Below are 72089 nucleotides of genomic sequence, written 5' to 3'. Positions count from 1 at the left end.
TGCTTTACTTGTTTCTTTCTGCATGTGGAAAAGCTTCATATACCAAATGGAGCACTTACTGTAAATAGCAATCTGTACTTACATATGGTACATCATGCTGCAAATGTTGCATACAGTATGATGCTGTTAGGTAGGTATGGTACATCATGCAGAAATTCAAGTTTCAGACTCAATTTTTAGTGAAAGTTTAGTTGAGTTTCAGTTCAGTTAAGTTAGATTCAGTTTGGTAAAAATTCAGTCTAGTTAAATTCAGTTAATTTAAAATTTAGTTAATTTAAATTCAGAGTGTTAGGTTAACATTCAGTTAAGTTCAAATTCCCTTTAGTTAGAATTCAGTTAATTTAAATTCAGAGTGTTAGTTAAAATTCAGTTAAGTTAAAATTCCCTTTAGTTAGAATTCAGTTAAGTTAAAGTTCAGGTTAAGTTAAGTTAACTTACATTTTCAGTTAAGTTTAGTTAAAATTATCAGTTAAATTTTGTACAATTGTGCAAATTTCACTGAGCTGAATACCATTTCACTAAATTGATGACAATTGAGATTCATGACAATTTAGAAACTAACATTTGAAACTGAACTGATGACAATTGAGCCTAATAATGGGATTGTTTATTACTTTGGAAACTAACATTTGACTCTAATATTGGGCCTACCTACCACCATAAATCTACTGCCTACCTACCAGCCACCATTTCTACTATATAAAGTACCCCCAATTGCCACAAACAACAGCCACAATCCCTTCTCCTCCCCCTAGCCGCCAGAGAAAACCCTAGGACAGATAGAGATGGATCTTGGAGAGGTCATCGATGAAGAAGAACAGGTGCCAAGGGTAGCCAGGCGCAGAGAGGCCAGAAGGAGTGAGAGAAGGCACCTGGCTCAGCGGATCCTTGCAGCACGCAACCGCAAGGACATGGAGCGGTTCCAGGAGGCATTCCCCCTTGGCTCCAACCCTAGTGACGATGATGTCATCCACTGGGCAAGGAGGAGGGAAAACTTCCATCCCTTTCAGGTCACTAGGATGAGGTGGAGTAGAATTCTGTATCCAGATGAATAAGCTGTTATGTGATGCAGTATCTAGATCCTCGTGGCTATCTACATGAATTATGTATCTAGATCTACCTTGCTATCTATGCTATGTGATGTAATAAATCCTAGTTCCTCCTTCTTCTATGCATGCAATGTAATAAATCCTATTTCCTCCTTCTTCTATGCTATGTGATGCAGTATATGCAATGTATGAAGTAACTTAATGAAATCCTGGATCTACCATTCTGTGATCCAAAATACCAGTGTATGCAACTTTCAGTTAACTGAACAAAGAACAGTTAACTGAACCATATTCAGTTAACATTGTATAGCAAAATTCAGTTAACTACAAAAACAGTCTTATACAAAAAAGTTGCTAAAATATTTCATTGTATATATAAAAAACACAGTGTATACCACTTTTCAGTTAGATTCAATAGCAAATAAAAACTGGCAGAGCATTGATAATCCAAATTCACTTAACCAAATAAAAACTGACTTAACTATCACAACATTGATAACTCAAATTTAGATAACATAGTGCATATTAGGTCATTGCAGCAAATAGTACAGTGCATCAAAGATAACCCAAATTAACTAAACAAGTGCAGATGATCACTCAAATTCATCTAGCAGCTCCCTAACCTTCCTTATCTTGCACTTGGTGTCCTCTTTATGCTTGAACAGGTCACCAATCATATACTCTAGCTTTTTAATCTCTTTCTTCAACACATCCCTTTCTTCCTTCAATTTGTCCATCTCTTGCTTCATCTCATCCCTCTCTTTCTCTGCCTTAGCCCTGACCACCTGATGAATGTTGGTCACTGATTTGTCAGCCATTCTCTCCTTCTCAAGTTCTATCTTTAGGTCAGACAGAGCTAGCCTTGTGTTGCCCAATTCAGTAATTGCTTGCTCTTTGTTAGCCACCATCTTAGCAAAATCAAGTTTAAAAAACCTCAGGTCTTTTTCCATGGCTTCCTTCTCTTTCACAACCCTAACATTTTCTTCAGCCTGAACAACAGCTTCCCTAATCCTGGATGTGACCTCATCTTCATACATGCCCCAGATCCTAGCTAGACTGGTCCTCAATTGTGGAGGCCACTCTGGGTCAACCCAATGCACATAGGGGCATTTAGGCCCATCCTAAAATTGGTGAGGAAATGCATAATTTAGTTAACTCAAGAAAATACAGTAACACTGAATCAAAATGCAGTTAACCGGATGCTACGTCTTGAGCTTGCGTTGGTTTTCCCCGAAGAGGAAGGGATGATGCAGCAGAGTAGCGTAAGTATTTCCCTCAGTTTTTGAGAACCAAGGTATCAATCCAGTAGGAGGCCATGCTCAAGTCCCTCGTACCCGCACAAAGCGATAGCAACTCGCAACTAACGCGATTAGGGGTTGTCAATCCCTTCACGGTCACTTACGAGAGTGAGATCTGATAGATATAATATTTTTGGTATTTTTGGTATAAAGATGCAAAGTAAAAAGTAAATGCAAAGTAAAAAGAAAAGCAAGATTAAAGTGATGGAGATTAATATGATGAGAATAGACCCGGGGGCCATTGGTTTCACTAGTGGCTTCTCTCAAGAGCATAAGTATTCTACGGTGGGTGAACAAATTACTGTTGAGCAATTGACAGAATTGAGCATAGTTATGAGAATATCTAGGCATGATCATGTATATAGGCATCATGTCCGTGACAAGTAGATCGAAACGATTCTGCATCTACTACTATTACTCCACTCATCGACCACTATCCAACATGCATCTAGAGTATTAAGTTAAAAACAGAGTAACGCCTTAAGCAAGATGACATGATGTAGAGAGATAAATTCATGCAATATGAAATAAACCCCATCTTGTTATCCTCGATGGCAACGATGCAATACGTGCCTTGCTGCCCCTTCTGTCATTAGGTAAGGACACCGCAAGATCGAACCCAAAGCTAAGCACTTCTCCCATGGCAAGAACTACCAATCTACTTGGCCAAACCAAACGGATAATTCGAAGAGACTTGCAAAGATAACCAATCATACATAAAAGAATTCAGAGAAGATTCAAATATTATTCATAGATAGACTTGATCATAAACCCACAATTCATCGGTCTCAACAAACACACCGCAAAAAGAAGATTACATCGAATAGATCTCCACAAGAGAGGGGGAGGACTTTGTATTGAGATTCAAAGAGAGAGAAGAAGCCATCTAGCTACTAACTATGGACCCGAAGGTCTGAGGTAAACTACTCACACTTCATCGGAGAGGCTAGGATGATGTAGAAGCCCTCCGTGATGACGGCCCTCTTCCGGCGGAGCTCCGGAATAGGCCCCAAGATGGGATCTCATGGATACAGAAAGTTGTGGCGGTGGAATTAGGTTTTGGCTCCTCTCCTGATCGTTTGGGGGTACGTGTGTATATATAGGAGGAAGAAGTACGCCGGAGGAGCAACGAGGGGCCCATGAGGCAGGGGGCGCGCCCTAGGGGGGCGCCCCCCACCCTCGTGGCCGCCTCTTTTGTTCCTTGGAGCAGGGTCCAAGTCTCCTGGATCACGTTCGGTGAGAAAATCACGTTCCCGAAGATTTTATTCCGTTTGGACTCCGTTTGATATTCCGTTTCTTCGAAACACTGAAATAGGCAAAAAACAACAATTCTGGGCTGGGCCTCTGGTTAATAGGTTAGTCCCAAAAATAATATAAAAGTGGAAAATAAAGCCCAATATAGTCCAAAATAGTAGATAATATAGCATGGAGCAATCAAAAATTATAGATACGTTGGAGACGTATCAAGCATCCCCAAGCTTAATTCATGCTCGTCCTCGAGTAGGTAAATGATAAAAAGAGAATTTTTGATGCGGAGTGCTACTTGGCATAATTTCAATGCAAATCTTCTTAATTGTGGTATGAATATTCAGATTAGAAAGATTCAAGACAAAAGTTTATATTGACACAAAAATAATAATACTTCAAGCATACTAACAAAGCAATCATTTCTTCTCAAAATAACATGGCCAAAGAAAGTTATCCCTACAAAATCATATAGTCTGGCTATGCTCCATCTTCACCACACAAAGTATTTAAATCATGCACAACCCCGATGACAAGCCAAGCAATTGTTTCATACTCTAACTTTTTCGAAACTTTTTCAATCTTCATGCAATACATGAGCGTGAGCCATGGATATAGCACTATAGGTGGAATAGAAGGGTGGTTGTGGAGAAGACATAAGGAGGGGAAGATAGTCTCACATCAACTAGGCGTATCAACGGGCTATGGAGATGCCCATCAATAGATATCAATGTGAGTGAGTAGGGATTGCCATGCAATGGATGCACTGGAGCTATAAATGTATGAAAGCTCAACAAAAGAAACTAAGTGGGTGTGCATCCAACTTGCTTGCTCACGAAGACCTAGGGAAATTTTGAGGAAGCCCATCATTGGAATATACAAGCCAAGTTCTATAATGAAACATTCCCACTAGTATATGAAAGTGACAACATATGAGACTCTCTATATGAAGAACATGGGGCTACTTTGAAGCACAATATATGAGACTCACTATATCATGGTGCTACTTTGAAGCACAAGTGTGGAAAAAAGGATAGTAGCATTGCCCCTTTTATTTTTATTTTTTGGGCCTTCTTTTTTTTCTTTGGCCTTTCTCTTTTTTTGGGGACAATGCTCTATTGAATGATGATCATCACACTTTTATTTATTTACAACTCAATGATTACAACTCGATTCTAAAACAAAGTATGACCCTATATGGATGCCTCCGGCGGTGTACCGGGATATGCAATGAATCAAGAGCGACAAGTATGAAGATATTATGAACGGCGGCTTTGCCACAAATACTATGTCAACTACATGATCATGCTAAGCAATATGACAATGGTGAATATGTCATGATGAACTAGATGGTGGAAAGTTGCATGGCAATATATCTCGGAATGGCTATGGAAATGCCATAATAGGTAGGTATGGTGGCTGTTTTGAGGAAGGTATATGGTAGGTGTATGATACCGGCGAAAGGTGCGCGGTATTAGAGAGGCTAGCAAAGGTGGAAGGGTGAGAGTGCGTATAATCCATGGACTCAACATTAGTCATAAAGAACTCATATACTTATTGCAAAAATCTAGAAGTTATCAAAGCAAAGTATTACGCACATGCTCCTAGGGGGATAGATTGGTAGGAAAAGACCATCGCTCGTCCCCGACCGCCACTCATAAGGAAGATAATCAATAAATAAATCATGCTCCGACTTCGTCACATAATGGTTCACCATATGTGCATGCTACGGGAATCACAAACTTTAACACAAGTATTCTTTAAATTCACAACTACTCAACTAGCATGACTTTAATATTATCACCTCCATATCTCAAAACAATTATCATGCTTCAATCTTTTCTTAGTACTCAACACACTCAAAAGAAAGTTTCACAAATCTTGAATACCAAGCATATTATTATTAAGCAAATTACCATGCTATTAAGAGACTCTCAAAATAATTGAAGTCAAGCATGAGAGATCAATAGTTTCTTTAAAACAAATCCACCACCGTGCTCTAAAAGATCTAAGTGAAGCACATAGAGCAAAATTATAACGCTCAAAAGATATAAGTGAAGCACATAGAGCAAAATTATCTAGATCAAAAGATATAAGTGAAGCACATAGAGCAAAATTATCTAGCTCAAAAGATATAAGTGAAGCACATAGAGCAAAACTACTACGCTCAAAAGATATAAGTGAAGCACATAGAGTATTCTTATCAAATTTTAATTCATGTATGGCTCTCTTAAAGTGTGTACAGAAAGGATGATTGTGGTATACTAAGACACAAAGACACAAATAATACAAGACGCTCCAAGCAAAACACATATCATGTTGGTGAATAAAAATATAGCTCCAAGTAAATTACTGATGGAAGTGGACGAAAGAGGGGATGCCTTCCGGGGCATCCCCAAGCTTTGAATTTTTGGTCTCCTTGGATTATCTTCGGGGTTCCATGGGTATCCCAAAGCTTAGGCTCTTGCCACTCCTTGTTCCATGATCCATCAAAAGAATTCACCCAAAACTTGAAAACTTCACAACACAAAATTCAAAATAGAAAACTCGTGAGCTCCGTTAGCGAAAGAAAACAAAATACCACTTTAAGGTACTGTAATGAACTCATTCTTTATTTATATTGGTGTTAAACCTACTGTATTCTAACTTATCTATGGATTATAAACTATTTTACTACCCATGGATTCATCAAAATAAGCAAACAACACACGGAAAACAGAATCTGTCAAAAACAGAACAGTCTGTAGTAATCTGTAGCTAGCGCAAGATCTGGAACCCCAAAAATTCTAAAATAAATTTCTGGACGTGCGTAATTTATCTATTAATCATCTGAAAAAAGAATTAACTAAATATCACTCTTCAAATAAAAATGACAGCAGTTCTCGTGAATGCTAAAGTTTCTGTTTTTTACAGCAAGTTCAACAAGACTTTCCCCAATTCTTCCCAACGGTTCTACTTGGCACAAACACTAATTAAACACAAAAAACACAACCAAAACAGAGGCTAAATAATTTATTTATTACTAAGCATGAGCAAAAGGCAAGGAATAAAAATAAAATTGGGTTGCCTCCCAACAAGCGCTATCGTTTAACGCCCCTAGCTAGGCATAAAAGCGAGGATAGATCTAGGTATTGCCATCTTTGGTACGCAATCCATAAGTGGCTCTCATGATAGTTTCATATGGTAATTTTATTTTCTTTATTGGAAAGTGTTCCATGCCCTTTTTAAATGGAAATTGAAATCTAATATTCCCTTCCTTCATATCAATAATCGCACCAACCGTTCTAAGGAAAGGTCTACCAAGAATAATAGGGCAAGAAGGAATGCAATCTATATCAAGAACAATGAAATCTACGGGCACATAATTACTATTTGCAACAATAAGAACATCATTAATTCTTCCCATAGGTTTCTTAATAGTGGAATCCGCAAAATGCAAGTTTAGAGAGCAATCATCAAAATTACAGAAATCTAGTAAATCACACAAAGTCTTGGGAATAGTAGAGACACTAGCACCCAAATCACACAAAGCATAAAACTCATAATCTTTAATTTCAATTTTAATAGTTGGTTCCCACTCATCATAGAGTTTTCTAGGGATAGAAACTTTCAACTCAAGTTTTTCTTCATAAGATTGCATCAAGGCATCAACAATATGTCCGGTGAAGGCTTTATTTTGACTATAAGCATGTGGAGAATTTAGCACGGATTGCAACAAGGAAACACAATCAATTAAAGAACAACTTTCATAATTAAATTCCTTGAAATCCAATATAGTGGGTTTAGCAACATCTAGATTTTTTTTCTTTCAATCCCACTTTCATCAATTTCATCATTAAGATCTAAATACTCCGAATTTTTAGGACGCCTTCTAGGTAAAGGAAGATCATATTCAGTTTCATCAAGATTAATATTGCAAAACAAAGATTTAATAGGGGACACATCAATAAATTTTAGATCTTCATCTTGATTTTCATAGGAATCCGGTTTAGCAGCCATCTTATTAACTAAGGTGGCTTGCATATCCGAAATTTCAGCGGCCATCTTTTCTAGATGAGCAATTTGGGATCTTATGCCATCAAATTCTTTAGACATATCATCAAGCTCTTTATTCATATAACTCATAAAACTTTTTTGTTCTTTAAGCTCATTTCTAAAGAAATTATTATGCTCAAATTGCAAAACCATAAATTTCCTAACGTTGTTTTCGATCTCCTCTAACCTTTTAAGGTGAAGATCACCAAATCTTGGTTGAGCCATCGCAACAAACAAGCAATCTAACACACAAGCAAACAAAAAGCAAGCGGGCAAAAAGAGGCAAACGGAAAGGAGAGGGAGGATAGAGAGAGAGAGATGGCAAACAAAACGGCAAGGGTGAATTGGGGGGAGAGGAAAACGAGAGGCAAATGGCAAATAATGTAATGCGAGAGATAGGGATTGTGATGGGTACTTGGTATGTTGACTTTTTGCGTAGACTCCCCGGCAATGGCGCCAGAAATCCTTCTTGCTACGTCTTGAGCTTGCGTTGGTTTTCCCCGAAGAGGAAGGGATGATGCAGCAGAGTAGCGTAAGTATTTCCCTCAGTTTTTGAGAACCAAGGTATCAATCCAGTAGGAGGCCACGCTCAAGTCCCTCGTACCTACACAAAGCGATAGCAACTCTCAACCAACGCGATTAGGGGTTGTCAATCCCTTCACGGTCACTTACGAGAGTGAGATCTGATTTATATATATATAATATTTTTGGTATTTTTGGTATAAAGATGCAAAGTAAAAAGTAAAGGCAAAGTAAAAAAGCAAAGCAAGATTAAAGTGATGGATATTAATATGATGAGAATAGACCCGGGGGCCATAGGTTTCACTAGTGGCTTCTCTCAAGAGCATAAGTATTCTATGGTGGGTGAACAAATTACTGTTGAGCAATTGATAGAATTGAGCATAGTTATGAGAATATCTAGGCATGATCATGTATATAGGCATCACGTCCGTGACAAGTAGATCGAAACGATTCTGCATCTACTACTATTACTCCACTCATCGACCGCTATCCAACATGCATCTAGAGTATTAAGTTAAAAACAGAGTAACGCCTTAAGCAAGATGACATGATGTAGAGAGATAAATTCATGCAATATGAAATAAACCCCATCTTGTTATCCTCGATGGCAACGATGCAATACGTGCCTTGCTGCCCCTTCTGTCATTAGGTAAGGACACCGCAAGATCGAACCCAAAGCTAAGCACTTCTCCCATGGCAAGAACTACCAATCTACTTGGCCAAACCAAACGGATAATTTGAAGAGACTTGCAAAGATAACCAATCATACATAAAAGAATTCAGAGAAGATTCAAATATTATTCATAGATAGACTTGATCATAAACCCACAATTCATCGATCTCAACAAACACACCGCAAAAAGAAGATTACATCGAATAAATCTCCACAAGAGAGGGGGAGAACTTTGTATTGAGATTCAAAGAGAGAGAAGAAGCCATCTAGCTACTAACTATGGACCCGAAGGTCTGAGGTAAACTACTCACACTTCATCGGAGAGGCTAGGATGATGTAGAAGCCCTCCGTGATGACGGCCCTCTTCCGGCGGAGCTCCGGAACAGGCCCCAAGATGGGATCTCATGGATACAGAAAGTTGCGGTGGTGGAATTAGGTTTTTGGCTCCTCTCCTGATCATTTGGGGGTATGTGTGTATATATAGGAGGAAGAAGTACGCCGGAGGAGCAACGAGGGGCCCACGAGGCAGGGGGCGCGCCCTAGGGGGGGGGCGCCCCCCACCCTCGTGGCCGCCTCTTTTGTTCCTTGGAGCAGGGTCCAAGTCTCCTGGATCACGTTCGGTGAGAAAATCACGTTCCCGAAGATTTTATTCTGTTTGAACTCCGTTTGATATTTCGTTTCTTCGAAACACTGAAATAGGCAAAAAACAGCAATTCTGGGCTGGGCCTCCGGTTAATAGGTTAGTCCCAAAAATAATATAAAAGTGGAAAATAAAGCCCAATATAGTCCAAAACAGTAGATAATATAGCATGGAGCAATCAAAAATTATAGATACATTGAAGACGTATCACTGGACAAAACTAAGTAAAACTGAATCAAAATTCAGTTAACTCACTAAATCAAATTTCAGTTAACTCACAACATGTCTATTTGCACACAGCCATTCGAGCATTCCTGAGCTACTTAACAACTACATATTTGGACAACTAAAATAAACTAAATGGCACAGAACTATGAACATGGCACAGAATGGCACAACAGAGCAAGTTCAATATCAAATGGACCTAGCATTTACAACCATGAACTAGTACTACAGCACTACCATCTCAATCTACAACTAGCAACATGTACTAACCTTTTGTGCACAACCCAAGAATCTTCTTACACTATCAACAGACTCAAATGCAACAAACTTCTCACACACTACTTGGTGCTCACACCTATCAGGTAGATCTGCAGCAAGGCCTGCCCAATCGGTGCTCTCAATGGTGCGAGGACCCTAAAACAAAATCTGGTAAGAAATCACATTTTTTCTGTAACCCTAGATGCCCAGATGAAGGTGGACAGGATCTCACCTGACTAGTGACTTCGTCGCCACTTGACGCGTACGAGATGGATCCGGAATCACTCCATGAAACCATGGCCGCTAGCTTGCTTGGCGGCGGCGGCGGGCTTGACGGCGGCGATAAGCTGCGGTGTCGAGTCGAGAGGAGCAGAGCAAGACACAGAGAGGGGAGTGAGCTGCGGGTTGTCTGGATCGGGGGGGGGGCAGACCGTGGTCTCCTTTTAATTAATTCAGGTGAATTGGTGGTAGTGCGGGTTGATTCAAAGCAACACCAGGGGGCTCTTTGCAAAATGCAACGCGCTGACCGGGTGCGCACCCACGCGTCCACATGGCAGGCTCGGATTCGCCAGGACTAGATTTGCACATCTTGAGCAAGTTCAGGGACTGGATAGGGTCAAATTTCAAGTTGTAGGACTAAACTATCACATTTAGAGCAAGTTCTAGGACTCGTGGTGCTTTTAACTCTTTGTTTTCCTTGCCTTTTCAGGTGTTAAACTATGGCAGAGACAACACTACTCCAATTTTATGTTGCGGTGCATTTTGTATTAGTATGTGTTTGGTCCATTACAAGGAATAATACACTTTTTTGGTGCGTGCCTGGATAGGCATCGGTCGACCGACCTGGGAAGGGGACATAATCAATAGAACCTGGTTGGATCCGGGCTAGGATAGTGTCGCCGGGTGGATAATATCATGCGTTGATAGCAAAGGGCTCATAGCGGCATAGCCACGACGCTTGGTCAAGAGACAATCACCTTAGGCCTTGTTCAGTTAATCCTCCTCCCAAGGGGACTGGAAAGGATTGGTGGGGATTCTAGCTTGTAAGAGATTTAATCCCCCCTCAATCCCTTTCAAATCCATCTCAACCGAACAAAGCCTTAGTGGGTGCTATATTTTCTTCGAGCAAACTATTCCACTTCACTGATAATAATAAACTAAAGTATTACTCCCTCCATTTGTTTATGTAAGGCGTATTATTTTTGTCACCGTGATCAAGACACATAATTATAGACAATGTAAGACAAAATTACCCTTGGCTAATAAGTGTATTATCAACAAGTAAACCATTTAGCCTAAAAAAGGAAGAGATACATGCAATTAGGAGAGAGCTATCTTCCTTTTTTTCTCTACAAGGGAATATACATGGAATCATGGGAGATATACTTTCCTTTTTCTAGAGGGTTGAAAACGGAATTATGAGAAATTAAAAGAAATACACCTTACATTGTGAAATTTTACTTAAAGTAAATGTAGTGGTTATTCGAAGTTGTCAACTATAGTTTTACTGTTTGCATCTCGACATTTCACCAACTCAGTTAAAAGAAAGTCTATTAGTTGCGCCTGAAAGAAGGACGTGGCATTTTGGAGCCCGAGAGTGATCAGTAAATTATCCAAAATAATAAAAGATTTAAAAGAATCCAAATTGTTTTGCGGTGAAAGATGCTTGAGTTCGTGATGTCCGTGCAAATATTCAGCGCATTTGAACATCTGACGAGCTCTCAGCAAAAAGGACAAATTTAGGGCATGTGAAAAGGTTCACTGTTTTTGCACTGTTCGGGCATGATTTTGTTTTCTTTTGCCGAGAGCTAATCAGATGTGCCAATGAGCTGAAACTTAGCACGGACATCACAAACTCAAACATCTTTCACCATAAAAAATTTGGAATTTTTCTAGTATCTGTATTTTAATTTACTGTTCACATGGTGTAAATGAGCTCGGGAGCCGAATTGCATATTCGATGAAAGATTGGCATCTTCCTTTAGAGGCGCTCGGGTAGATGTGTTGTTTCAGGATCGTATGTTGTGACTCGATCTTGTTAGGTTGATCTCCTCTGTGCAGGCCCAATGGCCTGCCAGGCCCTTGACTCGCGCCCTGATCGGGGGCGCCCAACCAAACCATGGTTGGTGGGCCCCTGTTACCCGCACTATATGAACAAAGCTGGGGGCCGGGGCACGACTTACGAGGTTAATCGCTGCCACAAACCCCACCGACACACCCTACCGATCTAGGGTTAGCGCGGTGCTCACGGGAAGCACACCACCGCCGCCATCCACTCTCTGCCATCACCGACCACCGTCACCATGGCCGGCACCGGATGTTCCTCGTCTGGACAAGCAGAAGGTAGGTTTACCGGATGATCTAGCCTACCCTGATCCAAAGAATCTATCAATGGTATCAGCCAGATCGGGTTAGATTTTTCGGTCGAAAAGAAATCACAGAGAAAGAAAAGTATCATCCCTCCCCAAAGAACCCTAAAAGGACAGGGCAAAGTTTCACCCGAGAAGGGCCTCGGGCCTCGACGACAAAGTGCGCCGCCGCAAGGCCGCGCCTGTTCCTCTCGATCCCATCGCGCATCCAAGCCGAGGCGATAGGGATGAAGAACATACCCTGAAACAGGGCAAAGAGAACCGGACAGCCACTCGGTCACCGTCAAAGGGCGCCGCCGCTGAACCGCTTGATGGCGGTGCGCCCACCTACAGGTGCACGCACTCGCCGGCAAGGGGGACAGGGAGGGCACCGCCGCATTGCCACAGCGTCGTCGGGCGCGAGGGGAAAAGAAGGCCGTCGGGCTTCTTTATTTCTCTCTGCTAGGTGGCGGTGGAAGGTGGAATGGAAGGGGGAAAGGAAGAGAAGGTGGCCGGTCGAAGCCGTCACCGGCGGGCATCCGGGGCGCCGCCCCTGTTTCGGCGAGCGGGACAGAGAGGCAGAGGCGAGGGAGAGCAAAGGAGGCGCAGCCTTCGCTTTCTCTCTCTGCCAAAGGAGGAAGGGGAAGAGTGCTCACGTGGCACGACAGTGTACGTCGCCGTCGGCGGCTGGCCCGTGGCCAGAGAGAGTCACGCCGTGCGGGAGACAGAATCGAGAGAGGAGAAGAAACGGAAATGGCTAGGGTTTTCGGCTGGGGGATCTGACTCTCCTGTTTTTGATCTCCCGAAAACGATGCTTGACCGTCAGATCGTATCGGACGGCTGAGATGCAAACCCTAGCACGCCGCTGGGCCGATGGGCCGCAAGTGAAGAGCGGCGGCGCGGGCGCAGCCGCGGGCATAGCCCACGCGTGAGCTGGGCTGAGGCCGCAGCCGCGGGTGGCCCAAGCCGAGTCGAGGCCGGTTGCTGCTGTTGTTTTCTTTTCGTTTTTTTAGTTTTCTGTCCAATTTTTTTGGGCAGGTTTACAATAGCTTTTCTATACAATTTTTTCCAACGAAAATTCTGTTTAGAAAATAGAAAAGAAAAAGGTAAACAAAAAGTTCTGAAAATGAAAATAGAAATTTTTTAGAAAAAGAAAAGTTCGTGAATTTTATAAAGAAAATTAAAAATTTCATGATTTTCTTTTTATTCGGTCAAAGAAAAGTTTCTGTAAAGAATAAAAATTTCATGAATTTTTTATTCATGATTTTCCGCTGCGAAGTAAAAGGTTTATCCTCCAATTAAATTGGAACCAACAGGAAAATTTAATTGGAAGAAATGTTCTTAGCAATGTTTTCCCCTCTGGGTGAAATAAGATGCAGATAATTTCCACTATGACAAAAGAAAGATATTTGTTTTAAAGTTAAAATATGGTATTGTTATTTTCTGACCAACGTTGATAATAACAATGCTATAATTCTATGAGCATTATGTTCAAAGTTTAAATCTCTGATAAATTTTGTATCAAAGTGATCAATTTTCAGAGAACGGATAAAGATCAAGAAATGCTCTTGAACTAGAGAAATGTATATTTCTTGTTCCCACTGCAATAAAGTAGATGATGATGATTAATTCTTAGCAAAGCTGTTTAATAGAAATACTATCATCACATTGTTTATGAGTTATATGCATTATTTCCATTTCCGCCCAACGGTGATATGGAATTAATGTAGAAGGATGATGTTTATTCTAATTCTGCCACAGCGGAGATTAAGAGTATAAAGGAAAGTTTCAAAAGTTTAATGTGCATTTATTTTAACCAGACCAACGTAGGGTTATTTTTATGCCCATTATTGTTGATTATTGGCTAAGTCTTCTAAGACTAAAAGTTTTCTATGCTTTCATTCGTGAAAGCGAATGGACTTGTGACCCGAAAGATGACCAAGAAAGGTCATAACGTGAGGGAGTATGTTCTCTCTAAAGAATGGCATCAAAAGAAAAGAGATAGATCATTGAGAGTCTTTGTTGATGAATGTCTTTCATGTACTCTCTATGAAGATGAATTTTCAGTCAACATGATTAGAGATGAAACAAGCAACATGTGTGTTTAATTTGACCAAGTCGGATCAAGCATGTGTGTCAAAGATCATTCGGATTTATTCCTAAATTTGATGATTGAATATGCAATCAAAAGAGCCAATTCTGGCATTTATGTTCCCTTACGAGGAATTACCCGCATGGCGGGAAAAGATGATTAAGATAAAACCAGCATGGCGGGAAAAGTCTGGGAAAATACCTGCGTAACGGGGTAAAGCTGATATAATATTATGTCAAAAATCCCGTATGGCGGGAGAAAATCTGGCAAGAGAAAGATATGATAACTCATGTGCTTTTAATGTATCCCACTCTGAGAGAAAAGAATGGAGTAGCTGAAAGGCGCAACCGTACACTTATGGATATGGTGCGTAGCATGATGAGTTATTCCAACTTGCCATTGGGATTATGGATGGAGGCGCTTAAAACCGCCATTCACATTCTCAATAGAGTACCAAGCAAGTTGGTGCCCAAAACAACGTACGAGCTATGGACAGGAAGGGTGCCCTCCCTACAACAATTCAGGGTGTGGGGGTGCCCTGCTGAGGCCAAAATGTTTAATCCAAACATTGCAAAGTTAGAGCCCAAAACAGTAAGTTGCCACTTCATTGGCTATCCAGACAGATCAAAAGGTTTTCGTTTCTACTGCCCAGACAGATATGCAAAGTTTGGAGAAACGAGACATGCGGTCTTCTTTGAGGACGAAATGATGAGGGGGAGCTTGGTAGCTCGGAAAATTGATCTTGAGGAGAAGAGGGTGCATGCACCTAATCCGATGATTCAGGAGCCATTTTTCTCACTACCAGTTGCTGTTGGGGATCATAGCAGAAATTTAAAAAAATTCTACGCATCACCAAGATCAATCTATGGAGATAGTAGCAACGAGAGAGAAGGAGTGCATCTTCATACCCTTGAAGATCGCTAAGCGGAAGCGTTCAAGAGAACGGGGTTGATGGAGTCGTACTCGTCGTGATCCAAATCACCGATGATCCTAGCGCCGAACGGACGGCACCTCCGCGTTCAACACACGTACGGAGCGGAAAAGTCTCCTCCTTCTTGATCCAGCAAGGGGGGAGGAGAAGTTGATGGAGATCCAGCAGCACGATGGCGTGGTGGTGGAAGTAGTGGGATCCCGGCAGGGCTTCGCCAAGCACAAGCGGGGAGGAAGAGGTGTCACGGGAGGGAGGGAGGCGCCAGGGCTTCAGGTGCGGCTGCCGTCCCTCCCCTCCACTATATATATAGGGGCCTAGGGGGGCGCCAGCCCCTTGTAGATCCCATCTAGGGAAGGGGGCGGCAGCCCCAGGGGTGGCTTGGCCTCCAAGCCAAGTGGAGGCGCCCCCACCCCTTAGGGTTTCCAACCCTAGGCGCATGGGAGGCCCAAGGGGGGGCGCACCAGCCCACCAGGGGCTGGTTCCCACGCCCCTTCAGCCCATGGGGCCCTTCGGGATAGGTGGCCCCACCCGGTGGACCCCCGGGACCCTTCCGGTGGTCCCAATACAATACCGATGACCCCGAAACTCTCCCGGTGGCCGAAGCTGGACTTCCTATATATAAATCTTTACCTCTGTACCATTCCGGAACTCCTCGTGATGTCCGGGATCTCATCCGGGACTCCAAAAAACTTTTAGTTAACCGCATACTAATATCTCTACAACTCTAGCGTCACCGAACCTTAAGTGTGTAGACCCTACGGGTTCGGGAGACACGTAGAAATGACCGAGACAACTCTCCGGTCAATAACCAACAGCGGGATCTGGATACCCATGTTGGCTCCCACATGCTCCACGATGATCTCATCGGATGAACCACGATGTCGAGGATTCAATCAATCCCGTATACAATTCCCTTTGTCTACCGGTATAGTACTTGCCCGAGATTCGATCGTCGGTATCCCGATACCTTGTTCAATTTCTTTACCGGCAAGTCTCTTTACTCATTCCGTAACACATCATCCCGTGATCAACTCCTTGGTCACATTGTGCACATTATGATGATGTCCTACCGAGTGGGCCCAGAGATACCTCTCTGTTTACACGGAGTGACAAATCCCAGTCTCGATTCGTGCCAATCCAACAGACACTTTCGGAGATACCCGCAGTGCACCTTTATAGCTACCCAATTAAGTTGTGACGTTTGGTACACCCAGAGCATTCGTATGATATCCGGGAGTTGCACAATCTCATGGTCTAAGGAAATGGTACTTGACATTAGAAAAGCTTTAGCATACGAACTACACGATCTTGTGCTAGGCTTAGGATTGGGTCTTGTCCATCACATCATTCTCCTAATGATGTGATCCCATTATCAATGACATCCAATGTCCATGGTCAGGAAACCATGACCATCTATTGATCAACGAGCTAGTCAACTAGAGGCTTACTAGGGACATGTTGTGGTCTATGTATTCACACATGTATTACGGTTTCCGGTTAATACAATTATAGCATGAACAATAGACAATTATCATGAACAAGGAAATAAAATAATAACCATTTTATTATTGCCTCAAGGGCATATTTCCAATAGTCTCCCACTTGCACTAGAGTCAATAATCTAGTTCACATCACTATGTGATTGTAATGAATCCAACACTCATGGGGTTTGTTCATATCTTGCTTGTGAGAGAGGTTTATCAGTCAATGGGTCTGAACCTTTCATATCCATGTGTGCTTTACAAATCTCTATGTCATCTTGTAGATGCAGCTACCACGCGCTACTTGGAGCTATTCCAAATAACTGCTCTACTATACGAATCCGGTTTACTCCTCAGAGTCATCCGGATTAGTGTCAAAGTTTGCATCGACGTAACCCTTTACGACGAACTCTTATACCACCTCCATAATCGAGAAAATTCCTTAGTCCACTAGTTACTAAGGATAAGTTCGACCGCTGTCATGTGATCCATTCCTGGATCACTCTTGTACCCCTTGACTGACTCATGGCAAGGCACACTTCAGGTGCGGTACACAGCATAGCATACTATAGAGCCTACGTCTAAAGCATAGGGGACGACCTTCGTCCTTTCTCTCTCTTCTGCCGTGGTCAGGTCTTGAGTCTTACTCAATACTCACACCTTGTAACACAGCCAAGAACTCCTTCTTTGCTGATCTATTTTGAACTCCTTCAAAATCTTGTCACGGTATGTATTCATTTGAAAGTACTATTAAGCGTTTTTGATCTATCCTTATAGATCTTGATGCTCAATGTTCAAGTAGCTTAATCCAGGTTTTCCATCGAAAAACACTTTTCAAATAACCCTGCATGCTTTCCAGAAATTCTACATCATTTTTGATCAACAATATGTTAACAACATATACTCATCAAAAATTCTATAGTGCTCCCACTCACTCCTTTGGAAATACAAGTTTCTCATAAACTTTGTATAAACCCAAAATCTTTGATCATCTCATCAAAGCGTCCATTCCAATTCCGAGATGCTTACTCCAGTCCTTAGAAGGATTGCTGGAGCTTTGCATACTTGTCCGCATCTTTCAGGATTGACAAAACCTTCTGGTTGTATCACATACAACATTTCCTCAAGAAAAACGTCGAGGAAATAATGTTTTACATCCTTTCTGCAAGATTTCATAAATAATGCAGTAACTACTAATATAATTCCAACAGACTCTTAGCATCGCTACGAGTGAGAAAGTCTCATCGTAGTCAACTCCTTGAACTTGTCAGGAAACATCTTAACAACAAGTCGAGCTTTCTTAATGGTGACACTTACCATCATTGTTTGTCTTCCTTTTAAAATCCATCTGCACCCAACAGCCTTACGACCATCAAGTAGTTCTTTCAAAGTCTATACTTTGTTTTATACATGGATCCTCTCTCGGATTTTATGGCCTCGAGCCATTTGTCGGAATCCGGGCCCACCATCGCTTCTCCATAGCTCGTAGGTTCATTGTTGTCTAGCAACATGACTTCCAAGACAGGATTACGTACCTCTCTGAAGTAGTACGCATCTTTGTCGACCTATGAGGTTTGGTAGTGACTTGATCCGAAGTTTCATGATCACTATCATAAGCTTCCACTTCAATTGGTGTAGGTGCCACAGGAACAACTTCTTGTGCCCTGCTACACACTAGTTGAAGTGATGGTTCAATAACCTCATCAAGTCTCCACCATCCTCCCACTCAATTCTTTCGAGAGAAACTTTTCCTCGAGAAAGGACCCGTTTCTAGAAACAATCACTTTTGCTTCCGGATCTGAAATAGGAGGTATACCCAACTATTTTTGGGTATTCTATGAAGATGCATTTATCCGCTTTGGGTTCGAGCTTATCAGCCTGAAACCTTTTCATATAAGCATCGCAGCCCCAAACTTTTAAGAAACGACAGCTTAGGTTTCTCTAAACCATAGTTCATACGGTGTCGTCTCAACGGAATTGTGTGGTGCCCTATTTAAAGTGAGTGCGGTTGTCTCTAATGCCTAACCCATAAACGACAGTGGCAATTCGATAAGAGACATCATGGTATGCACCATATCCAATAGGGTGCAGTTATGATGTTCAGACACACCATCACACTATGGTGGTCCAGGCGGTATTAGTTGTGAAACAATTTCCACAATGTCTTAATTGTGTGCCAAACTCGTAACTCAGATATTCATCTCTATGATCATATCATAGACATTTTATCATCTTGTCACGAAGATCTTCAACTTCACTCTGAAATTACTTAAACCTTTCAATAATTCAGACTTGTGTTTCATCAAGTAAATATACTCAGCATCTACTCAAATCATCTGTGAAGCAAGAACATAACGATATCCACTGTGTGCCTCAGCACTCATTGGACTGCACACATCAAAATGTAATACTTCCAACAAGTCGCTTTCTTGTTCCATCTCACTGAAAACGAGGCCTTTTAGTCATCTTGCCCATGTGGTATGATTTGCACGTCTCAAGTGATTCAAAATCAAGTGAGTCCAAACGATCCATCTGCATGGAGTTTCTTCATGCATATCTACCAATAGACATGGTTCGCATGTCTCAATATTTTCAAAAACAAGTGAGTCCAAAGATCCATCAACATGGAGCTACTTCATGCATTTTATACCAACATGACTCAAATGGCAGTGCCACAAGTATGTGGTACTATCATTACTATCTTATATCTTTTGGCATGAACATGTGTATCACTACGATCGAGATTCGATAAACCATTCATTTTAGGTGCAAGACCATTGAAGGTATTATTCAAATAAACAGAGTAACCATTATTCTCCTTAAATGAATAACCGTATTTCGATAAACATAACCCAATCATGTCTATGCTCAACGCAAACACCAAATAACAATTATTTAGGTTTAACACCAATCTCGATGGTAGAGGGAGCATGCGATGCTTGATCACATCAACCTTGGAAACACTTCCAACACATATCGTCATCTCACCTTCAGCTAGTCTCCGTTTAGTCTGTAGCCTTTTATTTCGAGTTACTAACACTTAGCAACCGAACCGGTATTTATTACCCTGGTGCTACTAGGAGTACTAGTAAAGTACACAATAATATAATGTATATTCAAAATACTTCTGTCGAATTTGCCAGCCTTCTCATCTACCAAGTATCTAGGGTAGTTCTGCTTCAGTGACCGTTCTCCTCATTATAGAAGCACTTAGTCTCGGGTTTGGTTCAACCTTGGGTTTCTTCACTAGAGCAGCAACTGATTTGCCATCTCATGAAGTATCCCTTCTTTCCCTTGCCCTTCTTGAAACTAGTGGTTTTACTAACCATCAACAATTGATGCTCCTACTTGTTTTCTACTTTCACGGTGTCAAACATCGTGAATTGCTCAAGGATCATCATGTATATCCCTGATATGTTATAGTTCATCACTAAGCTCTAATAGCTTGGTGGCAGTGACTATGGAGAACCATCACTATCTCATCTAGAAGATTAACTCCCACTCGATTCAAGCGATTGTAGTACTCAGACAATCTGAGCACATGCTCAATGATTGAACTTTTCTCCCTTAGTTTGCGGGCTTAAGAAACTTGTCAGAGGTCTCATACCTCTTGACGTGGGCACTAGTTTGAAATCCCAATTTCAGTCTTTGGAAGATCTCATATGTTCTGCGACGTTTCAAAAACGTCTTTGGTGCCACAATTCTAAACCGTTAGCATTACGCACTGAACTATCACGTAGTCATCAAAACATGTATGTCAGATGTTTCCCAACATCTACAGACGACGCTCGAGGTTCAACACACTGAGCGGTGCATTAAGGACATAGCCCTTCTGTGCAACAATGAGGACAATCCTCAGTTCACGGACCCAGTCCGCATAATTGCTACTGTCAACTCTCAACTAAATTTTCTCTAGGAACATATCTAAAACAATAGAACCAAAGCGTGAGCTACGACATAATTTGCAAAGACCTTTTGACTATGTTCATGATAATTAAGTTCATCTAATCAAATTATTCAATGAACTCCCACTTAGATAGACATCCCTCTAGTCATCTAAGTGATACATGATCCGAGTCAACTAGGCTGTGTCCGATCATCACGTGAGACGGACTAGTCATCATCGGTGAACATCTTCATGTTGATCGTATCCACTATACGACTCATGTTCGACCTTTCGGTCTTCCGTGTTCCGAGGCCATGTCTGTACATGCTAGGCTCGTCAAGTTAACCTAAGTGTATTGCGTGTGTAAATCTGGCTTACACCCATTGTATGCGAACGTTAGAACCTATCACACCCGATCATCACGTGGTGCTTCGGAACAACGGACCTTAGCAAGGGTGCACAGTTAGGGGGAACACAATCTTTGATATTTTAATGAGGGATCATCTTATTTATGCTACCGTCGTTCTAAGCAAATAAGATGTAAAAACACGACAAACATCACATGCAAATCATAAAGTGACATGATATGGCCAATATCATCTTGCGCCTTTGATCTCCATCTTCGAGGCGCGGCATGATCACCTTCGTCACCGGCATGACACCATGATCTCCATCATCATGATCTCCATCATTGTGTCTTCATGAAGTTGCCTCGTCAACTATTACTTCTACTACTATGGCTAACGGTTAGCAATAAAGTAAAGTAATTACATGACGTCTATGTTGACACGCAGGTCATAAATAAATTAAGACAACTCCTATGGCTCCTGCCGGTTGTCATACTCATTGACATGCAAGTCGTGATTCCTATTACAAGAACATGATCAATCTCATACATCGCATATATCATTCATCACATCCTTTTGTCCATATCACATCACATAGCATACCCTGCAAAAACAAGTTAGACGTCTTCTAATTGTTGTTGCATGTTTTACGTGGTTGCTATGGGTTTCTAGCAAGAACGTTTCTTACCTATGCAAAACCACAACGGTGATATACCAATTGCTATTTACCCTTCATAAGGACCCTTTTCATCGAATCCGATCTGACTAAAGTGGGAGAGACAGACACCCGCCAGCCACTTTATGCATCAAGTGCATGTCAGTCGGTGGAACCAGTCTCACGTAAGGGTACTGTTGGGTTTCGTAGTAATTTCAAAATTTTCCTACGCACACGCAAGATCATGATGATGCATAGCAACGAGAGGGGAGAGTGTTGTCTACGTACCCTTGTAGACCGCAAAAGTAGTCGTACGTCTTCCGATCCGACCGATCCAAGCACCGTTACTCCGGCACCTCCGAGTTCTTGGCACACGTACAGCTCGATGACGCTCCCCGGGCTCCGATCCAGCAAAGCTTCGGGGATGAGTTTCGTCAGCACAACGGCGTGGTGACGATGATGATGTTCTACCGACGCAGGGCTTCGCTTAAGCACTACTACGATATGACCGAGGTGGAATATGGTGGAAGGGGGCACCGCACATGGCTAAGGAACGATCACGAAGATCAACTTGTGTGTTCTAGGGTGCCCCCCTGCCTCCGTATATAAAGGATCCAAGGGGGGGGTGCAGCCGGCCTAGAGGAGGCGCACAGGAGGAGTCCTACTCCTATCGGGAGTAGGACTCCCCTCCCGTTCCTTGTCCAACTAGGAGAGGTGGAGGGAGAGAAGGAAAGGGGGGCGCCGCCCCTCCCTCCTTGTCCAATTCGGACTAGGGGGAGAGGGGGCGCGCGGCCTGCCCTGGCAGCCCCTTCCTCTTCTCCACATTAGGCCCATAAGGCCCATTAACCCCCCCGGGGGGTTCCGGTAACCCCCCGGTGCTCCGGTTTTATCCGAAACTTCCCCGGAACCCTTCCGGTGTCCGAATATAGTCGTCCAATATATCAATCTTTATGTCTCGGCAATTTCGAGACTCCTCGTCATGTCCGTGATCACATCCGGGACTCTGAACTAACTTCGGTACATCAAAATGCATAAACTCATAATAACTGTCATCGTAACATTAAGCGTGCGGACCCTACGGTTCGAGAACAATGTAGACATGACTGAGACAAATCTCCGGTCAATAACCAATAGCGGGACCTGGATGCCCATATTGGCTCCTACATATTCTACGAAGATCTTTATCGGTCAGACCGCATAACAACATACGTTGTTCCCTTTGTCATCGGTATGTTACTTGCCCGAGATTCGATCGTCGGTATCCAATACCTAGCTCAATCTCTTTACCGGCAAGTCTCTTTACTCGTTCCGTAATACATCATCTCACAACTAACTTATTAGTTGTAATGCTTGCAAGGCTTATGTGATGTGCATTATCGAGAGGGCCCAGAGATACCTCTCCGACAATCGGAGTGACAAATCCTAATCTCGAAATACGCCAACCCGACATCTACCTTTGGAGACACCTGTAGAGCACCTTTATAATCACCCATTTACGTTGTGACGTTTGGTTGCACACAAAGTGTTCCTCCGGCAAACGGGAGTTGCATAATCTCATAGTCATAGGAACATGTATAAGTCATGAAGAAAGCAATAGCAACATACTAAACGATCGGGTGCTAAGCTAATGGAAATGGGTCATGTCAATCAGATCATTCACCTAATGATGTGATCCCATTAATCAAATAACAACTCTTTGTTCATGGTTAGGAAACATAACCATCTTTGATTAATGAGCTAGTCAAGTAGAGGCATACTAGTGACACTTTGTTTGTCTATGTATTCACACATGTATTATGTTTCCGGTTAATACAATTCTAGCATGAATAATAAACATTTATCATGATATAAGGAAATAAATAATAACTTTATTATTGCCTCTAGGGCATATTTCCTTCAGTCTCCCACTTGCACTAGAGTCAATAATCTAGATTACACAGTAATGATTCTAACACCCATGGAGCCTTGGTGCTGATCATGTTTTGCTCGTGGAAGAGGCTTAGTCAACGGGTCTGCAACATTCAGATCCGTATGTATCTTGCAAATCTCTATGTCTCCCACCTGGACTACATCCCGGATGGAATTGAAGCGTCTCTTGATGTGCTTGGTTCTCTTGTGAAATCTGGATTCCTTTGCCAAGGCAATTGCACCAGTATTGTCACAAAAGATTTTCATTGGACCCGGTGCACTAGGTATGACACCTAGATCGGATATGAACTCCTTCATCCAGACTCCTTCATTTGCTACTTCCGAAGCAGCTATGTACTCCACTTCACATGTAGATCCCGCTACAACGCTTTGTTTAGAACTGCACCAACTGACAGCTCCACCGTTTAATGTAAACACGTATCCGGTTTGCGATTTAGAATCGTCCGGATAAGTGTCAAAGCTTGCATCGACGTAACTATTTACGATGAGCTCTTTGTCACCTCCATAAACGAGAAACATATCCTTCGTCCTTTTTAGGTATTTCAGGATGTTCTTGACCGCTGTCCAGTGATCCACTCCTGGATTACTTTGGTACCTCCCTGCTAGACTTATAGCAAGACACACATCAGGTCTGGTACACAGCATTGCATACATGATAGATCCTATGGCTGATGCATAGGGAACATCTTTCATATTCTCTCTATCTTCTGCAGTGGTCGGGCATTGAGTCTTACTCAACTTCACACCTTGTAACATAGGCAAGAACCCTTTCTTTGCTTGATCCATTTTGAACTTCTTCAAAACTTTGTCAAGGTATGTGGTTTGTGAACGTCCAATTAAGCGTTTTGATCTATCTCTATAGATCTTAATGCCTAATATGTAAGCAGCTTCACCAAGGTCTTTCATTGAAAAACTCTTATTCAAGTATCCCTTTATGCTATCCAGAAATTCTATATCATTTCCAGTTAGTAATATGTCATCTACATATAATATTAGAAATACTACAGAGCTCCCACTCACTTTCTTGTAAATACATGCTTCTCCAAAAGTCTGTATAAAACCAAATGCTTTGATCACACTATCAAAGCGTTTATTCCAACTCCGAGAGGCTTGCACCAGTCCATAAATGGATCGCTGGAGCTTGCACACTTTGTTAGCTCCCTTTGGATCGACAAAACCTTCTGGTTGCATCATATACAACTCTTCTTCCAGAAATCCATTCAGGAATGCAGTTTTGACATCCATCTGCCAAATTTCATAATCATAAAATGCGGCAATTGCTAACATGATTCGGACAGACTTAAGCATCGCTACGGGTGAGAAGGTCTCATCGTAGTCAATCCCTTGAACTTGCCGAAAACCTTTTGCGACAAGTCGAGCTTTGTAGACAGTAATATTACCGTCAGTGTCAGTCTTCTTCTTGAAAATCCATTTATTCTCAATTGCTTGCTGATCATCGGGTAAGTCAACCAAAGTCCATACTTTGTTCTCATACATGGATCCCATCTCAGATTTCATGGCTTCAAGCCACTTTGCGGAATCTGGGCTCACCATCGCTTCTTCATAGTTCGTAGGTTCATCATGATCTAGTAGCATGACTTCCAGAACGGGATTACCGTACCACTCTGGTGCGGATCTTACTCTGGTTGATCTACGAGGTTCTGTAGTATCTTGTTCTGAAGTTTCATGATCATCATCATTAGCTTCCTCACTAACTGGTGTAGGTGTCACAGAAACAGTTTTCTGTGATGCACTACTTTCCAATAAGGGAGCAGGTACAGTTACCTCGTCAAGTTCTACTTTCCTCCCACTCACTTCTTTCGAGAGAAACTCCTTCTCCAGAAAGTTTCCGAATTTAGTAACAAAAGTCTTGCCTTCGGATCTGTGATAGAAGGTGTATCCAATAGTCTCCTTTGGATATCCTATGAAGACACATTTCTCCGATTTGGGTTTGAGCTTATCAGGTTGAAGCTTTTTCACATAAGCATCGCAGCCCCAAACTTTCAGAAACGACAACTTTGGTTTCTTGCCAAACCACAGTTCATAAGGCGTTGTCTCAACGGATTTTGATGGTGCCCTATTTAACGTGAATGCGGCCGTCTCTAGAGCGTATCCCCAAAACGATAGCGGTAAATCAGTAAGAGACATCATAGATCGCACCATATCCAGTAAAGTACGATTACGACGTTCGGACACACCATTACGCTGTGGTGTTCCGGGTGGCGTGAGTTGCGAAACTATTCCACAATTTTTCAAATGTACACCAAACTCGTAACTCAAATATTCTCCTCCACGATCAGATCGTAGAAACTTTATTTTCTTGTTACGATGATTTTCAACTTCACTCTGAAATTCCTTGAACTTTTCAAACGTTTCAGACTTATGTTTCATTAAGTAGATATACCCATATCTGCTTAAATCATCCGTGAAGGTGAGAAAATAACGATATCCGCCACGAGCCTCAATATTCATCGGACCACATACATCTATATGTATGATTTCCAACAAATCTGTTGCTCTCTCCATAGTACCGGAGAACGGCGTTTTAGTCATCTTGCCCATGAGGCACGGTTCGCAAGTACCAAGTGATTCATAATCAAGTGGTTCCAAAAGTCCATCAGTATGGAGTTTCTTCATGCGCTTTACACCGATATGACCTAAACGGCAGTGCCACAAATAAGTTGCACTATCATTATCAACTCTGCATCTTTTGGCTTCAACATTATGAATATGTGTATTACTACTATCGAGATTTAACAAGAATAGACCACTCTTCAAGGGTGCATGACCATAAAAGATATTACTCATACAAATAGAACAACCATTATTCTCTGATTTAAATGAATAACCGTCTCGCATCAAACAAGATCCAGATATAATGTTCATGCTTAACGCTGGCACCAAATAACAATTATTCAGGTCTAATATTAATCCCGAAGGTAGATGTAGAGGTAGCGTGCCGACTGCGATCACATCGACTTTGGAACCGTTTCCCACGCGCATCGTCACCTCGTCCTTAGCCAATCTTCGCTTAATCCGTAGTCCCTGTTTCGAGTTGCAAATATTAGCAACAGAACCAGTATCAAATACCCAGGTGCTACTGCGAGCATTAGTAAGGTACACATCAATAACATGTATATCACATATACCTTTGTTCACCTTGCCATCCTTCTTATCCGCCAAATACTTGGGGCAGTTCCGCTTCCAGTGACCAGTCTGCTTGCAATAGAAGCACTCAGTTTCAGGCTTAGGTCCAGGTTTGGGTTTCTTCTCTTGAGTAGCAACTTGCTTGCTGTTCTTTTTGAAGATCCCCTTCTTCTTCCCTTTGCCCTTTTTCTTGAAACTAGTGGTCTTGTTGACCATCAACACTTGATGCTCCTTCTTGATTTCTACCTCCGCAGCTTTCAGCATCGCGAAGAGCTCGGGAATAGTCTTATTCATCCCTTGCATATTATAGTTCATCACGAAGCTCTTGTAGCTTGGTGGCAGTGATTGGAGAATTCTGTCAATGACGCAGTCATCTGGAAGATTAACTCCCAACTGAATCAAGTGATTATTATACCCAGACATTTTGAGTATATGCTCACTGACAGAACTGTTCTCCTCCATCTTGCAGCTATAGAACTTATTGGAGACTTCGTATCTCTCAATCCGGGCATTTGCTTGAAATATTAACTTCAACTCCTGGAACATCTCATATGCTCCATGACGTTCAAAACGTCGTTGAAGTCCCGATTCTAAGCCGTAAAGCATGGCACACTGAACTATTGAGTAGTCATCAGATTTGCTCTGCCAGACGTTCATAACATCCGACGTTGCTCCTGCAGCAGGCCTGGCACCCAGCGGTGCTTCCAGGACGTAATTCTTCTGTGCAGCAATGAGGATAATCCTCAAGTTACGGACCCAGTCCGTGTAATTGCTACCATCATCTTTCAACTTTGCTTTCTCAAGGAACGCATTAAAATTCAATGGAACAACAGCACGAGCCATCTATCTACAATCAAACATAAACAAGCAAGATACTAATCAGGTACTAAGTTTCATGATAAATTTAAGTTCAGTTAATTTACTTAAAGAACTCCCACTTAGATAGACATCCCTCTAATCCTCTAAGTGATTACGTGATCCAAATCAACTAAACCATGTCCGATCATCACGTGAGATGGAGTAGTTTCATTGGTGAACATCTTTATGTTGATCATATCTACTATATGATTCACGCTCGACCTTTCGGTCTCCGTGTTCCGAGGCCATATCTGTATATGCTTGGCTCGTCAAGTTTAACCTGAGTATTCCGCGTGTGCAACTGTTTTGCACCCGTTGTATTTGAACGTAGAGCCTATCACACCCGATCATCACGTGGTGTCTCAGCATGAAGAACTTTCGCAACGGTGCATACTCAGGGAGAACACTACTTGATAATTTAGTGAGAGATCATCTTATAATGCTACCGTCAATCAAAGCAAGATAAGATGCATAAAAGATAAACATCACATGCAATCAATATAAGTGATATGATATGGACATCATCATCTTGTGCTTGTGATCTCCATCTCCGAAGCACCGTCGTGATCACCATCGTCACCGGCGCGACACCTTGATCTCCATCGTAGCATTGTTGTCGTCTCGCCGAGCTTGTGCTTCCACGACTATCGCTACCGTTTAGTGATAAAGTAAAGCATTACAGCGCGATTGCAATGCATACAATAAAGCGACAACCATATGGCTCCTGCCAGTTGCAGATAACTCGGTTACAAAACATGATCATCTCATACAATAAAATTTAGCATCATGTCTTGACCATATCACATCACAACATGCCCTGCAAAAACAAGTTAGACGTCCTCTACTTTGTTGTTGCAAGTTTTTACGTGGCTGCTACGGGCTTAAGCAAGAACCAATCTTACCTACGCATCAAAACCACAACGATAGTTTGTCAAGTTGGTGTTGTTTTAACCTTCGCAAGGACCGGGCGTAGCCACACTCGATTCAACTAAAGTTGGAGAAACTGTCACCCGCAAGCCACCTATGTGCAAAGCACGTCGGGAGAACCGGTCTCGCGTAAGCGTACGCGTAATGTCGGTCCGGGCCGCTTCGTCCAACAATACCGCCGAACCAAAGTATGACATGCTGGTAAGCAGTATGACTTATATCGCCCACAACTCACTTGTGTTCTACTCGTGCATATAACATCAACATATAAAACCTAGGCTCGGATGCCACTGTTGGGTTTCGTAGTAATTTCAAAATTTTCCTACGCACACGCAAGATCATGATGATGCATAGCAACAAGAGGGGAGAGTGTTGTCTACGTACCCTTGTAGACCGCAACGGAAGCATTGACGCAACGTAGAGGAAGTAGTCGTACGTCTTCCGATCCGACCGATCCAAGCACCGTTACTCCGGCACCTCCGAGTTCTTGGCACACGTACAGCTCGATGACGCTCCCCGGGCTCCGATCCAGCAAAGCTTCGGGGATGAGTTTCGTCAGCACAACGGCGTGGTGACGATGATGATGTTCTACCGACGCAGGGCTTCGCTTAAGCACTACTACGATATGACCGAGGTGGAATATGGTGGAAGGGGGCACCGCACACGGCTAAGGAATGATCACGAAGATCAACTTGTGTGTTCTAGGGTGCCCCCCTGCCTCCGTATATAAAGGATCCAAGGGGGGGGGGGTGCGGCCGGCCTAGAGGAGGCGCGCAGGAGGAGTCCTACTCCTACCGGGAGTAGGACTCCCCTCCCGTTCCTTGTCCAACTAGGAGAGGTGGAGGGAGAGAAGGAAAGGGGGGGCGCCGCCCCTCCCTCCTTGTCCAATTCGGACTAGGGGGAGAGGGGGCATGCGGCCTGCCCTGGCAGCCCCTTCCTCTTCTCCACATTAGGCCCATAAGGCCCATTAACCCCCCCGGGGGGTTCCGGTAACCCCCCGGTGCTCCGGTTTTATCCGAAACTTCCCCGGAACCCTTCCGGTGTCTGAATATAGTCGTCCAATATATCAATCTTTATGTCTCAGCAATTTCGAGACTCCTCGTCATGTCCGTGATCACATCCGGGACTCTGAACTAACTTCGGTACATCAAAATGCATAAACTCATAATAACTGTCATCGTAACGTTAAGCGTGCGGACCCTACGGTTCGAGAACAATGTAGACATGACTGAGACAAATCTCCGGTCAATAACCAATAGCGGGACCTGGATGCCCATATTGGCTCCTACATATTCTACGAAGATCTTTATCGGTCAGACCGCATAACAACATACGTTGTTCCCTTTGTCATCGGTATGTTACTTGCCCGAGATTCGATCGTCGGTATCCAATACCTAGTTCAATCTCTTTACCGGCAAGTCTCTTTACTCGTTCCGTAATACATCATCTCACAACTAACTTATTAGTTGTAATGCTTGCAAGGCTTATGTGATGTGCATTACCGAGAGGGCCCAGAGATACCTCTCCGACAATCGGAGTGACAAATCCTAATCTCGAAATACGCCAACCCGACATCTACCTTTGGAGACACCTGTAGAGCACCTTTATAATCACCCATTTACGTTGTGACGTTTGGTTGCACACAAAGTGTTCCTCCGGCAAACGGGAGTTGCATAATCTCATAGTCATAGGAACATGTATAAGTCATGAAGAAAGCAATAGCAACATACTAAACGATCGGGTGCTAAGCTAATGGAAATGGGTCATGTCAATCAGATCATTCACCTAATGATGTGATCCCATTAATCAAATAACAACTCTTTGTTCATGGTTAGGAAACATAACCATCTTTGATTAATGAGCTAGTCAAGTAGAGGCATACTAGTGACACTTTGTTTGTCTATGTATTCACACATGTATTATGTTTCCGGTTAATACAATTCTATCATGAATAATAAACATTTATCATGATAAAAGGAAATAAATAATAACTTTATTATTGCCTCTAGGGCATATTTCCTTCAGGTACGTGTAAGGTCGGTCCGGGCCGCTTCATCCCACAATGCCGCCGGATCAAGATAAGACTAGTAACGGTAAGCAAATTGAACAAATCATCGCCCACAACTGCTTTGTGTTCTACTCGTGCATAGAATCTACGCATAGACCTAGCTCTTGATGCCACTGTTGGGGATCGTAGCAGAAATTTAAAAAAATTCTACGCATCACCAAGATCAATCTATGGAGATACTAGCAACGAGAGAGAAGGAGTGCATCTTCATACCCTTGAAGATCGCTAAGCGGAAGCGTTCAAGAGAACGGGGTTGATGGAGTCGTACTCGTCGTGATCCAAATCACCGATGATCCTAGCGCCGAACGGACGGCACCTCCGCGTTCAACACACGTACGGAGCAGAGACGTCTCCTCCTTCTTGATCCAGCAATGGGGGAGGAGAAGTTGATGGAGATCCAGCAACACGACGGCGTGGTGGTGGAAGTAGCAGGATCCCGGCAGGGCTTCGCCAAGCACAAGCGGGGAGGAAGAGGTGTCACGGGAGGGAGGGAGGCGTCAGGGCTTCAGGTGCGGCTGCCCTCCCTCCCCTCCACTATATATAGGGGCCTAGGGGGGTGCCGGCCCCTTGTAGATCCCATCTAGGGAAGGGGGCGGCAACCCTAGGGGTGGCTTGGCCTCCAAGCCAAGTGGAGGCACCCCCACCCCTTAGGGTTTCCAGCCCTAGGCGCATGGGAGGCCCAAGGGGGGCGCACCAGCCCACCAGGGGCTGGTTCCCACGCCCCTTCAGCCCATGGGGCCCTCCGGGATACGTGGCCCCACCCGGTGGACCCCCGGGACCCTTCCGGTGGTCCCGGTACAATACCGATGACCCCGAAACTCTCCTGGTGGCCGAAACTGGACTTCCTATATATAAATATTTACCTCCGGACCATTCCAGAACTCCTCGTGACGTCCGGGATCTCATCCGGGACTCCGAACAACTTTCGGTTAACCGCATACTAATATCTCTACAACTCTAGCGTCACCGAACCTTAAGTGTGTGGACCCTACGGGTTTGGGAGACATGTAGACATGACCGAGACAACTCTCCGGCCAATAATCAATAGCGGGATCTGGATACCCATGTTGGCTCCCACATGCTCCACGATGATCTCATCGGATGAACCACGATGTCGAGGATTCAATCAATCCCGTATACAATTCCCTTTGTCTACCGATATAGTACTTGCCCGAGATTCGATCATCGGTATCCCGATACCTTGTTCAATCTCGTTACCGGCAAGTCTCTTTACTCGTTCCGTAGCACATCATCCCGTGATCAACTCCTTGGTCACATTGTGCACATTATGATGATGTCCTACCGAGTGGGCCCAGAGATACCTCTCCGTTTACACGGAGTGACAAATCCTAGTCTCGATTCGTGCCAACCCAACAGACACTTTTGGAGATACCCACAGTGCACCTTTATAGCCACCCAATTACGTTGTGACGTTTGGTACACCCAAAGCATTCCTACGATATCTGGGAGTTGCACAATCCCATGGTCTAAGGAAATGGTATTTGACATTAGAAAAGCTTTAGCATACGAACTAAACAATCTTGTGCTAGGCTTAGGATTGGGTCTTGTCCATCACATCATTCTCCTAATGATGTGATCCCGTTATCAATGACATCCAATGTCCATGGTCAGGAAACCATGACCATCTATTGATCAACGAGCTAGTCAACTGGAGGCTTACTAGGGACATGTTGTGGTCTATGTATTCACACATGTATTACGGTTTCCGGTTAATACAATTATAGCATGAACAATAGACAATTATCATGAACAAGGAAATATAATAATAACCATTTTATTATTGCCTCTAGGGCATATTTCCAACAGTTGCAACTCCACACATGACAACCATAGGGGTAGACCTGGAACCTGTCCGTCAGGAGCCAACTGAACCCGTTGTTGAGCATGAAAGGGAGGTGCAATAGCAAATTTTAGAAGAAGTGCCAGAAGTTGAGGCACAGAATGTGCCAGAAACTGAGGCCCTTAGAAGGTCTACAAGACCAAGAAAGTCAACTATTTCTACTAACTTTAAAGTTTATAACACATAAATGGTTCATATGGAAAAAGATCCCACCTCATATGAAGAAGCCTTGAGAAGCCCTCATTCATCAAAGTGGATGAAGGCAATGGAAGATGAGATGAAATCGATGAGTTCCAAAGATGTTTGGGACTTAGAGGAAATTCCTAAAGGAGCCAAAACAGTAGGCTGTAAATGGGTCTACAAGAATAAGTATGACTCTAAAGGGAATATAGAAAAGTATAAAGCACGACTCGTGGCAAAATGATTTACACAAAGAGAAGGGATAGATTACAATGAGACATTTTCTCCTGTCTCATGTAAGGATTCCTTCAGAATCATAATGGCATTAGTTGCACATTTTGATTTAGAGTTACATCAAATGGATGTTAAGACGGCATTTCTGAATGGTGATTTAAAAGAACAGGTCTACATGAAACAACCCAAGGGTTTTATCATGGAAGGCAAGGAAAATATGGGATGCCGCCTGAAGAAATCCATTTATGGATTAAGACAAGCCTCTCGGCAGTGGTATCTAAAGTTTAATCAAATGATTAAAAGTTTTGGATTTAAAGAAAACATTGAGGATAATTGCATTTATGCAAAGTTTAAAAATGGGAATATATTTTCCTAATCTTGTATGTGGATGATATCCTGCTTGCTAGCAGTGATGTTAGTCTACTACAAGAAACAAAAAAATACTTATCCTTAAATTTTGACATAACAGATCTTAGTGAAGCATCATATGTTTTGGGCATAGAAATTCACTGAGATAGGAACAATGGAGTCTTAGGACTATCGCAGAAAGCATATTTAGAAAAGGTTCTTAAAAAGTATAATATGCATGCGAGTAAAGCCACACCTGCTCCTATAGTCAAGGGCGATAGTTTTGGGAAATTCCAACGTCCCAAGAACCAGTATGAGATCAATCAAATGAAAGCAGTACCATATGCTTCGGCAGTTGGCAGCTTACAGTATGCACAAGTGTGCACTCGCCCTGACTTAGCTTTTATCACCGGGGTACTTGGTAGATATCAAGAGAATTCAAGCCTAAAGCACTAGAAGATGGTAAAGAAAGTATTGCGTTATGCGCAAGGCACGAATGACTACATGCTAATATACATGAGAAGTGATTCCCTAGAGATAAAAGGGTATTCAGACGCAGATTTTGCGGGGGACAGAGATGATAGAAAATCCACGTCAGGATACGTCTTCACTCTCGCTGGGGGAGCTATTTCGTGGAAAAGCTCCAAACAGTTAATAGTTGCATCATCCACGATGTATGCAGAATTCATAGCATGCTTCGAAGCCACGGGGCAGGCGATATGGCTAAAGAAATTTGTACCCGACTTGAAAGTGGTAGATTGTATTCACAAACCACTAAAGATGTACCGCGACAACCAACCCGCAGTATTTTACGCTCACAACAAGTCGTCGAGTAATGCTGCCAAAACAATAGAGATAAGGTATTATGTTGTGAAAGATAAAACCCAGGATCAGACTATAAGTCTCGAGCATATAAGGACAAAGGATATGATTGTGGATCCGCTAACGAAAGGCTTACCACCCAATGTGTTCAAGGAACACTTAGCCGGCATGGGTTTAAGGGAAAGCCTTATGATTTCTGGATAGACCCAAAAGGAACAGAATTTGCTTCTGAACATAACGTATGTTGTAGCTGTATGATTATATCGGCAACTAAGCTGTGACGATGAAACATGCTCTATGTATCAATATGTGATGAAACAAATAAACTAGAAAGTACAAAGTCAAAAGTAAAGCTGAGATCAAGGGGGAGAATTTAGGTTGATCTCCTCTGTGCAGGCCCAACGGCCTGCCAGGCCCTTGACTCGCGCCCTGATCGGGGGCGCCCAACCAAACCATGGTTGGTGGGCCCCTGTGACCCGCGCTATATAAACAGAGGTGGGTCCGGGGCACGACTTACGAGGTTAATCGCTGCCACAAACCCCATCGACACACCCTACAGATTTAGGGTTAGCGCGGTGCTCACGGGAAGCACACCACCGCCGCCATCCACTCTCTGCCATCACCGGCCACCGTCACCATGGCCGGCATCGGGAGTTCCTCGTCTGGACAAGCAGAAGGTAGGTTTACCGGATGATCTAGCCTACCCCGATCCAAAGAATCTATCAGATCTTTGTCCCGCAAATCTACTTTCTCCATTTCATGTTGTTTGTAATTTTAATTTTGTCCAATCTTGAATTTCTCTATATTTTTTTTTGATAAAAGGGGCCACGTGGCCCCCATTTTCGTTATGAAAATAGGAGTCTGGATACAACAAAACACACCATCACACCACTTTTTTCATCAGACCTGATGCATCATCTCATCAATTGATAAGCAACCTACATCCTAGACATATAACCATATCTATAGGATGCCTAATCACCCACTACCGGAGAGAGCAGACTTTTAACATCCTAGACATATAACCATATCTATATTTAACCAAGTCTAAAACAATATGTTACTATAGTGTGAAAAGACTCGTACATAAAATTAATTTAGCGCTGTAGATGTTGATATTTTTCTATAGATTTGAGCGAATTTAAGAACGCATCTATTCTTTTTCAATAATTCGAAACGGATGGAGTAGAACGCACCATACTAGAGGAAAAAAAAAACTTGAATCAATCGATACTACTACAGTCTTTTGCTTGTGATCGCAGAGGAGCCTCCCCCAGGCCCTAGAAAGAAGAACTAAAGCGGCAGTACGGAGCTATACTAACCAAGTAGACCAGTGACTTAAACAAATGAAAGAAAATTGCAGCGCCAACAAAGTCCAAAGCGGCAGGGGGGCAACATGACGATAAGCTTGTTTAATCACCCGATGGCACTAACTAACACGGATCTAATCTCCGTGGATCGGCATATCCGCCGGGAAGCCGAGGCTCGACATCGATCGCAGCTAGCTAGGGCGCCATGCACTGCATGCATCACGCTAGTATATGAAGCTAGCTAGCGTGGTCAGTAGCCATCACCGGTTGGGTTCCCAAGTCCTTCTTGAAGGAAGACGTAGTGCGCTTCTTCAGCGAGTAGCTTGTCGGTTCTTGCTTTGGCACTACTTGGGTTGCCGTTTTGGGGCTTGAACGGACACCACACCGCCGGTCGAGCTTGCTATTTCCACCGAGGGGAGGGGAGTAGATGATCACCAGCCGGTACTACCTTCCTCGCGTGCCGACCCCTTCTTGCTTGACCTTTGGTCCTAATCTTCCAGTAGCAATCCTTATCTTTGAGTAGCAAAACAAGGATTTATTCACCCGAATATCCAGAGAAAACGTTAGATTTTTGTGCATGGAAAATCAATGTTTTTTTATGGCAAATTATGTTTGCGAGGGTAACATATTCAGTTAGCAAGCATGGCAAATCCATTTCATTTTGTTCTTTTTTCAGAAACTTGTCAAGCTCGTCAACTAAATTTGTCATCCTCGCGCCAACATAAATTACCATGAAAAACATTTGATTTGTCATACCTTAAAATCTGACATCAGATTTTAAGCTTTTTTTTACTCTATGCCTATCCCTAGCAAGAAACGAGTGATGTGTTATTTTTTGCCAACTTCAAATTATCTCTAAATTGAAATGTTTTTAAGTGGCACTCCCTCTGTTTCAAATATGATGTATTAGACTTTTATACAAAAAGATAAAACTTTGTAAACTTGGTCAAGTTTATGAAAAAATACACGTTCATAATACCAAATTAGTATCATTAGATTCATCATGAAATATACTTCCACCGTATATATTTGATACTGTATATGTAGATAATCTTCACTATCAATTTGGACAAAGTTTACTTTGTAAAAATATAATATGCACTATATTTTGGAAGGATGAAGTATATGTTTGTTCATCGTCAATAATGGTGGCCGCTAGCAAGTGCTAATAACACACTGGAAGAAAGTGCAGGGAATAAAAAAGAAAAACATGATTTAAATATCATGATGATATGCTTTTTTGACAAAGTTATAATATAATAATATAGACTTTATGGAAAAATTAAGATGGTACCAATTACATTCGGTCTCTGCAACAACATAATATCAAGACCAAGTCGGACCAATCGGCGATGCACATAAAAAATGTAAACTGAAGAAGAAGGAGAGCCAGCGGGATCTATGACACACAACAAGCAAACAATCAGCAACATCATCCACCGCCCTCAATAACACACAAACTACGACAAAAAAGTTTTACAGAAGCAATGCCTTCAGGAAGGGCATGAAAGCAAGCGCCTCCGTCGTCGGATCCAACGGGTGAAGGTCAAATCTAGGATGTTCACCCCAGGAGAACACACCTGAGAAATCTTCGAAGCAATCTCTTCAAGAAGAACGACGCGTAAGCACCGCCATTGCCAGGTGCAACCATCGAATGTCAAACCTGGGGTTTTTACCCCCGAACCTAGTACTTAGAAGAGCACCGCCAAACCGAAGTCACCATGCGTTCCCGATACCACTTGTTGAAGAAGACGATGATGTATGGAGGGGAACACCAACACACCATGATCGTGAGAAATTGAAATCCGAATCATTCCATGGCATACATGCCCAGGGACAGCCACCCGCGCAAATCCCTGGCGCGGGACAACGCCACACAACAAAGCAATGCATGTGATTCATGCATTGCCGCATAAGCGGAGAGCTGAACTCATCAACCTATTCAACAATTTTTCCATGCAAGTGCTCCAGAGCCAGTGTGGTAGAGTCCGATGGGGACGATGGCCTCGAGCCGGGACATTCCCACTCCACCGTTGCACCGCCTTAGAGCCGATGACGTTGCTTACACATCATCGATGCCATGGCCGACCAAGGCAGTAGCCCCCCCCCCCCCTCCCCCTCTCACAGGCCAGACCTTGAGAGGCCCAGATTCGCCGCCACTGGGGCCGCCTAGGAACAAATGAATTAGGACAAACTTAGAGAAGAGAGGAGAGAAAAGGTGCATTCAAGAACCTCATTCATATGTTGGAATTCCTCCAAACCAAATGTGGAGAAAATTCACTACCATGTAAAATCAAAGGGGCGTGCTAAGCGTCCGCCGGCTGATCTTTTTAAAAGACCAGCCAGGTCATGAGCCGTCAGATTTGCCGTATCAAGCGAGTCGAACGCACCTCCACCACTACAACATGGGTCTTGTTGCAGAACTATTTCTGAAACATAGGTCTTGTTGCAGAATTTTTTTGCAACAACTGTTTTGTTGCAAAAAAATTGCAACCGAGTTCTGGTTGCATAAAATTCCCATAGTAGAGGTTTTGTTGTAAAACATGACCCATCATAGATCACTACAACAACGCATATCTTTCAGAAACATAGCCTTTGTTGCAGAAGCGCGCTCGGCAGTATGTGAACCCTCACTGTACACGTGTCATGCAGGGGAGGTGGCGGACGCTGCCGCTGCGATCCGCCGGGGTGATGGTAAGCTTTTCCCAAAATCAAACTATCCGAACAGTTTGTATCTTTTAAAGCACGTCCAAATAAAGCAGCTCTCACATAAGATAACCTTCCTACCTTCCTTCAAAACCAACCCCTTTGGCTCCAAAGCACGGCAAGAACCATGTAGCACCACAGAACATGTCCAAGTGCATCGCAAAAGTCCAAATGAATGAAGCTGCGGGGAGGGGACAGCCAGGGCGATGATAATAACCTGATAAGCTTGTTTAATCCCTCGATGGGCAATTGTTTAACAGCGACATAGCACCCCCCCCCCCCCCCCCCCCCCCCCCCCCTCTTTCCACCGTGGATCGGCACATTCCCAACGCCTCGTCGTAATATTCCGGCCCCCGGACGCCGGCGACCAATCGCGGGCCGTCACCGCGACTCCTCCACCGATAAAACTACCTACAAGAAGCCGACGCTGACCCGCGGCTTAAACCTAGGATCTGCGAAGCTGCGGCTCGACATTGATCGCAGATCTTTTGTCTTGGTCTTTCTGGGTAGCTGGTTTGTGGTTTGTGGTGGGCATGGTGATGGAGGTGGAGGCTGACATGGAGCAAGTTCTTGGCGGCTTCAGCCTCCAGCTAAGCGACGGCGGCGATAGTGATGAGAGCGGCGGCCGGGGAGGGGGGTTCGGCGAGGCCGACGGCGGGGGCGCGGTGAAGGAGCGGATCGCGCGGGCCCTGCGGCTGTACAAGGAGTCGAGCAGCGGCGGCGGCGACGGCGGCGAAGGCGGCGCGCTGGTGCAGGTCTGGGCGCCGGCGCGGGACGGGGAGCGCCGCCGCGTGCTCGCGACCCGCGGGCAGCCCTTCGTGCTCCCCTCCAGGTGCCGGCGGCTGCTCCAGTACCGGACGGTGTCGCTGACGCACGTGTTCGCCGTGGGCGGCGGCGGGCAGGGCGAGCGCGCGGCGTGGGAGGAGCGCGGGCTGCCGGGGCGGGTGTTCGAGGCGCGGGCGCCCGAGTGGACGCCCAACGTGCAGTTCTACGGCACCGGCGAGTACGCGCGCATGAGCTACGCGCTCATCTACGACATCCAGGCCAGCCTCGCCCTCCCCATCCTCGACCCCGCCGACCCCCGCCGCTGCCTCGCCGTCCTCGAGCTCGTCTTCACCGCCGCCCCCGCCGCCCGCTTCGCCGCCGAGGCCCACAGGCTCTGCAAGGCCCTCCAGGTCAGACATCCGTCCGTCTCTCCTCTAGCTTCCTCCTTGCATTCTCGCTCCACCGTAAAAACTACTACTACTCCTTGTGCATAAACAGCCGCCATGAAATGTTTGGCTAGGTAGCCGCCATGAATCCTAAAAGCTTCTACGATTAACATTTTCTGCCATTCTATGCATGCAGGCAGTGTCGTTGAGAGGCTCGGAGATCTGCCACCCCGTACCACCGACCGAGGTGCGTGCCGCGACTTGCGAACCATGGGTTCGTACACATTTTCTCTACATCTTAGTCTTTTGATTGATTGGTGCATCAAACTCAATAGAGAGGCGTAATCACATGCACTTTGGAAACAAAATTTTGTCTTGTTATATAATCCATTCGTGTTCATCTACCAGTCGCAACTTCCGAAGCCACCTCTTGATTATGAACATGTGATGTGCAGATATGCAACTCAGAGGCGACTCAGGCGGCCATGTCGGAGGTGTCGGGGCTGCTGGCCGCCGTCCGCCAAGCCCACGAGCTGCCGCTGGCGCAGGCCTGGGTCAGGTGCAAGCAGTGCACCAGCACGGATGTCGACGACGACGGCCAGCATTTCTCCCTGACGACGGCCGGCGCCCCATTCCACCTGGGCGCGCACTACGGCGGCTTCCGCGACGCCTGCGCCGAGCACCACCTGCGGCGCGGCCAGGGGCTCGTGGGCGAGGCGGCGGCGGTGCGCGGGCCACGTTTCTGCGCTGACGTCGCCAGGCGGTCCAAGGACGCCTACCCGCTCGCCCACTACGCCCGCATGCACGGCCTGGCCGGGTGCCTCGCCGTGCCGCTGCGTCTGCCGCAGTCCGCCATGGACGTCGGCGACGACGGCCAGGTAGGGGAGGAATGCGTGGTGCTGGAGTTCTTCCTCCCGCCGGACTGCAGGAGCGCCGGGGAGCAGAAGGCCATGGTGGACGCCGTCACAGCTACGATCAGGAAGGAATGCTCCGGCGATCACCTGGAGGCGACGAGCGACCTGCAAGATTTGTCCTTGGAGAACGTTCTTGCCGATGCTGACACAGCCCATGAACTGAACGATCGTGGGGACTATGATACCAATGATTCAGACGAGGAGGACGGTGATCAAGCAGGAGGCGTCCATGGCGCGGACCAAAGTGGAGCCGAGGATCGCGGACCACCACCGGAGACGAAGAAGAAGAAGAAGACCGGAAGGAAGGCCGGAAGACCTGTCAGCCTCAAGGAGCTGCAAGGATACTTCTCAGGGAGCCTGAAAGATGCTGCGAGGAGCCTCGGCGGTAAGAACATTCTCGACACAGATTAACCAAGATGAACACCACAATGAATTGACTCCCAACCAAGTTCATTGAAACATGTCGAAAATCTGGTACTTGGTTTGCATTCGTATAAGCCGCTACCCATATCGAAAAACCGAAATATTTACTGCATGATGAGGCAACTGAGAGTCTGAAACTCTTGTTCTACAGTGTGCCCGACGACAATGAAGCGCATCTGCAGGCAGCACGGCATATCAAGATGGCCATTCCGGAAGATCAGCAAGGTGAACCGTGCACTCGGCAAGATCAGGGCCATCGAATCGGTGGATTGCTCACCGAAGCCGACTGCTGCTTCTTCTTCCACCTCTCGCCGAGCTCCAGCCCCTCATCTGCCATGCCTGTCAAGTGCTCTAGGAGAAGACACCTCCTCCCAAGGCTCAAGCCAAGATCCTCCACCTCTCACCAAAACCACAATGCGCAAGTCTTTGCTGTGGCGCAGCAATGGCGCGGAGGGGGAGCTGGTGACCATCAAGGCGAACTACAGAGGGGACATCATCAGGTTCAGGGTGCCATGCTCCGCCGGCGTAGCAGCAGTAAAGGAGGAGGTGGCCAAGAGGCTGGGCCTAGATGCCGGCGCCTTCGACATCAAGTACCTCGACGACGACCATGAGTGGGTGCTCCTGTCCTGCGATGCCGATTTCCAGGAGTGCCTTGATGTTGCCCCGGGCCTGCCGGCGTCCGCTGCTGTGGCTGCCGGAGCCGGAGCGGTGTCTCCTGTTGTCAGGCTAATGGTGCAGGAGGTAGCCGATAACCATAGGAGCTCCTGTGGTAGCTCAGATTAGCCTTACTAAAAGCATGCCTTAACCATACAGCTGTTACTGATGAGGAGGCTTTGTCACTTCCTTGACGTGCGTCGGAGTCAGGTAGAGCTTTCAAAATTCTGCAGATTCACTTTGTAACTTTGTATACTCACGGTACATTGTTTGAATAATGATAGAAGGGGTGGGATTTTATTACTTGAAGAGTATTTTACATGCAGTAACAGTTTCAAACTAGTTTGATCAGCTCCTAGCACATGGATTCATGGAAGAAGGATCCTTTCCTAAGTGGCTTCAGTAGATCAGTTAAGAGGCAAAATTACAAAGACAGCATGCAGACCCAATCAAGCAAATGGGGCTTTGCATTTCATACAACACGGATTTCGCTGCAGGACACCCATGGTAGTAATCTGGTACAGCCCTAATACAGTTCTAAGGGGCAGCAAAAACCTGCTATTCCACGACAAGTTTATTGTTCTGTGTCAATCCCTCGCCGGTAATCGGGTATTCTGATGACAGTTTCCACTCCCCGTCCACCAAGAACTTGATTTCGTAGCTTTATTATGCACACAAACATATGGAGATGATTTATTTAATGAATCAGAGTGAGCGTGGCAGCATCGCAGAACTGATAAAACATACCTCCCAGGTCTAAGCCTCAGAGTCGCAGAGAATCTCGCATAATCCCCTGAATATTCCCTCGACATTGCCTCACCATGTGACCAGCCATCAAAGGAGCCCATAATTTGCACGTTCTGGTATGAATTGTATACACATGGTGAGTAAGAACATAGCAAAATGAGAATGAGGACAAAAGCAGAGGAATAAGAATGTATTTTACAAACTGAATGGACAAATATAACAGTGCAAGAAGTTACTCTATATAATCATTCAGTAAAAAGCATTTGTTTACCTCAGCCATGCCAACCCAATGGACAGCGACTTCTCGAGGTCTTAAAGACTCAATGTCCTTTATCTGTACCATAACCTTGTCATGGACAGCTGCAGGAAAGCAAACACTAGCATTATCAGTCAGCCGATTTCGCACAAAGTTTAACTTAGAGCATTGCACGCTTGTATGAAACAAGGTATTATTTTAACACAGCTCTAGATACTGTTATGCAACTAGATGTCACAAAAAATGATATTACAAGCATTTGTTCGCAGTTGGCACTGCTAAGCACATTTAGTTATTGTTGGCATGCCAATTGTACTTCACCAAAGGGGGGTGAGAACACACTAAAGACTGCTCTGCATATTTAGCTGCTGTAAGGCTGCAATAAGCATGAAGTTTCTCCAATATTATTAATGTGAGGACAGAAATATATCGATGACGAAATTTAGATCTGAGAAATCATAAAATGCTAGCACTCAGAATATCAGATCACAGTTATAATAACCATAAATGCACTTGGATCTCACTGTCAACCTACCTACTTTGCATATCAGATATCCATATCACAACTCATAACATGACAGTGAGAACTACGGTTATAAATGACAAAGGATAGTCACCATTGCCTGCTTAGGGACACTAGGTATTCCATGCCAGTCAACAATGATGCTAGCGGAATTGTGACTTCCAGTATGCTGGAATTTATAGTTGACTTATTATGACAACCAAACAGATCAATACAACAAAGGATCAATTTGTTTAAGTGAATTAGATATGTTTTTTTACAGTGGGTAGGCCACAAATTTCAGGTCAATACCTAGGGAGTTCTTTAACAAACTGGAACAATCCCACCGGCCTAAGACACCAAACCTCAGTTCCATGACCTACCTAGCGTAGCACTATAATATGTAGAAATTTAACAACAGATCAACAGCAAATAAATGTTTATTTCCAATGGATTGTACATGGACCATGACTAATCAACTCAAGTACTGTCTATTCAATCCTATGGAGATATGGCATCAAGGATAGGCATTCATCATTCGGCTTGAATTCAGTGGGCCACTTCAAGGCAAAGTTTGTTAAGTGAGCTGCCGTACTATTGTCAAATGTCTTTGCAAAACAGGTAACAATGACAAATGTAATGATGGAGAGCATCAATCATGCCGACAGTAGCTCTTTCTGCTAAATTACCTTCTAATCTGGAGAGAAGATGAGACTGAATATATTTTCCATTTACCTTCCTTGACCCTGATGGAACATCAAAATTAGCAATCTCTTCAGCTAGGCCAACCAAAGCCTGTGGACATAAAGAAAGAGTTAAGACGCACAAAGTTTTCCAGTACAAACATCAAAGGTGGTGGTTACGTACATGAGCAAAAGACGATATTGAACAAAACCAGTAAAGAAAACATAGTTATATACATGCAGTACTGAGGAAGACAAATCTAAGAGCTTACAATATTGTGCAAAGTGAAATCAGCATAATTATAAGGGGGGTTGATCAGCAACAAACCATTTACCAAACAGTCACCTTAAAAACTGTGCAGTTTGCTTTTGAATGATCACAGAAAGGACCAAACATGTATTTTGTTGATAAACAGGACACAAAAGGGGGCCAAAACAATTGGAACACGTGACCACCGGACAACATCTTGAGCCAATCCAATTAACTATGCATAACAGTTAAACAATCCGAAAAAGAAAATGCTAACCTGCAGTTCAAGTTCCAAAACAGCAAGTTCACTTCTGAACTTTACAATTGCATCATCCTTTATTTGCGACTGTAGAACATAAGATCTAGTTAGTAATGACCTAGCACTATTAAGAGAAATGGTATCATGCGACTTTTACATATCAACTCTATCCCGGGCTGCTGTCTACACAAAACATACTTTTCCCACAAAACCTCATTGGTCCGTGATAAGCTTAAGTTGGAAAACAGTTATGCCACTTCTAACATATAACATTTCAGAATTTTAATATTTATGATCACTGATAATTTTCTTGCTGAGTTAGCAGACAGTGTCATGTGAACTGACAATTGTAACATGCAAGTAGCAGAAGAGTTCTAGATGCGACCCTTCCCCGGTTAAAAAGATCACCGTATCTGACCTACATCGCAATTCACAAATCCAGCCTGGATAGACGGCTAATTTTGAATCTAAAGGAGCAGGTCAGTGGTTTGGTGGTAGCCTCCTCACATACCCAGGTTAGAGTCCTAGGAGCAGCTTGGGTCAGAGCTCCTGGCATATATATTATGAAAATAAGAAATTATGAATGTATATATGCAGTTCTTCAACAGAACAACGAACTATTCCTCAGAAGGCCAGTCATACAACACCACACTTTACTATCAATCAAGTAAATTTGATGTATGGTTTATGATTTCAGTAATAGAACCTGTCTCTTGAGAAACCGGTTCAGCTGGTTTGCTTCACTTAGCTTTCTCAAAAGCTTACTTCGTTCTTTATCAGCCAAAAGAGATTTCAACTGCAAAATAATGAGAGAAGATTTATAAATCACCACTGCCTCTTTTAACAGATCCGAAAGCATCACGTGTGGCCAACATTACATAGCTTAAGCACCCACATATGCAAGCATGATTGCTTTTCCCTTTTCACAAGTAGTATTAACTAATATATGTATAACCATTTCGAGAGGTATGAGGACAATTCTAGCCCCCATTTCATTTTAGACAGAGTATGCCAACTTGCAGTTCTTTAGTAAACACAGAAGAACAGCTGGTTTCATGAGTAAGTGGCACATGTGCTCAGAATGATGAGCTTCACATGTGAAACGATATAATATGGAGTTTGACTAACACCTCGGCTGAGGTCAGCTGCTCACTAGCCTGCCCTGATGAAGACGATGTCGAACTCGATGGTGCAGGCCCATTTTCTAAATTCAAACTTGCTGCGAAAGATCTCCAGCGTGAACGCCTGCCAACAACTGGGCTGACGGGACACACCCCAGTGGCAACCTTGCAGCGTCTGCTAGAGTTTGTGTAAGCTGTAAAATAGCAGAGAACCCTTCCAGGAATCCATTGCTTCTCGCACGCAGGCTTACTCGGGCATACGAATTTATACTCCATACACGCATTCCTTGTCAAGAAAGTCAAACATATCATGTCAAATTAACTCAAGAGAGACAACAGAAACCGCCACATTTTGTCGAATTTCCCTTTTGAATTCAGTATCTGAAAAGAAGATGTGTGCATAACCAACAGCAGGGCCTACCTTGCGGCGAAACTCGCAGTCAAGCATTCCATAGCAATTCCTGAAGAAAAACAATAATAAGAGACATCCTGTTAGGAGTCAAATTCAGTATATCTTCCACTCAAAACTGTGAACAAGAAGTACAAATCTCCGGCGGCCGGTAACTTCATCTACGCAACGCACTTGAGAACCCCGGCCTCAGACTCATAGACTGACGAAACTGCAAGGAACCGACCCTCCTTGCCCCACTGACGGAAAAACCTCACTGTTCGTTCTGAGCCCGCATACTGTGGGCTGGCTAGGAAGTCCATTTCAAGGGAAACCCAGAACCTCTGGAGCTGCGCCTCCCACGGATCAGCTCCTACCCCCAAACGCACGCGGAAACCGGAACAGAGGCGGCCACCGCGCCCAATCGCGGCAGGAGCTCGGCACCGATCGGCCCGCTTTGGGGGAAATTAAGCGGAAGGCCTAGAAACGAACCTCGCGGAGAATGCCGGGAGCTTGGGGCTGGAGCCCCGGAGGCCGGAGATCGAGCGGAGGCGGCGGCGGAGGGGGAATCGGAGTGGAGTGGGGAGGCGAGGGCGAGGGCGAGGAGCTCGTAGTTCTGTTTCTGTGTGCGTGCGCTTCGCGACTCGCGAGGTTGCGGCCACGGATCTATTCATCTTTTGCGCTTTATTTTTGGTTTTGGCTGTTGTGCGAGAAGGCCCTCCTCAGATGTCCTATTCAAGATGAGGTCCCAGCCGACCAGGCCAATTTGTCGATTTTCAAGCCATGGCACTGAAAATGAAAAACAATGTGCTACAATCTTCAATCCTTTCGAACTTGGCTCGGTGGAAGCAGAGTCGGCAAGATGGAGAAATAGGACTATCTGATTTGATTTGTCTTTGTTTTTCGGTAAACCATGAAATGATCGTCTTTGGGCGATCAAATTGTCGACAGTTGCTCCTATTATACTTGTAACACACTCCTTTTTCAAATTATCTGAAGTTCTAGCTTTTGTTCCGACTACTCTATTTTTTTATCAAGCCTACCGATTAATTTTTTTGTAGATGTCTACGACGTTTGATATCTCGCGGAAATAATTTGCTGTCATGGATATTCTACAGACGTAGTAGAACTTGAAACCTACAACTTCAAATAGTTTTTGTGGTTTATTTTGTTTTGAATGCTGTGTGCAAGAAGGGCCTTTTGAGATTATTCTTGATAGCCCCCGAGTCTACACTGCACCGCACCGCACTCAAAGGCGATAGGAGGTGAATTGTAAGACTAAAAGCAACAATTCGCCTTTTGAAGAGTACTATAAAGCAAAACTTGAACAGGTGGCATCTTTTTCAGGCCATCGTATTGAAAACAATGTGCTGCAGCTACCACTTGAGGGTTAGCTGCAGCAGCCGAACTCATATCAAGGCATATCAGTAGAAGACAATTGCCACTAATCTTGCACTAGAATCCTCAATATGACATTCAGTCAAATCACGCAAAGGCGCCTCCGTTTCTGCAAAGCACAACCAACTGAAATCGGAAACCTTCGCACCCATGTAAACCCGCACCACACAACCAAAATAAGGCGAATGATCTGTCTCCCTCCCCGCTCGGAACGCGGGAGAACACGGCAATGCATAGGTTCATGAAACAAGCGCAGCCCGCGGCACAGGGTTTGTCGAATTCCGGAGTCTAAACGGCTACGCCAAAAGAGCTGTACAACTTGCAACCAGGCATCACGATGAGGCAGACTCCAACAAACAGACCAGCTATCCCACCCGGAATTTAAAACCCCAAACACATAGTACTTGTTGCTTTTGGCACGACGAATGGAACACTTCGGGGCGAATTCTTCGCAGAATCAAGAAATTGTACTCCGCTACATCGGGTCTTGATGACGGTGGAGAAGGGTTGGCTTGGACCAGATGTAGCTGGAGACCTCTCATGCCGCCTATGTGGATGAAGGGCCATGGTGCTGCGGCTTTTCTGATACTTCGGCAGAGTGGCCATTATCATCAGCTTCGCACTGAAACAGAGAGTTTGACAAGGAACGGTCGTTAGCAATGAGAAATGGTTTCAACTAATGATGTTTACACTTTATAGATGGCAATGGCTATGTTCTGCTATAGGATAAAAACATGATGTTGCTTCAGCTACAAGGTTTGCACATAAGACCAGGTAAAGAATCTAATGCATCAGGACACCATAACATTGTCATCAGCTTCGCACCGAAGGGAGTTCAGCATGGAAGATCATTAGCAATGAGAAATGGTTTCAGCTAATGCTGTCTACAGATGGCAATGGCTGTGCTTTGGCTAGAGAAAAATAAAATAAGACATGGTGTTTGATTCGGCTACCAGGCTTGCACAGAAAACTAGGCACAGAATCTAATGCATCAGGACACCATAAAAATAATCAGTGTACTGGATACGAGAATTTCGCGTACCAGATCGGAAAGCATATCAATGGTGAGTACTGCGTCGAATTCATTGGCCTTCAGTGCTTCAAGAATGAAGTCAGCAGACACATCTGGGAACATCAGCGAGAGAGATTCCACCACGGCGAGATGATGATTACCCGCGTGACTTGCCTCAGCAGCTTCTCCTTTTGATGATGACTCAGTAGAGATGTTGATCTTTCCTAGGCTTTCAGCATAGTCATCAAAAGAAAGGGACTCTGGGAGTTGATACCCAGCAGACTTGTCAGCGGTCTCATTCTTTTCAGTCTCATCTACTTGCTTCTCGGGGTCCTTCTTTCCTTTCAAGCTTTCCGCAAACAGAGACTTGTTGGAGGCAGGCACGAAAGGAGTGGCATGCGGATTCAACTGAAAAGACCGCTCCATTGCTCGAGATTCAGCAGACCTATCAAAACAATCAAGGAAACATAAGTATTGTGCAAACAGCCATGAACTCGTGACTCATCAGTCATCATATTACTACACTTTGCATGCATATCAAATTATGTCGAGAACGTAACTCGTTCGCTCTGATTTAAAAACACTTCAATGAGTGCAAAAGGGAATGCGTATTCAGAGAAACTTAGATGAAATCCATCTCCACATTATTCATCAGCGTAAGCTGGCGATTCTTCATGTGAGTTATAATCCTCAGAATTGATAATATCAACATATAGTAGCTTGCCACAATACAGTACAGAGTACAGTATGCGTGGAAAATGTATCACATCTTAGGTAGAATATACATCAATCAAAGATGATCAGACACTTTGATGAGTGCAAAATGGTATGCATTATTCAGGAAAAAATAGATGAGATCCATCTCCACATTATTCCATCAGCGTAAGCTGTCAATTCTTCGTGTGAGTTACGACCCTCAGAATTCAAAATATCAACATATAATAGTTTGCCAGAATACACTACAGAGTACATTGGGTGCGAAAAATGTATCACATCATAGGTAGGGTATGCATCAATCAAAGACGCGCACACACTTCTAGATCAGAACCTACTTACTTATGGGACAGCAAACTTAGGGGTTTCGTGCCATGGGCGCGCAATTCTATTTATGGACCGAGCAACAAGAACCTAGCTAACAGCAACTGGACGTTAAGTCTTTTTTAAGAAAAGAAATACAGCAAGGGAATGCAATTTGCACTTGATAAAATTGATTCCACATATTAGTTCGGCATAACAGAGTAACTGACATCCCTTGGATACACGAAAGAAATTATCAACAGTTACAGGATAACTACCTAATAAAAGCAGAGCAGGAATAGCATGGCAGAAAATCGTACTAGCTGAACCCCAAACAAATAAGATTTCATCAGCCTACTGTCTACAAGCTCCAATGCAGGCACCCGAATTTTAACCAGGAAGCTACAACCTTATTATACCACATTCTCAAGGAACAAGAGCAACCATTAATCTCACAGCAAGACTCTATCACAAGGATGAAGCTACTCTTAGACCCGTACATACTGAAGGAAAATAGAACACGGCGGGGAATCGAATCTACTTCGTGATGCCATTCAACCCACCTCGCCCTCCATTTCAGCAAGACTGGGTCGCCGGGAAGTACGCCCAGGTGGTAATGACTAAGCAATCGACTACTGAGACCAGAGCAAGCTACCACGAAGCGCAAGCTCCCCGAAAACCAATCTCGAGTTCCCGATCCCCCGCTTCCGGGGGGAAAAACTCCAGCACAAGCGAGCGATTCCATGATCCCTGGGTCTCGCACCGAATCGGGAACCACGAACCCCACCGAAGCATCCCAAACACCCCCGCAACAGCAGGAAAGAATTCGAGCGCGACGAAGCAACCTAAGCTACCGCCGCGGCGCGCGGCGAGATTGCCCGACCTCGCCGGGATCGCGAATCGAACGGGAGGCAACACGGCGAGAGGGGCTACCGGGGCGGGAGGGGGCGGCCGTACCTCGACGCCGACGGGGGAGCGGGGCGGGGGAATGCGCGAAACCCTAGGTCGGTCGCGCGTCGGTCCTCGTTCGTCGTCGTCGGCGTCGCGCTTGCTTCCGTCGGGCTGGAGCCAGGGGGCGGGGGTAATAAAGGAGGGGGGAAGGAAAGAAGGTGACGGGGGGAAGCCAGGAGGAGGAGGGTGGGGGTGGGGGTGGGCCCCGCGCGACGTGGTGGGGGTAAGCGGGCCGTCGGATGCCGGTGCTGTTCGTGGATGGACGGCGGAGATGGCGTGGGCAGGGGTTTCCTCCCCTTCCGCTATTAATTGGGGGGTGGCTTTTTCTGGGAATGGCAGCGCGTTTTCGCTTTGGGGCGGAAAGAGGGGTGCGCATCATGCGTGTTTGCTGAGTGAATGAGTACTGGCACGCACAAGCAACATTCACGTGCCCCTCGTTCTACTGGTACCAGGTTCTGATATTTACCGCATGTTTTTTCTTGGTGAGAGCATATATATATATATATATATATATAGTCGTGATGGACAAATCTGGCCACTCAAACGCCTTGCGGACGCTGACCGGACAAATCTCAAATAATGTAATTCACATCCGATCATCTCAATTATCATATCTCAAATTCATACAAACCATGCAACGACGTCGATGCACACACATCATCCGGTTACTCCATCACTACTGACTAAACATGCCATCGGACTACCAAAATTTGCCATGTTTGGCTATGATGAAGTTCATCCACGGCTGCTCTTGCCCTTCCTGACACCCCTGTCGTCCTTCGCACGGAAGTACCGGGCGAAGACGCAGCACAGATCGAGCCGAATCTGCTCGTCGTCGGAGCTGTCCTCGCCGTCACTGGCCGCCTTCTCCTCCTTCGGCGGCAGTCCGGCCATAGCACGGACCGCCCGATTATGCTCTCGGGCCGAGGGGCGCGCGTGTTCCTCCAGTGCCGTTTCTTCACAATGCGGGCGCGGATGGCTTCCTCCTCTGCAACCGCCCTCGCTGCCGCATCAGCCGCCGCCATTTCCGCCGCGATACTGGCCTCGACGGCCCTTATCCTCTCCTTCCCACGACGGTATGCCTGTTTTTCGTGGGACTCATAGTCTATCTGACCGGCGATGGGGAAGAATAGGGGTTCCGGCTGCCGGGGCCGCGTGGATCCAGCTCCAAAGGACTCGTGCGCACATTCAGCCGACGCAATGGAGTCGCGGCGACAGATCCGTCCGTCGCCTGGGAGCTGTCCTACCGGGAGCGGCAGAGTGCAATGCGAACCGCCATTGCCTCCTCCAACCCGCACGGAATGACACCCGAGTCGATTGATCCGGACTGGTCGGAGTCAAATCCGTTGCCTGCCATGCCGGAGAAGGTTGGGAACCGCGTGAAGGTGAGCTCGGATGGCGGAGGGGAGTGGAGGGTAGTCAAGTGAAGTGGCTAGGGTTTGGTTTGAAGATAGGATGAGGAGGAATATATGTGGGGTCGGGTGGGCCAGTATGGGCCGGATCCGACGTGGCTGGCGTGCCCGGGTGCGCCCAAACGCCCCCATATCCGCCCCATTTTCGGGCTGGATATGAAGGGTGTCACCTAGCCCAGGCATTTGAGACCCATTTGAGGCGTCCGTCTGGGTCAATCGGGTGGGCCACCCAGACGTTTGAGAAGGGTACGAGACGTCCGGCTATAGATGCTCTGATATTTACCACATGATTATGGTGATGTGATGATATTTCTGCAAAATCCGACGGTGATGATATCTTCAGATCCTTATCTTGTTCATTTGATTGACTTTTTTTTGAACCGGGCTAACCCCCTTTCCATTACTTAGAACGGAAATACAATAGTCTGAAAACAGATAGGAGTCTAAGAATAGGGAGAAGGGGAGAGCGAGTCCAACGCACTACTAGGAAACCCACCGCACTCGCCCGCCATCGAAACGAGCGCTGTGGGGCGAAAACCTAGCAGCACCATTGAGCTAGCCCTATTACAAAAGATAGCCAAAAGCCACAAAGTTTTAAGGATGACAAGTAACAAGGACGCGTAGCTCACTCGGCAGGCATCTTCAGTCGGACCGGCAAAAGAAACAACAGGAACATGGGCGCTGGGGAAGATCAGCTTCAGCCTCCAATCTTGATAGTTGTATCACATGCCCTCATCAGCATCAGAGTCCCACCGCGAATCATCTCCGCCCCTGCTCGAAGTTGCTTGACATCGTATCCAACCTGAAGACCTGCCCAATATAGAAGAAAAGAGACCACCGTAAAGACAATCTCGAAAGGAGATTTAATCATCTTCTTCTCAAAGGTAGCACTATTCCGTGCCAGCCAGATAGACCAAGTAACCGCACCCAAAGCCACAATATAGAATGATTCATATCTGGGTAGGAAGGAGTAGCACCACACAAAAAACTGCCAGCAGTTTCTGGGACAAAGGTCAGTCCCAAGAGTCACCCCAATAGATCGCCAAACAACTCTGGCAACAGGGCAGCCAAAGAACAAATGCTGGGAAGTTTCAATTTGTTGGCAGAAGGAGCACACCGGGTTCCCAGGCCACTTACGTTGCCGCATCACTTGCCTAGTCAGAATTGCATCTTGCGAGAGTTGCCAAAGGAAGATTTGGATTATAAGGGGAATTTTAGCTCTCCAAATCCACCTAAAGTTGCACCCACTAAGGGGTTTTTCGAGCCACTTATACATGGACTTAGTAGTGTATTTGCCCGATTTGTTTAGTCTCCAATACACCGAATCAGGGGCATCCGACAGGTGCGTACCGCGAACCTGATCACGCAGATTAGTCCACTATTCCATTAGATCAGCGTCCAATCTTCTGCGAAAGAAGTTAGAGCATACTATGGTGATACGTCCATTTTGTATCATGCTTTTATATCGATATTTATTGCATTATGGGCTGTTATTACACATTATGTCACTTATGATTAACCCCCCTCACAAGCATCCGCAACTACGAAATAAGAATTAAGATAAACCTAACCATATCATGAAACATATGGATCCAAATCAGCCCCTTACAAAGCAACACATAAACTAGGGTTTAAGCTTGTGTCACTCTAGCAAGCCATCATCTACTTATTACTTCTCAATGCCTTCCCCTAGGCCCAAACAATGGTGAAGTGTCATGTAGTCGACGTTCACATAACACCACTAGAGGAAAGACAACATACATCTCATCAAAATATCGAACGAATACCAAATTCACATGACTACTTATAACAAGACTTCTCCCATGTCCTCAGGAACAAACGTAACTACTCACAAATCATATTCATGTTCATAATCATAGGGGTATTAATGTGCATAAAGGATCTGAACATATAATCTTCCACCAAATAAACCAACTAACATCAACTACAAGGAGTAATCAACACTACTAGCAACACACACGTACCAATATGAGGTTTTGAGACAAAGATCGGATACAAGAGATGAACTAGGGTTTGAGAGGAGATGGTGCTGGTGAAGATGTTGATGGAGATTGACCACCTCCCGATGAGAGGATCGATGGTGATGATGATGGTGACGATCCCCCCCGGAGGGATGTTTCCCCGGCAGAACAGCTCCGCCGGAGCCCTAGATTGGTTCCTCCAAGGTTCCACCTCGAGACGGCGGCCCTTTGTACCGAAAGCTTCCTTCTAATTTTTCCATGGAAAAAGACACCTTATACCAGAAGATGGGCATCGGGGGGCTTTCAGGTGGCCCACGAGGCAGGGGGCGCGACCAGGGGGTAGGGCGCGCCCTCCACCCTCCTGGACAGTGGGTGGCCCCCCTCTGGTGCTTCCTTCGCCCAATATTTTATATATATTCCAAAATTGACTTTCGTGGATTTTCAGGACTTTTGGAGTTGTGCAGAATAGGTCTCTAATATTTGCTCCTTTTCCAGCTCAGAATTCCAGCTGTCGGCATTCTCCCTCTTCATGTAAACCTTGTAAAATAAGAGAGAAACGACATAAGTATTGTGACATAATGTGTAATAACAGCCCATAAATGCAATAAATATCGATATAAAAGCATGATGCAAAATGGATGTATCAAACTCCCCAAGCTTAGACCTCGCTTGTCCTCAAGCGGAAGCCGATATCGAAAAATATGTCCACATGTTTAGAGATAGAGGTGTCGATAAAATAAAATACGGACATGAGGGCATCATGATCATTCTTAGAATAGCAACATATATATATATAGTCATATGATTTCTTATGCTAAAGTAACAATCTATTCACAATGTCAAGTATGAATCAGAAACTTCATTGAAAAACTAGCAAACTATAATCTCAGTCATTGAAGCAATTGCAATTTATCATAACATCGGAAAGAGTCAATGTAAGAGCTTTTCAGCAAGTCCACATACTCAACTATCATTTAGTCTTTCACAATTGCTAACACTCACGCTATACTTATGGGTATGAAGTTTTAATCGGACACAGAGAAAAATAGGGGCTTATAGTTTTGCCTCCTAACCTTTTACCTCAAGGGTAACGTCAACAATAATGCTTTATGAAAAGCCACATCCAAAGGATCTTTGCAAAAATAGTGCTTGCCAAAAGATAAAGTGTAAAAAGGAAAGGTGAAGATCACCATGGCTCTTATATAATGTATAAGACAAAATTAAAAGATAGGCCCTTCGCAGAGGGAAGCAGGGGTTATCATGTGCTTTTATGGTTGGATGCAAAAAATCTTAATTCAAAAGAACGTCAATTTATATTGCCACTTGTGATAGGGACCTTTCTTATGCAGTCTGTCGCTTTTATTTCTTCCATATCACAAGCTCGTATAAAGCTTATTTTCTTCACACTAATAGATCATACATATTTAGAGAGAAAATTTTATTGCTTGCAACAATGATAACTTACTTGAAGGATCTTACTCAATCCATAGGTAGATATGGTGGACTCTCATGGCAAAACTGGGTTTAAGGATATTTGGAAGCACAAGTAGTATCTCTACTTGGTGCAAAGAATTTGGCTAGCATGAGGGGGAAAGGCAAGCTCTACGTGTTGGATGATCCATGACAATATAATTTATTTCGGATATAATAAAACATAACCCATCACGTTGTCTTCCTTGTCCAACATCAACTTTTTAGCATGTCATATTTTAATGAGCGCTCACAATCATAAAAGATGTCCAAGATAGTATATTTATATGTGAAAACCTCTCTTTCTTTATTACTTCTTATTAATTGCAACGATGACCAAAACTATGTTTGTCAGCTCTCAACAACTTTTATTCATCATAATCTTTATATGTGAAGTCATTACTCTCCATAAAATCAATATGATCTCTTTATTTCTTTTTATTCTTTTTTTTCTTTTATTCCCTGATACGTCTCCAACGTATCTATAATTTTTTATTGCTCCATGCTATATTATCTACTATTTTGGGCAATATTGGGCTTTATTATCCACTTTTATATTATTTTTGGGACTAACCTATTAACCGGAGGCCCAGCCTAGATTTGCTGTTTTATGCCTATTTCAGTGTTTTGAAGAAAAGGAATATCAGACAGAGTCGAAACAGAACGAAATCAACTTGAGAAGTTATTTTTGGAAGGAAACACACCTGATGGACTTGGACCCCACATCAGAAGATATGGGAGCTGCCCACAAGGGTGGGGGGGCGCCCCCTGCCTCGTGGGGCCCCCGTGGCTCCCCTGACGTGCTTCTTCTGCCTATATATCTCCATATACCCTAAAACTTCCAGAAGGCAACATAGATCGGGAGTTCCGCCGCCAGAAGCCTACGTAGCCACCGAAAACCAATCTAGACCCGTTCCGGCACCCTGCCGGAGGGGGCAATCCTTCTCCGGTGGCCATCTTCATCATCCCGGTGCTCTCCATGACGAGGAGGGAGTAGTTCTCCCTCGGGGTTGTGGGTATGTACCAGTAGCTATGTGTTTGATCTCTCTCTCTCTCTCGTGTTCTTGATTTGGCACGATCTTGATGTATCGCGAGCTTTGCTATTATAGTTGGATCTTATGTTTCTCCTCCCCCTCTTCTCTCTTGTAATGGATTGAGTTTCCCCTTTGAGGTTATCTTATCGGATTGAGTCTTTAAAGACTTGAGAACACTTGATGTATGTCTTGCCGTGCGTATCTGTGGTGACAATGGGGTACCACGTGCCACTTGATGTATGTTTTGGTGACCAACTTGCGGGTTTCGTGACATTGGGAACCTATGCATAGGGGTTGGCACACGTTTTCGTCGTGATTCTCCGATAGAAACTTTGGGGCACTCTTTGAGGTCCTGTAACATCCCAAAATTCAAAATTTTGGAAAGTTATAATAATTAAAATATATGATTGTTTGATTGATTGATGAGTGATTGATTGAGTGAAATTTGGATTTTTTGAAAGTTAAATGAGAGGGAATGAAATGACTTCCCAAACTTTCATCCTTGCATTTGATCTCAATGAAATTCAAATTCATTTCATCACAATAACCTTGAGTGAAGAAAACATGACTTCTTCCAAGTATATGAAATATGAGTTGGAAGTTTGAAGATGGTTTGAATTTTAAATTCAAAACCATTTGGAGTTATTTGGTTTTATTTCAAATTATTTTTCTCCAAAATTAAACTATATGGAAAATAGGGTAAAATGATTCCCTACATTAGAAAAATGGAGAAAGTTAGATTTGAAATAATTTTGATATTTAAAAAATGTTTTTTATTGTGTTTTATTGCAACAGTAGCACTATTTGCCTTATTTTAATTCTTGTTGATTTTATTTGGAGTTTAGAAATAGTTCAACTTTTAGGATTTCTCTTGCTGAACATTTTGATATATAATATGTCTATATAAAAGTATTATTGTTTTTCCTTTATTTAGTTTTCTTGTCTGTGCTTTATAAAAAAAATAGCCAAAGCCAACGGACCAAAGGCCCACCTAACTTTCTCTCTCTCGCTCTCCCTCGGCCCATCTACGCGCCAGGCTGGCCCAGCAGCCACTCGCACGCCCGGAGCACCTTCGCGTCGGTCGCCCGGTCCCTCCTCGCTCGCCCTGTGCCGCTGACCGCTGCGTCCCACTGCCCGATCGCCCCGCCCGCACCCTTCTTCCTCCTCCCGCAAGCCACGCAGGGCATCGCCGCTGCCGGAATCCCGAACTTCTCGGGATCGCGATCTTCCGATCCGCCCCCTGCTCCAAGTCTCTTCCCCTATATATACTCCTCCCCTCGACCCGTTCCCATCCTTTCCCCTCGCCGAAACCCTTTGCCTCGCCCGTAATCTCTCGTCGGAGCCGAGCACCGCTGCCGCACCATTGATGCCCTAGAGCCCGCCTCCGACCTCCCCGAGACCTGCCGCCACCACCATCGTGATCCCCTCCATCGACTACACCTTCCCAACCACTCGCCTGAGCCTCAAAACCACCGAATCGCCATCGCCGTTGATCACCGACGCCATCCGCCGCCCCGAGCTCGCCGCCGTCCTCCTCCGACATCCCCGAGCTCCACCGAGGCCACAACCGTGATCGCCTTCGTCCGCTGCATCCTCCCAATGAGTTCACCGAGCTCACCGACGACCGGAGCACCGTCCCCGTCGACCACCGAAGCCGGAGCACCTTGCCGGAGTTCATCACCGCCGCGGTGAGCTTCTCCTCCCTCCGATCCTTTTTCAATGGCTTAGATTAGATCTCTGTATGGTTAGGTTTTATTTTATTAGATCGGATTTTAGTGCGGTTTATTTACGGTTAGTTCGGTTTATATCTAAACCGGTTCACTGGTTTTCCTTTATTCGCACGCGTGTTAACGGTTTAGTTATATATCGCCCGAGCGTGGTTTAGCGTTGGATCGCCCACTGCTTAGGCCCAATAGCAGCCCGAAGCGTAGTACCTGCTAGTTTTTTTAGTTTATTTTCGTTTCTGTTTAAAAAATAGAAATAGTTTCAATTTTAGATTGCTTATATCTTTTAGTGTCTTTATCCAAATTGAGTGATTCTTTTTGAATTAGATTCAAAATTTCTTGAAGTTTCTGTTTGTGTCCTTAGATATAAAGTTTGAGTAGTTTAAATTTTGAGTTTGATGAAATTTGTTCAAATCACTAATTTGGCCGTATCTTGAGTTTTATAAAATATTTTTGGTTGATTCTTTTTGCTACGGTTTTGTTATTGATTTGTCTATCCAGAGTAATGTAGTGACTTATTTTTAGTTTATTTGAAATTAAGTTTTTAGCAAAACAGTATTGTTTTAGTTATAGTTTTGTTTTAGTCTTTTCTTTATTGTTTTTATTAGTTTTAAATTATTTCTTTTTGTCACTCTTGAAAAGTTTAGTTTTGTTTCTGTTAGTCAACCAAAGAAAAATGTTTATTTTTTTATTTTAAAAATTTATTTTATTCAGTTTTGTATGAAAACTTGTTTAGGTCATAGTTAGTGTTTCATAAAAGCTTTTTATTTGTTTCCTTTTGCAAATAATTTTTTATGAAAAATACTTTCTGTTAACTTAGTTGTTTTAAATTTTAGTTTTCTTCTGTTAACTTATTTGTTTAGTGTTTTAATTGTTGTTAAGTTTTTACTTAGGACAAAACTGTTTTGTGTTATGTCTTACAGTTTCCTTTAGTAGTTTTGTGGTGTAGTTTTCCTTAGTTTTTATTTGGTGTCCCTTTGATTTGCATTTTTTTATTTGTTGATTTTATTATGAGTGTTAGAATTGCTTGCTAGTATGTTTGCTTATATGAATGTTATGTTTGGTAATAGATTTCCAACGGAGTGACGAATAGTTCTACCAAGCCTTTATTCCGAGAGCGTTATAATATCTTCATCAACTTACCAGGCAAGTTCACTTTGACCATGTTTTTCATACCTATATTTTTATTGCATTTAGTGTCATCCTTGCAACAACTTCTCCAGTAGTGATATTGATTCTTGTAGTTGAGTAGAATGCATGAGGTAGGAACCCACCTCCCTGTTACCAAGCCCGGGACGTATATAGTTTTAATGCTACGCTGTAGTAGACGGGGTTTGATATGAGTGGTCGGGAGTGGGGTGAGAATGAAGGACTTTACGTCAAAGACGACAACTTCATGTTGGCATCTGCAAGGACTGCATCTTCAGGACTCCTCAAGATTTCGAGACTCGAGACAAGAATTCAATACACACTACTGGGTGAAGGACGGTTGACGGGCACCCTGGAGAAACCAGTGGTTGGCCGGGATGCATGGAGAAGCGCCATGACATCTTGCGGAAAGCTTCACCCAGACTCAAAGAGACGGAAGAATACTTCATGCCCGGAAGCTTACCCGTGCAACCGCAAGTCACTATGGGCTCTGGCTTGGTTAACCTTAGTTGCGACTCTGGCTGGGACAGTGCTAGCAGATGTAGAACTACGATAGGATTGGATGAGCACCGGACAGTGGTCAGAGGAACTCTTCGGAAGACCATGTTTCGGTCATCTTGTTCTGAAACACCCTGAAGTGCGAGAATGTAAAGAGAGGGATTGAATCTTGCGGGTAAAGTGTACAAACCTCTGCAGAGGGTTAAAACCTAATCGATTAGCCGTGTCCCCGGTTACGGACAATTTGAGCCTCTGGACTTGGATCTATCTCGGAACTCTCAACACCGGACTGATAATTTAATCGTGGGCAACTTATGATGATTTGGGTATGGGACATCGGTTGGTGGAACCATGTCATGACAGAAAACTCCGTAGTACAGACTCCTGATATTCCTTTGTTGTAGGGAAAATAAAACCAGCTTTTACGCAAAAACATCAGACACAAAGCCACAAAGCCATATTGCATATAGAATAGTTTTATCATCTGCTTTCCTCATATTGGGATCTTGCCGGTACATTCAATGTACTGACCTACACGGCTGCAATGTCTCATGTTGCAGATATGTTCCTTCCGACGAGTAAGAGTACGGTACAGGGTTACGGTCTACACTCAACCTGCCGATGGCGTTGATGGGACTCCACACCCAATTATTTGTTTCCGCTGAGACTTATGAGGTATATATCAGTTTTACGTTATTTATACATGTGATTGCACTTTGATATATACATTGATGTACTGTGTGTGCCAGCATACCGATCCAGGGATGGCACAGATACACAGAGACTTGACCGTCTGAGGTCGGGTCGCTACAGGTCCTTTGTGTTGGTTGAATAGATGAATCTGAGATTGTGTGATGCATATCGTATAATCATACCCATGGATACTTGAGGTGACATTGGAGTATCTAGGTGACATTAGGGTTTTGGTTGATTTGTGTCTTAAGGTGTTATTCTAGTACGAACTCTAGGGCTGTTTGTGACACTTATAGGAATAGCCCAACGGATTGATTGGAAAGAATAACTTTGAGGTGGTTTCGTACCCTACCATAATCTCTTCGTTCGTTCTCCGCTATTAGTGACTTTGGAGTGACTCTTTGTTGCATGTTGAGGGATAGTTATGTGATCCAATTATGTTAGTATTGTTGAGGGAACTTACACTAGCGAAAGTATGAACCCTAGGCCTTGTTTCAACGCATTGCAATACCGTTTACACTCACTTTTATCACTTGTTACCTTGCTGTTTTTATAATTTCAGATTACAAATACTCATATCTACTATCCATATACCACTTGTATCACCATCTCTTCGCCGAACTAGTGCACCTATACAATTTACCATTGTATTGGGTGTGTTGGGGACACAAGAGACTCTTTGTTATGTGGTTGCAGGGTTGCTTGAGAGAGACCATCTTCATCCTACGCCTCCTACGGATTGATAAACCTTAGGTCATCCACTTGAGGGAAATTTGCTACTGTCCTACAAACCTCTGCACTTGGAGGCCCAACAACGTCTACAAGAAGAAGGTTGTGTAGTAGACATCAAGCTCTTTTCTGGCGCCGTTGCCGGGGAGGCAAGGAAAGCGGCACTAACACACCCCGTCAACTAAGCTCTTTTCTGGCGCCGTTGCCGGGGAGGTGAGTGCTTGAAGGTATATCTTTAGATCCTGCAATCGAGTCTTTTAGTTTCTTGTTTTATCACTAGTTTAGTTTATAAAATAAAACTATAAAAAAATGGAATTGAGTTTGTCTCATACGCTTCATCTTTTTAATATCTTTCGTGAGTATGATGGAAAGGATAATTGTGCTCAAGTGCTAGAAGAAGGAATCTATAAAAAATTTGGCACTAAATATTTGAATGATGAGCATGATTGCAATGTTGTTAGTATGAATTCCTTGAATATCCATGATGCTAATTATATGCAAAGCCACAAGCTTGGGGAAGCTATGTTTGATGAAGATGATATTTTTTGTCCCCCAAGCTTTGATGAGCAAATTTATTATGATAAAAGCATGCCTCCTATATATGATGATTATTGTGATGACTATGCTTTAAAGAACAATGATAACCATGAAACTTGTCATCTTGATCTTAATTTTCAATCACATGATAGTTATTTTGTTGAGTTTGCTCCCACTATTCCGAATGAGAAGAATTTTGCTTATGTGGAGAGTAGTAAATTTTGCATGCTTGTAGATCATGAAAAGAATGCTTTAGGTGCTGGTTATATTGTTGAATTCATTCATGATGCTACTGAAAATTATTATGAGGGAGGAATTTATGCTTGTAGTAATTGCAATAATATTAAGTTTCCTCTCTATGTGCTTAAAGTTTTGAAGTTATGCTTGTTTTACCTTCCTATGCAAGTTGATTATTTTTCCCACAAGTTGTTTGCTCACAAAATCTCTATGCATAGGAAGTATGTTAGACTTAAATGCGCTAGTAATATTCTTCATTATGCTCTCTTTATGTTTCAATTCTTATCTTTTATGTGAGCATCATTGAAATCGTCATGCCTAGCTAGGGGCATTAAATGATAGCGCTTGTTGGGAGGCAACCCAACTTTATTTTTGTTCCTTGCTTTTTGTTCCTGTTTAGTAATAAATAATTCATCTAGCCTCTGTTTAGATGTGGTTTTATGTGTTTAATTAGTGTTCGTGCCAAGTAGAACCTTTGGGAAGACTTGGGGAAAGTCTTGTTGATCATGCTGTAAAAAACAGAAACTTTAGCGCTCACGAGAATTGCTGCCATTTTTATTTGGAGAGTGATATTTAGTTAATTCTTTTTGCAGATGATTAATAGATAAATTCCTCAGGTCTAGAAATTTATTTGAGAATTTTATGAGTTCCATAAGTATACTTTTGATTCAGATTACTACAGACTGTTCTGTTTTTGACAGATTCTGTTTTCGATGTATTGTTTGCTTATTTTGATGAATCTATGGCTAGTAAAATAGTTTATAAACCATAGAGAAGTTGGAATACAGTAGGTTTAACACCAATATAAATAAAGAATGAGTTCATTATAGTACCTTGAAGTAGTGTTTTCTTTTCTTTCGCTAACGGAGCTTACGAGTTTTCTGTTAAGTTTTGTGTTGTGAAGTTTTCAAGTTTTGGGTAAAGATTCGATGGACTATGGAATAAGGAGTTGAAAGATCCTAAGCTTGGGGATGCCCAAGGCACCCCAAGGTAATATTCAAGGAAAACCAAGAGCCTAAGCTTGGGGATGCCCCGGAAGGCATCCCCTCCTTCGTCTTCGTTCATCGGTAACTTTACTTGGAGCTATATTTTTATTCACCACATGATATGTGTTTTGCTTGGAGCGTCAATTTATTTTGTTAGGATTTGCATGCTGTTATTTAGAAAAATGTTTTGCATCCTTTATTTTAATAAAATTTGCATTGACAGCCTTTACTATGCGTATGTTAGAAGTCCACATGTTGTTGTTTGAAAACAGAAAGTTTACCGCTGTTGCAATAATTCCCTAGAAAATTCAAAATGAGATAAAATGTTGAAACCTTTTGCATATTAAGCTCTGATAAATTTACTACAGTGGGAATTTTCTTTCATAATTTTTTGAGCTAGGGAAGTATGGATGGTGCAGCATTCTTTACAGACTATCCTGTTTAGGAAGATTGCTGTTATGTTTGCATTGTTTGCATATCTTTGCTTCTTTAATGATTCTATTTGAGGATAGGACTATTAAATATGCAGAGGCATTTAGTATGCAATGTTGAATGATAATTTTAGTGATTTGCTACAGTAGAGTATGATAAGGTTTTTGCAATGGTTTATACTAACTTATCTCACGAGTCCTTGTTGAGTTTTGTGTGGATGAAGCTTTTGAGATTTAGGGAGACCGTGATATGAGAGGAATTAAGGAGACACAAGAGCTCAAGCTTGGGGATGCCCAAGGCATCCCAAGATAATATTTCAAGAAGTCTCAAGCATCTAAGCTTGGGGATGCCCCGGTTGTCATCCCACCTTTCTTCTTCAAGAACTATCAGTTAGTATCGGTTGATCCTAAGTTTTTGCTTCTTCACATGATTTTTGCTATTCTTAGAATGTCATTTTATTTTGCTTTGCTTGCTGTTTGAATAGAATACCAAGGTCTGAAATTATTAAATTTTAGAGAGTCTTCACATAGTTGCATAATTATTCGACTACTCATTGATCTTCACTTATATCTTTCGGAGTAGTTTGTCATTTGCTCTAATGCTTCACTTATATATTTTAGAGCATGGTGGTAATTTGATTTTGAAGAAATAGATGAACTCTCATGCTTCACTTAGATTATTTCGAGAGTCTTAAATAGCATGGTAATTTTCTTAAAATCCTAATATGCTAGGTATTCAAGAATAATAAAATTCTCTTATGAGTGTGTTGAATACTCAGAGAAGTTTGATACTTGATAATTGTTTTGAGATATGGAGGTGATAATATTAGAGTCATGCTAGTTGAGTGGTTATGAATTTGAGAAATACTTGTGTTGAAGTTTGTGATTCCCGTAGCATGCATGTATGGTGAACCGTTATGTGACGAAGTCGGAGCATGATTTATTTATTGATTTCCTTCCTTATGAGTGGCGGTCGGGGACGAGCGATGGTCTTTTCCTACCAATCTATCCCCCTAGGAGCATGCGCATAGTACTTTGTTTCGATAACTAATAGATTTTTGCAATAAGTATGTGAGTTCTTTATGACTAATGTTGAGTCCATGGATTATACGCACTCTCACCCTTCCACCATTGCTAGCCTCTCTAGTACCGCGCAACTTTCGCCGGTACCATAAACCCACCATATACCTTCCTCAAAATAGCCACCACACCTACCTATTATGGCATTTCCATAGCCATTCCGAGATATATTTCCATGCAACTTTCCACCGTTCCATTATTATGACACGCTTCATCATTGTCCTATTGCTAGCATGATCATGTAGTTGACATAGTATTTGTGGCAAAGCCACCGTTCATAATTTCTTCATACCTGTCACTCTTGATTCATTGCATATCCCGGTACACCGCCGGAGGCATCCATATAGAGTCATACTTTGTTTCAGAATCGAGTTGTAATCATTGAGTTGTAAATAAATAGAAGTGTGATGATCATCATTAATAGAGCATTGTCCCAAATAAAAAAAGAAAGGCCAAATAAAAAAAAGAAAGGCCAAATAAAAAAAGAGAAAGGCCATAAAAAAGAAAGGCCAAATAAAAAAATTAAAATAAAATAAAAAATAAAATAAAAAGGGGCAATGCTACTATCCTTTTTCCACACTTGTGCTTCAAAGTAGCACCATGATATAGCGAGTCTCATATATTGTGCTTCAAAGTAGCACCATGTTCTTCATATAGAGAGTCTCATATGTTGTCACTTTCATATACTAGTGGGAATTTTACATTATAGAACTTGGCTTGTATATTCCAATGATGGGCTTCCTCAAAATTGCCCTAGGTCTTCGTGAGCAAGCAAGTTGGATGCACACCCACTAGTTTCTTTTGTTGAGCTTTCATACATTTATAGCTCTAGTGCATCCGTTGCATGGCAATCTCTACTCACTCACATTGATATCTATTGATGGGCATCTCCATAGCCCGTTGATATGCCTAGTTGATGTGAGACTATCTTCTCCTTTTTGTCTTCTCCACAACCACCACTCTATTCCACCTATAGTGCTATATCCATGGCTCACGCTCATGTATTGCATGAAGATTGAAAAAGTTTGAGAACATCAAAAGTATGAAACAATTGCTTGGCTTTCCATCGGGGTTGTGCATGATTTAAATATTTTGTGTGGTGAATATGGAGCATAGCCAGACTATATGATTTTGTAGGGATAACTTTCTTTGGCCATGTTATTTTGAGAAGACATAATTGCTTTGTTAGTATGCTTGAAGTATTATTATTTTTATGTCAATATGAACTTTTGTCTTGAATCTTTCGGATCTGAATATTCATGCCACAATTAAGAAGAATTACATTGAAACTATGCCAACTAGCATTCCACATCAAAAATTATCTTTTTTATCATTTACCTACTCGAGGACGAGCAGGAATTAAGCTTGGGGATGCTTGATACGTCTCCAATGTATCTATAATTTTTGATTGCTCCATGCTATATTATCTACTGTTTTGGGCAATATTGGGCTTTATTATCCACTTTTATATTATTTTTGGGACTAACCTATTAACCGGAGGCCCAGCCCAGATTTGATGTTTTATGCCTATTTCAGTGTTTTGAAGAAAAGGAATATCAGACGGAGTCGAAACAGAACGAAATCAACTTGAGAAGTTATTTTTGGAAGGAAACACACCTGATGGACTTGGACCCCACGTCAGAAGATACGGGAGCTGCCCACGAGGGTGGGGGGTGCGCCCCCTGCCTCGTGGGGCCCCCGTGGCTCCCCTGACGTGCTTCTTCTGCCTATATATCTCCATATACCCTAAAACTTCCAGAACGCAACATAGATCGGGAGTTCCGCCGGCAGAAGCCTACGTAGCCACTGAAAACCAATCTAGACCCGTTCCGGCACCCTGCCGGAGGGGGCAATCCTTCTCCGGTGGCCATCTTCATCATCCCGGTGCTCTCCATGACGAGGAGGGAGTAGTTCTCCCTCAGGGCTGAGGGTATGTACCAGTAGCTATGTGTTTGATCTCTCTCTCTCTCTCTGTCTCTCTCGTGTTCTTGATTTGGCACGATCTTGATGTATCGCGAGCTTTGCTATTATAGTTGGATCTTATGTTTCTCCTCCCCCTCTTCTCTCTTGTGATGGATTGAGTTTCCCCTTTGAGGTTATCTTATCGGATTGAGTCTTTAAAGACTTGAGAACACTTGATGTATGTCTAGCCGTGCGTATCTGTGGTGACAATGGGGTACCACATGCCACTTGATGTATGTTTTGGTGACCAACTTGCGGGTTTCGTGACATTGGGAACCTATGCATAGGGGTTGGCACACGTTTTCGTCGTGATTCTCCGGTAGAAACTTTGGGGCACTCTTTGAGGTCCTTTGTGTTGGTTGAATAGATGAATCTGAGATCGTGTGATGCATATCGTATAATCATACCCACGGATACTTGAGGTGACATTGGAGTATCTAGGTGACATTAGGGTTTTGGTTGATTTGTGTCTTAAGGTGTTATTCTAGTATGAACTCTAGGGCTGTTTGTGACACTTATAGTAATAGCCCAACGGATTGATTGGAAAGAATAACTTTGAGGTGGTTTCGTACCCTACCATAATCTCTTCGTTCGTTCTCCGTTATTAGTGACTTTGGAGTGACTCTTTGTTGCATGTTGAGGGATAGTTATGTGATCCAATTATGTTAGTATTGTTGAGGGAACTTACACTAGCGAAAGTATGAACCCTAGGCCTTGTTTTAACGCATTGCAATACCATTTACGCTCACTTTTATCACTTGTTACCTTGCTGTTTTTATAATTTCAGATTACAAATACTCATATCTACTATCCATATACCACTTGTATCACCATCTCTTCGCCGAACTAGTGCACCTATACAATTTACCATTGTATTGGGTGTGTTGGGGACACAAGAGACTCTTTGTTATTTGGTTATAGGGTTGCTTGAGAGAGACCATCTTCATCCTATGCCTCCTACAGATTGATAAACCTTAGGTCATCCACTTGAGGGAAATTTGCTACTGTCCTACAAACCTCTGCACTTGGAGGCCCAGCAACGTCTACAAGAAGAAGGTTGTGTAGTAGACATCATTCCCTCAAGATCACAGTAAATAACCAAGCCCTTGACTCAAGACTAATCTTTATTATATATAGCTCACGGACTCGATTACGTAGATAAGGATCAACACGAAACTCAAAGCTAGATCATACTAAACTTTATTCTACTAGATCAAGATATAACCAATAGGATTGAACTAAGAAAAATGGTAAAGATAGAAGTGTGATGGTGATACGATACCGGGGCACCTCCCCCAAGCTTGGCAGTTGCCAAGGGGAGTGCCCATACCCATGTATTTATGTCTCTTTCTTCGGAGGTGGTGATGACAGAGTTGTTGATGATGTAGGCTTGTCTTCCATCTTCCAAGGCATAGGATCACCATCATAGAAGGATGATCGAGTCTCCGGGATCCTCAAATCTGCAGCCAAACTCATCCTCTTGAATCTATATTCATAATCATAGTTTTGGTTTTGCAGGTCATAGATGTGGGCTTGGAGGTGCTCGATTTTCTCATGAAGCTTGAAGATGGTCTCCCCAATGTTCTTGGCATCCAGCTTGTGGTTGTTGGTGAACTCCATTATCATCATGTGGTTGGCGTTGAGTCCGCGTTCCACCATCCCCTGGCACTTGAAAACTTGTTGCTCCATTGCTTCGAGTCTTGTCTCCATGCTTCCGGTCCTCCTTGGTCCCTCAACATCGCGGATGTGCAGCACCCCCTCACGCATCTCAATGGTTTGAGGGTGTTGCAGCACCTCCGCGAGGTAGGGGTTGATGACCTTCTCGAAATATTTGTCCTTGGGGGCGCTTGAAGACATCATGGTGATCTGGATCTGTCAAAAAAACAGCTCGAAACAAAAGCAGAGTATTTTGTCGTGGTACCGTGGTCAAAACCTTCGGGAGATTATATAATGAATTTTTACCGACCAAAAGAAGTATTGTGCAAGAAAACGGAGTCCGGAGGGCACATGAGGTGCCCACGAGGCAAGGGGGCGCGCCTAGGGTGGTAGGGCGCACTCTACACCCTCGTGGATGCCTCGTGTCCCTTTCGGACTACTTCTTATTTTCCTTTTTTAAAAATTCCAAAATGGAGAAAAATTGCTATTAGAACTGTTTTGGAGTCGGTGTACTTACCGTACCACATACCTATTCCTTTTCGGAGTCTGAAACATTCTGGACAGTGTCCTGATACGTCTCCAACATATCTATAATTTTTTATTGTTCCATGCTATTATATTATCTGTTTTGGATGTTTAATGGGCTTTATTATGCACTTTTATATTATTTTTGGGACTAACCTATTAACCGAAGGCCCAGTGCAAATTGCTGTTTTTTTGCCTATTTCAGTGTTTCGCAGAAAAGGAATATCAAACAGAATCCAAACGGAATGAAACTTTCGTGAGGATCGTTTTTTGGAACAAACGCAATCCAGGAGACTTGGAGTGGACGTCAAGGAAGCAGCGAGGAAGCCACGAGGCAGGAGGGCGCGCCCCCACCCTCGTGGGCCCCTCGTGGCTCTACCGACCTACTTCTTTCACCTATATATACTCATATACCCTGAAAACATCCAGGAGCACCATGAAACCCTATTTCCACCGCGGAAACCTTCTGTACCCATGAGATCCCATCTTGGGGCCTTTTCCGGTGCTCCACCGGAGGGGGAATCGATCACGGAGGGCTTCTACATCAACACCATAACCTCTCCGATGATGTGTGAGTAGTTTACCACAGACCTTCGGGTCCATAGTTATTAGCTAGATGGCTTCCTCTCTCTCTTTGGATCTCAATACAAAGTTCTCCTTGATTCTCTCAGAGATCTATTCGATGTAATTCTTTTTGCGGTGTGTTTGTCGAGATTCGATGAATTGTGGGTTTAAGATTATCTATGAACAATATTTGATTCTTCTCTGAATTCTTATATGCATGATTTAAATATCTTTGCAAGTCTCTTCGAATTATCAGTTTGGTTTGGCCTACTAGATTGATCTTTCTTGCAATGGGAGAAGTGCTTAGCTTTGGGTTCAATCTTGCGGTGTCCTTTCCAAGTGACAGCAGGGGCAGCAAGGCACGTATTGTATTGTTGCCATCGAGGATAAAAAGATGGGGTTTATATCATATTGCTTGAGTTTATCCCTCTAGATCATGTCATCTTGCTTAATGCGTTACTCTGTTCTTATGAATTTAATACTCTAGATGCATGCTGGATAGAGGTCGATGTGTGGAGTAATAGTAGTAGATGCAGAATCATTTCGGTCTACTTGTCACGGACGTGATGCCTATATACATGATCATGCCTAGATATTCTCATAACTATGCACTTTTCTATCAATTGCTCGACAGTACTTTGTTCACCCACCGTAGATTATGCTATCTTGAGAGAAGCCACTAGTGAAACCTATGGCCCTCGGGTCTATTCTCCATCATATTATTTTCCCTTCAACTTGCTAATTTCTGTCACCATTTATCTTGCAATCTTTACTTTTCAATCTATACAACAAAAATACCAAAAATATTTATCTTATTATCTTTATCAGATCTCACTTTTGCAAGTGGCCGTGAAGGGACTGACAACCCCTTTATTGCGTTGGTTGCAAGGTTCTTGATTTTTTGTGCAAGTACGAGGGATTTGCCTGTAGTCTCCTACTGGTTGATACCTTGGTTCTAAAAAACTAAGGGAAATACTTACGCTACTTTGCTGCATCACCCTTTCCTCTTCAAGGGAAAACCAATGCATGCTTAAAAGGTAGCATGTCCCTTATGTACTCCTCCGGGGTTATAGTGTCAATAACATTGGTTTCAACATTTATGGGATTACCTAAGATATAATGTTTGATTCTTTGACCATTCACCACCTTCGGATTTGTGCCTTCGAAGTTGTTGATTTTTATGGCACCGGAACAATAGACCTCCTCGATAACGTAATGACCTTCCCATTTAGAGATGAGTTTTCCTACAAAAAATCTTAAACGAGAGTTGTATAACAATACATAATTACCTACATTAAACGCATGCTTTTCGCTCCTTTTGTCATGCCATCTTTTAACTTTTTCTTTAAACGGTTTGGCATTCTCATAGGCCTGGGTTCTCCAGTCATCAAGTGAGCTAATGTCAAATAGTCTCTTCTCACCGGCAAGTTTGAAATCATAATTGAGCTCTTTAATGGCCCAATATGCCTTATGTTCTAGTTCGAGAGGTAAGTGACATGCTTTTCCATAAACCATTTTATACGGAGACATACCCATAGGATTTTTATATGCAGTTGTATAGGTCCATAATGCATCATCAAGTTTCTTAGACCAACTCTTTCTAGATCTATTAACAGTCATTTGCAAAATTAATTTAATCTCTCTATTACTCAGTTCTAATTGACCACTAGACAGTGGGTGGTATGGAGAGGCAATTCTATGATTAACATCATAGTTAGCAAGCATTTTACGAAAAGCACCATGAATAAAATGTGAACCACCATCAGTCATTAAGTATCTAGGGACTCCAAACCCCAGAAAAATAACTTCTTTAAGCATCTTAATAGAGGTGTTATGATTAGTACTACTAGTTGAATAGCTTCTACCCACTTAGTTACGTAATCAACAGCAACTAAAATATGTGTATACCCATTAGAGGAAGGAAATGGTCCCATATAATGAAAGCCCCAAACATCAAATGGTTCAATAACAAGTGAATAGTTCATAGGCATTTCTTGACGTATACTAATATTACCAATTCTTTGACATTCATCACAAGACAAGACAAACTTACGAGCATCTTTGAAAACAGTAGGCCAATAAAAACCGAATTGCAATACCTTATGTTCAGTTCTATCTCCAGCGTGGTGTCCTCCATAAGCCTCGGAGTGACACTTGCGTAGGATCTGTTCCTGTTCATGCTCAGGAACACAACATCAAATAACACCATCTACTCCTTCTTTATAAAGGTGTGGGTCATCCCAGAAGTAATGTCTTAAATCATAGAAAAACTTTTTCTTTTGCTGGTATGTGAAACTAGGTGGTATAAATTTAGCAACAATGTAATTAGCATAATCAACATACCATGGAGCAGTACGAGAAGCATTTATGATAGCTAAGTGTTCATCAGGAAAACTATCAACAATAGGGAGTGGGTCATCAAGAACATTTTCTAACCTAGACAAGTTGTCTACAACGAGGTTCTCAGCTCCCTTTCTATCAATAATATGCAAATCAAATTCTCGTAGCAAGAGAACCCATCTATAAGTCTAGGTCTAGCATTTTTCTTTTCCATAAGGTATTTAATAGCAGCATGATCAGTGTGAACAGTTACTTTAGAATCAACAATATAAGGTCTGAACTTATCACAAGCCAATACAACTGCTAAAAATTCTTTTTCAGTAGTAGCATAATTTCTCTGGGCACTGTCTAGAGTTTTACTAGCATATTGGATAACATTTAATTTCTTATCAATTCTTTGTCCTAGAACAGCACCTACAACATAATCACTAGCATCACACATAATTTCAAGGGGTAAATTCCAATCAGGTGGCTGAACAATAGGTGCAGAAATAAAGGCTTTCTTAAGTATTTCAAATGCTTCTACACAATCATCATCAAAGACAAAAGGAACATCTTTTTGCAAGAGATTAGTCAGAGGCCTAGAAATTTTTGAGAAGTCTTTAATGAACCTCCTATAAAAACCGGCATGACCAAGGAAACTTCTTATACCTTTAATGTCCTTAGGACACAACATCTTTTCAATAGCATCAACTTTAGCTTTATCAACTTCAATACCTCTTTCAGAAATTTTATGCCCCAAGACAATACCTTCATTAACCATAAAGTGGCACTTCTCCCAATTCAAGACAAGATTAGTTTCTTCACATCTCTGCAAAACTCGATCAAGGTTGCTTAAGCAATCATCAAAAGAAGTTCCATACACGGGGAAATCATCCATGAAAACCTCAACAATCTTTTCACAGAAGTCAGAAAATATAGCAGTCATACATCTCTGAAAAGTAGCAAGTGCATTGCATAAGTGTAACACCCCGGATGTAACTTGCCATATTTGTAACTCCGACTCTGCCATTTCCGGCTTTAAGTTATGAGATTCCCTTCGTGGTTGGGTTTTTGTCTTCGTTTTGCATTTTGTTCATGTCATGCATTTCATATCATGTCATCATGTGCATCGCATTTGCATACGTGTTCGTCTCATGCATCCGAGCATTTTCCCCGTTGTCCGTTTTGCAATCGGACACTCCTACGTGCACCGACGTGCATCTCTTGCCTCTTTTCATGAGCGTGTGTTAAACGTTCTCGGAATGGACCGAGATTTGCCAAGTGGCCTTGGTACACC

General features: G+C 43.3%; 4 protein-coding genes across 5 annotated transcripts; 1 reads left to right on the top strand and 3 right to left on the bottom strand.

Moving 5' to 3' along the window:
• Positions 1–1642: 1642 nt before the first annotated feature.
• On the bottom strand, positions 1643–10243 carry LOC147964057 (uncharacterized). Its single transcript, XM_087526583.1, has 3 exons — positions 10178–10243; positions 9958–10101; positions 1643–2170 (listed from the first exon to the last, which is right to left on the bottom strand). The coding sequence occupies exons 1-3, from the start codon at positions 10241–10243 to the stop codon at positions 1643–1645; spliced, it is 738 nt and encodes a 245-aa protein (XP_087382709.1).
• A 28123-nt stretch (positions 10244–38366) lies between these two features.
• On the top strand, positions 38367–41520 carry LOC125512606 (protein NLP3-like). 2 transcript variants are annotated; one of them, XM_048677701.2, is made up of 4 exons: positions 38367–39250; positions 39423–39473; positions 39682–40525; positions 40715–41520. In XM_048677701.2, the coding sequence occupies exons 1-4, from the start codon at positions 38609–38611 to the stop codon at positions 41344–41346; spliced, it is 2169 nt and encodes a 722-aa protein (XP_048533658.2). In that variant the 5' UTR covers positions 38367–38608; the 3' UTR covers positions 41347–41520. The 2 variants fall into 2 exon arrangements, with proteins under 2 accessions (XP_048533658.2, XP_048533657.2); XM_048677700.2 differs by having other exon boundaries at positions 39423–39500.
• Positions 41493–46542, bottom strand: LOC125512607 (protein PTST, chloroplastic). The gene is made up of 9 exons (XM_048677702.2): positions 45916–46542; positions 45457–45496; positions 45045–45321; positions 44621–44710; positions 43933–44001; positions 43412–43517; positions 42236–42324; positions 41965–42077; positions 41493–41878 (listed from the first exon to the last, which is right to left on the bottom strand). The coding sequence occupies exons 2-9, from the start codon at positions 45486–45488 to the stop codon at positions 41776–41778; spliced, it is 879 nt and encodes a 292-aa protein (XP_048533659.2). The 5' UTR covers positions 45489–45496; positions 45916–46542; the 3' UTR covers positions 41493–41775.
• Positions 46543–46998: 456 nt separating this feature from the next.
• On the bottom strand, positions 46999–49963 carry LOC125512608 (uncharacterized). The gene is made up of 3 exons (XM_048677704.2): positions 49808–49963; positions 47864–48278; positions 46999–47443 (listed from the first exon to the last, which is right to left on the bottom strand). The coding sequence occupies exons 2-3, from the start codon at positions 48257–48259 to the stop codon at positions 47369–47371; spliced, it is 471 nt and encodes a 156-aa protein (XP_048533661.1). The 5' UTR covers positions 48260–48278; positions 49808–49963; the 3' UTR covers positions 46999–47368.
• Positions 49964–72089: the final 22126 nt, after the last annotated feature.

Source organism: Triticum urartu, chromosome 6A (genome assembly GCF_056163025.1).
Source record: "Triticum urartu cultivar PI428250 chromosome 6A, HENAU_Tu73, whole genome shotgun sequence".
Taxonomy (NCBI): Eukaryota; Viridiplantae; Streptophyta; class Magnoliopsida; order Poales; family Poaceae; genus Triticum; species Triticum urartu.
The sequence above is the reverse complement of the archived record's forward strand: the minus strand, read 5'-3'. Positions and strand labels throughout refer to the sequence as shown.

Coding starts and splice junctions, on each gene's coding strand:
- LOC125512608 (XM_048677704.2), bottom strand. CDS start 48,259: ATGGAGCGGTCTTTTCAGTTGAATCCGCATGCCACTCCTTTCGTGCCT. Junction 47,444..47,863: donor TTGATATGCTTTCCGATCTG/GTACGCGAAATT, acceptor TCTCTGTTTCAG/TGCGAAGCTGATGATAATGG.
- LOC125512606 (XM_048677700.2), top strand. CDS start 38,609: ATGGTGATGGAGGTGGAGGCTGACATGGAGCAAGTTCTTGGCGGCTTC. Junction 39,251..39,422: donor GGCTCTGCAAGGCCCTCCAG/GTCAGACATCCG, acceptor CTATGCATGCAG/GCAGTGTCGTTGAGAGGCTC. Junction 40,526..40,714: donor TGCTGCGAGGAGCCTCGGCG/GTAAGAACATTC, acceptor CTTGTTCTACAG/TGTGCCCGACGACAATGAAG.
- LOC147964057 (XM_087526583.1), bottom strand. CDS start 10,243: ATGGTTTCATGGAGTGATTCCGGATCCATCTCGTACGCGTCAAGTGGC. Junction 10,102..10,177: donor GCGACGAAGTCACTAGTCAG/GTGAGATCCTGT, acceptor ATTTTGTTTTAG/GGTCCTCGCACCATTGAGAG. Junction 2,171..9,957: donor TCTTGGGTTGTGCACAAAAG/GTTAGTACATGT, acceptor CACCAATTTTAG/GATGGGCCTAAATGCCCCTA.
- LOC125512607 (XM_048677702.2), bottom strand. CDS start 45,488: ATGGAATGCTTGACTGCGAGTTTCGCCGCAAG. Junction 42,078..42,235: donor ATTGGGTTGGCATGGCTGAG/GTAAACAAATGC, acceptor AATTCATACCAG/AACGTGCAAATTATGGGCTC. Junction 41,879..41,964: donor CTGAGGCTTAGACCTGGGAG/GTATGTTTTATC, acceptor TGCATAATAAAG/CTACGAAATCAAGTTCTTGG.